This window comes from Ornithorhynchus anatinus, chromosome X1 (assembly GCF_004115215.2).
Source record: "Ornithorhynchus anatinus isolate Pmale09 chromosome X1, mOrnAna1.pri.v4, whole genome shotgun sequence".
Lineage (NCBI taxonomy): Eukaryota > Metazoa > Chordata > Mammalia > Monotremata > Ornithorhynchidae > Ornithorhynchus > Ornithorhynchus anatinus.
The window spans coordinates 25264635-25336723 of NC_041749.1; the positions used below are offsets into that span (position 1 = coordinate 25264635).

A 72089-nucleotide genomic window follows, 5' to 3' on the forward strand; every position below is an offset into this window, starting at 1 on the left:
GTTTCGGGGCCAGACTAGTGGTTCATCTTGCGCAATCAGTCGATGATATTTATTAAGCGCTCACCGTTTACCAGTATCTGTATTAGGTATTTGGGAAAGAATAGTACAGTAATAATATTTATCTTATACTTGTTCAGTGCTTATTATGTGCCAAATACTGTAAGTTCTGGGATAGATTCAAGGTAATCAGGTTGGACACATTCCCATATAGGTCTTACAGTTAAGTAGGAAGGAGTAGGATTTAATCTCCATTTTAAAGATGAGGAAACTGAAACACAAATAAGGGAAGTGACATGCCCTGCCCACTGTCTCCCTTTCCTCCCCCCCGCAAAAAAAATTACACAACAGATAAGTGGAGGGAGCAAGATTAGAACCCAAGCCCTCTGACTTCCAGGTCTGTGTTCTTTCCACCTAGTCACGCTACTTGGGAACAATCATCTTGCTTCTCTCTCACCCTGCTGCTATGGACAGGACAGGATAGAACCCAAAGTGAAAGGGGAATGGCACTGCGGTGTGGACTCTCAGCAGCGGCCTTCTGCTCTAATAGCGGAGAGCAGCCAATCCAACACATCCATTTTGTCCTCACCTAGAGAAAGCAGAGTTGGGTAGAATGATAATTGTTTCCATCATCAACAGTATTTACGGAGGGGCTCCATTATCTGCAGAGCACTGTTCTAAACTTTGGGGGAACATGGCCCTGATCTCAAGAAGCAACAGAGAACTCCCTAAAGAGTACCCAATAATTAGCAACTGGAAAGGCCTTCGCCTACAAAATCCCCATGATTAACAATTCTCCCTTATCCCAATTCCTAGAATATTTGGAAATAACTTCCAGTAAGGCTTACTTTATTCCCCTTCTAATAATGAGGAAGATACCACTTTAAGAATATAGATTTTTCTGGGCACAGGAGAAAAAAGAAAAATCATCTCTTATTCATTCATTCAATCATATTTATTGAGCGCTTACTGTGTGTACAGCACTGTACTAAGCGCTTTCACAAATGATTCACTTCTGTGACTCAAGGCCTCCAGCTTTTGAGAGGAGACTACTGCCTGAGGTCTATTCCTTGGCCTACATGCACTTAGGTTTTTAGAATCGGTTGAAACCTAGAATTCATTATAAAATGTTCCGGTGATTTACGATTTTCATCCTTCCAAACAGACCTGAATTAAATAGGAAAAAAACTAAAGAAATGGCATGAGTCAAGAAGTTCACAATGGCAGGATCTGTACAAAACAAGACTTAATTTGGGAAAATACTTCTTGGTTGACATTTTTCTTTTACCTGGGTCTGCACGGGACAAAACCTGTACAATGTTAACGTTATCCACGACTGGCCTGGTTATTGCCCGGATGTAATAATAAGAATAATAGTATGTTAAGTGCTTACTATGTGCCAGGCTCTATTCAAAGCTCTGGGGTGGATACAAGCAAATCAGGTTGGAACCAGTCCCTGGCCCACATGTGGCTCACAGTCTTAATCTCCTTTTTACAGATGAGCAAAGTGATTTGCTCACGGTCACATAGCAGACAAGGGGCAGAGCTAAGATTAGAACCCAGGTCCTTCTGACTCCCAGGCCCCTGCTCTACCCACTAGGTCACACTGTTTTTCTATCATGGTGTGCAGTCAGGACTGAGTTTTCCAGCACCATGTGCCATTAATTTTACTTCCCAGCCTGCTCCAAGAATCCTGGCATCAGGATCCAGTTGCCCGGCAGAGAGGATATTGAGTTTTCCTCAAGCCCAGGCTCTGTCCCCCAATCCTGAAATATGGCATTAAAACTCCTTAGCCCTGAAATAATAATAATAATGGCATTTGTTAAGCGCTTACTATGTGCAAGGCACTGTTCTAAGCGCTGGGGAGGATACAACGTGATCAGGTGGTCCCCCGCGGGGCTCACAGTCTTCAACCCCATTTTACAGATAGCGTAACTGAGGAACAGAGAATTTAAGTGGCTTGCCCAAAGTCACAGAGCTGACAAGTGGCGGAGCCAGGATTTGAACCCATGACCTCTGACTCCCACACCCGTGCTCTTTCCACTGAGCCACGCTGCTGAAAATATTAGTTGTACTTATCCAAGTGCTTAATACAGTATTAGGCAGACAGGAAGTGCTCAATAAATAACACTGATTGATGATTATTAAATCCCATTTGGTACAGGGCTTAGTGGAAAGGGCATACGTACATATGGACGTGGCTCATTTGGAAAGAGCACAGACTTGGGAGTCAGAGGTCATGGGCTCTGCCACTTGTCAGCTGTGTGACTTTGGGCAAGTCACTAACTTCTCTGTGCCTCAGTTACCTCATCTGGAAAATGGGGATTAAGACTGTGAGCCCCACCTGGGACAAACTAATAAACTTGTATCTCCCCCAGCACTTGAAACAGTGCTTGGCGCATAGTAAGTGCTTACCAAATACCATCATCATTATTATCATTACTATAGGGACTGGGTCCAACCTGATTAGCTTGTATGTACCCCTGAATTTAATAGTAATAATAATAATAATATTGTTGGTATTTGTTAAGCGCTTACTACGTGCAGATCACTGTTCTAAGCGCTGGGGTAGACAGATTTAGTACAGGGCTTGACATATAGTGCATGTTAACAAATACCACAGTCATTACTATAATTACATTAGAAATTTTTTGGTTAACAAGGGTATTTTCTCTCAAACACATTGGGCCTATAAATCAGGAATGCAGTGATATATTTCTCAAAACATCTCCTATGATTACCTGTCAACAGCTTAGTTATATTCAATATTAAAGGCACTACATTCCTGAAAAAGTTAAAAAGCAACTGATGTTCCATTTCTTTAGTCACAACTTAAATCATAATTTGAAAAAATCTTACTGGAAACATAAAGTCTAGCCATCTAACGAGTTTCGTTCCCAAAACTTCATTTCCCCAAACTCTCTGAATGATCCTGAATCGATAAACAGTAAATTAATAAATCTTTAAACTCCCATGAACTGGTTATAGAATGCTTCTAGAAGTTTCAGAGACCTTTTTTTTTTAATGTACTACTAAACAGAGTTTGTCACAGGGAGATTTTGGTCCATTCCATATTTACTCTGACCTAGGACACATAACACAAGGTTCTTGGAATGACCTGAAATGGTAGATTGGTTTATTTTTATGGAGTTACTCAAACTGCAAAGCACCTGGAGGCTAACGAATAAAACCCCTATAATCTGGATCTCTGGATTTCTCAGAGTCTTTTCTAAAAACTTCAGAACCTAAGAAGAGCTTGATCTTCACACAAAACCCGCTTCAGATTTTAATGAATCCTGTCAGGCGAGTTCATTTTATAAAAAAAAAAAACCACAGTGCCACCAAAATGCAGCAATTAGGCAATCCAGAAAGCTGACCCTGAGTGACTTTTTGACCAGATTGGAAACTCTGAGGTGAATTGCTGACGTTAGTGAAATGAAAGGGAAATAAAAGAGAAAAACACCTTTTTCTTTCCCTCCTTTCTTTCTCCTTGCAGCCAGCAATCACACAGACCGCTGAGACACAGATAAATTATCACACTGAAAAGAGTATTGGTGATTTTATTGATGAGCCTCTCAAATCATCACTAAAACAAAATAAGCTGTTCACTTCTCAGTTGGAGTCAAATGGACTGATGACTGTTGTCTCACCCTTCTCTAATGATAAACGAGGTGCCCCTCCCTTCTCGGCTCCTTGACCCACATTCACAGTTATTCCAGTGACCCAGCAAACCTTTGAAGAAAACAAACGCCTAATGAAGCTTGTCTCGAGAATCACTATTGTCGCTTGTCACTCTCTAACTATAATTGATTTGCGAAAGCGGATTTTTTTTTTAATAATCATCTTGGTGGCCAAACCTCCTAATGTAAATTAAATCTTTTCTTCTCCTTTCCTCTCACAATGTTTCTCTGAAATGTTCCTCTGCAGTTTTTGTGCAAACAAGACTCTGGTACGGCCCCTTTCATGGCCCTAGTTTAGTTTCTTTCATGAGCAAATCTCAAAGCTCCTGTCCAGCAGCAACTATTCTATCAAAAAATGATACATTTATAGAACAAGGAAGGCAAGGACATTATCTAGTCCATTCTTCTGTTAATAGGAAAGACTACACCGTACCTCTCCCAATCTGACACATGCATAATGTTTTGTATTTTTAAGTAGTAGCTGCATCTTGTCTTCACTCTGTGGACACACGAGGAAGAATGAATGAAAGCAAGGCACTCAAACAGCCACTATATGGTTTGTTGAAATGAGGAAATATAAATGGGGTAGACCAAAGAAACCCATTGAAAACATAAACATAATATCGTGGTATAGGCATAAGAAGTTCTGAGAAAACAACAGAAAATAGTAAATAGAAACTGGATGACACCAAGATCAGAATACGCTTTTTGTGTATTCATTCATTCATTTAATCATATTTATTGAGCGCTTACTGTGTGCAGAGCACTGTACTAAGCATTTGGAAAGTACAATTCATCAACAGATAGAGACAATCCCTACCCAACAACAAGCTCACAGTCTAGAAGGGGGAGACAGACAACAAAACAAAACAAGTAGATGCATCACTACCATCAAAATAAATAAAACCATAGATAAATGCACAGCATTAATAGAATAGAGCAATCAATATGTACACATATATACAAGTGCTGTGAGGACGAGAAGGGGATAGAACAGAGGGAAGGAGTAGGGGCAATGGGGAGGGGAGGAGGAGCAGAAGGAAAGGGAGGACTCAGTCTGGGAAGGCCTCCTGGAGGAGGTGAGCTCTCAGTAGGGAAGAGGGGAAGAGAGTTAGTTTGGCGGATGTGAGGAGGGAGGGCATTCCAGGCAAGAGGTAGGATGTGGACCAGGGGTCCACAGGCGAGAACGAGGCCCAGTGAGGAGGTGAGTGTCAGAGGAGCAGAGTGTACGGGGTGGACTGTAGAAGGAGAGAAGGGAGGTGAGGTAGGAGGGGGCAAGGTGATGGAGAGCTCTGGGTGTACATCTCTGCCTTCAGTAAAGAACATTGCCTGTTTTCACCAAACAGATTCATTGTTAGGACTAACCAAGGTAGTGTTTCTGGTTAGGTTATATAAAAGACCAATTAGAATATTCTTTTTCTACCAACATTCATTCGTTCATTCAACTGTATCTAATGTGTACTTACTGTGTGCAAAACACTCTACTAAGAGCTTGGGAGAATACAATATAATATCAGGCACATTCCCTGCCCACAATGAGCTCACAGTCTAGAGGGAGAGACAGATATTAATATGAATAAATAAATAAATTACAGATATATAAGATAAACAGATATGCTGTAGGAAAGGGAGGGAGGATGAATGAGGGAACAAATAAGAGTAGATCAGAAGGGAGTGGGAGATGAAGAGAGGAGGACTCAGTAATGGAAGGCTTCCTAGAGGAGATGTGCCTTCAATAAGGCTTTGAAGTGAACGAGAGCAATTATCTGTCAGATATGAGGGGGGAGGGCATTTCAGGCCAGAGGTTGGAGGTGGGCGAGAGGTCGGCAGCAAGATAGCCGAGATAGAGGTAGAATGAGAAGGTTAGCACCGGAGGAATGAAATGTGCAGGCTGATTTGTAGTAGGAGAGCTGTGAGGTGAGGTAGGAGGGTGCAAGGTGATTAAGTACTTGAAAGCCAATGGTGAGGAGTTTTTGCTTGATTCAGAGGTGGTTGGGCAACCCCTGGAGTTTCTTGAACAGTGGGGAAACATGGTTTGAGCGTTTCTGAAGGAAAATGATTTGGGCAGCAGAATAGAGTATGGACTGGAGTGGGGAGAGACAGGAGGCAGGGAGGTCATTCAGCAAAGAGGCTGATACAATAATCGGGGTGGAATAGGATAAGTGCTTACATTAAAGTAGTAGCAGTTTAGGTGGAGAGGAAGAGGCAGATTTTGGCGATATTAAGGTAGAACTGACAGGATTTAGTGATGGCTTGAATACGTGGGAGGAACGAGAGAGAGGTGTCAAGGATAATAATACCAAGGTTACGGGCTTCTGTGACAGGAAGGATGTGGTGCTGTCAACAGTGAAAGTGAGCAGGAGGGCAGGGTTTGAGTGGCAAGATAAGTTCAATTTTAACCATATTAAGTTTGACGTTACGGGAGGACATCCCAGTAGAGATGTCTTGAAGACAGGAGGAAAAGAGAGACTGCAGAGAGGGAGAGAGATCAGGGCTGGAGATGTAGATTTGGGGGTCATCAGCATAGAGGTGATAGTTGAAGCCGTGTTAGCGAATGCATTTTCCAATGGAGTGGGTGTAGATGGAGAAAGGAAGGGGACCCAGAACTGAACCCTGAGGGACACCCACGATTAGGGGATGGAAGGCAGAGGAGGAGCCCGCAAAAGAGGGTGAGAATGAGTCCTTATGTTATATTGTACTCTCCCAAGCACTTAGTACAAATAAATGTCATAAAGGCATTTTGGGTACTGAAGGGACATAGCTCAAGGCTCTGAGAACTCCGCCCTTACATATTTGGTGCTAAATATAAGCACCCATCTTCAGAATGTTCCTTGAGAAAAATCAATAGAAAAAAAGTGAATTTTCCCTTCCAATCAACTCAAAACAATGGTGTAGAAGTAATGCAGTGACCAGCTCTAGTGTTGTCATGAAAAAAAAAGCATCATATCAAGCAGCTGGCATGAATAGTCACTTCATATTTGTAGTCAATCTGGCTAGAAGTTTAAACTAATTCTGAAAATGGATTGGACATTTGCTCTACTGCGGGTTGGAGTGACTGAGATGAAGAAAAGGCACACTGGGAAAAAAATGCAACAATGAAGCTGGAATGGAGAGTCGTCACACACCCACACACAACCACGTGTGCATGGAAGGGTCTGTTGGTCATTCCCAGCCACACTTGCGTATATGATAAAAAACCTCACCTCCCATAGCATCATCTTAAACCCTAGGGAACGAACACCAACTGCGTATCTTCCCCTTACCTCTTTTTCTTTCCTCCTCTTCCTATCCCTTACTTTCTTCCTTTGTCCTCTATCCCGCTCACATCTCTACATAAATAATATACACTATCTATATTGGTATATAGATAAACATCTAGCGTAATAGATAGGGAGGCAGCTACATAACTTATCCAGGGTCCCTAGAGAAAAATCAATAGAAAGGGAAAGAGAGGCTAGAGCTCCTGGACTCTGAAACACTAACTAAATTCCCAAGGACATCCCAGGCACATCTACCTGTCTTACGGTAATTCTAATAACTACGTGGGTTTCTTTCTTAAGGTTTCCACTGGCACTAGCCCACAGTAACTAGAGACCAACTCTTCTACAGATTCACACCTCACTAGAGGTCACAGATTCCGAGGAGCTTTGGAGAAACCCAGACTGTAACCCCACCACTATAAAGAAGAAGCATTAGAACATGAAAGTAAAGGAGTCATCCCCTGCAGAGGAATGTTTCCTCTGCTCTTTTGTTCTTCAGAACCCTCTGGGTCTGCGGAGGTCCTCACGGTGGAACTCCGAACCCTCAAAGAAAAATGACAAAGAATCTTAGAGAAGCAAATCAAAAGAGCTCTCCCCGTTGTAAAGTTCCAGAGGTCTTTCTTTCTTTATCCCATGGCTTGAGCCAAAACAAGCTCACTGTGTCTGCTAGTTTCTAACAATGTCTGGGGCTGGAAAAGCCCTGACAGTCTCCTGGACTTTCACCCCTTTGTTTTCAGGCACTGAGTTTTCCTAAAGGGAAAGACCTGAAAATTCTTCAATGTAAACATAGCTGAATTATTCAGGAATGAAATGGCACAGAATGAAGACTTCCGCAGATTTTTCAGGTGGAACAAAAATAATGATAAATTTAATTTCTTTTTAGAACTTTTGCCACTTTCAGAATAGACTTTTTGATACATGCCACTAGGGCATTTTTGGTTGATTTTCTGATCCTTTTATTCTTTAAAAAGATGCAGCTTCAGTTTGCTGCTTCGGTTTCAAATTTTCAGTTACAGCGAACTACTCCAATCCCTTTCCCCATGATGCTTCTAAGAACAAGGACTTGGCATTACTTCTCAATGAGGAGAACACTTCGTAGAAGGCACTGCCTCTCATTTGTCCAATAAGAAAGATGTACCCTATAATTCCCCCTCAAGGTCGCACCTGGAGAGTTTCCAGTGTTCTTCCAGTCTCGACTATGGGAGGGAGAGTCAAGCAGAGACATACCTTTCCGTTTCTAGCTTGGGCAATGGCTAGCAAGTGGAAGACAATCTGCTATAAGTCAAAACTCATCTGTCCTGGGCAGCAGCAGCATGGGAGAAAATCAAGGGCGGAGACTCAAGTTTACTGTGTGGAAGTAGGCAGTGGTAAACTACTTCCATGTTTTTACCAAGAAAACTCTATGGATACACTACAGAAACGATTGCAGATGGAAGTGAGGGACTCTGGGAGAGAAAGCAGCATGGCTCAGTGGAAAGAGCCCGGGCTTGGAAGTCAGAGGTCATGGGTTCGAAACCCAGCTTTGCCACTGGTCAGCTGTGTGACTGTGAGCAAGTCAGTTCACTTCTCTGTGCCTCATTTCCCTCATCTGTAAAATGGGGATTAACTGTGAGCCTCACATGGGACAACCTGATTACCCTGTATCTACCTCAGCACTTAGAACAGTGCTCTGCACATAGTAAGCACTTAACAAATACCAACATTATTATTACTATGTGTCCATGGCATCGCTTTGGGTTGGAGATGACATCATAAGACAACAGACCCTGGAATTATCAACAAGCTGAGGTGAGTCAATACAATAGGGTTTTCTATTTTTAAAATTTAAATGACATAAATACTTTTATGTACATATTTTTTCTCTGGGTAAATCACCTAACTTCTCTTTGCTCCAGTTTTCTCAACTGTAAAATCAACTGCGTCCAACATGATAAACTTGTTTCTATCCCAGCACTTAGCACAGTTCTTGACATATAATTAGTGCTTGAAGGAAGTGGGAACACAGTTGTTGAATTGTATTTTAACAGATGAGAAAACTGAAGCACAAAAAAGTTAAGTGACTTTCCCAAGGTCAGACAGCAAGTAAGTGGCAGTGGCGAGATTAGAATTCCAGTCCTCGGACTCCCAGGCTTATGCTTTCTCACTAGGCCACACTGCTTGTCTCAAGAAACACTGTGGTCGCGTTATTTTATGCTGATTACTCATCCGCTGGGGTCAATGTCCTCCACCCAAACCAAAAAGAGGAGCGTAGAAGCTCAATTGGAGAAGCAGCGTGGCTCAGTGGAAAGAGCACGGGCTTTGGAGTCAGGGCTCATGAGTTCGAATCCCAGCTCTGCCACTTGTCGGCTGTGTGACTGTGGGCAAGTCACTTAACTTCTCTGTGCCTCAGTTCCCTCATCTGTAAAATGGGGATGAAGACTGTGAGCCCCACGTGGGACAACCTGATTCCCCTATGTCTACCCCAGCGCTTAGAACAGTGCTCGGCACATAGTAAGCGCTTAACAAATACCAACATTATTAACTCCTGAACACGTAATGGACAGAAGACAATCGTGCCAAGATTTCATTCCATAAAACTGAATTGGCAACATCTGCTCAATCTACTGTAGATAAACAGTGAACTATTTTCCATCTCATTAACTGAGAGGATGAGATATTAAATAAGTCCCAGGGGCCTCATGCTTTGTTATCACACTTAAGGCTTGGCCCAGACTTGTTTCTCTAGCTGATCTCTGCAATGGCAAGGCACAATCTAAAAACCTGCACATTGCTTCTATTTACCACACATCCATGCCTGCAAATTTCAATTCCCAAATGACTTAAAACCAAAAGTTTCTGCTTAATCTGACTGACTCTCTAATTACTAGTCACTTAGCTTAAATTATTAACCATGTTCTCGACTGTGATATATGATACCTATAGATCTCCAAACAGGATCCTAATAGAATTATCTAATTCTATTAAACCTCAAACAACCACTCATTAAATATTTATTAGTAAGCTTGCATTCATTTAAGATGGATTGGAGTGTCAGCAAACCACTGTGCTAACTTTACCTGTGTCTCAAGCTTGCCGAAGACAGATTCAAATCAGCTAATCAGAATTACACCTATTGATTAACCACCAATTACTTGTTTAATCAAAATCGATGGAAAGAAACAGAGTTTAGGAGAATTTACAAGGAATGCTATGGATTTTTTTTAGAGTACTCTGTTTAAATAAGCAGGATTGTTAAAATCTAGCTAACTTGATTATTTTATCATGGCTGAGAAAGATGTTAACTAATTAAGTTTGCTTTATAGGCCAATGAATTGTGTTTCTAATGACTGAAAAGAAAAGGATGCTAGCTTTAAACATATGAAATTCAGTTGTTATGATCTCAAGATAAGCATGTTTTACTTTCTTGAAGTCATATGAAGTCCAGCCAGGCACCTGAGTGATAGCAGTATTTCAGACTGTAAACATATGGGTAGTTATAGGCAATTAGATCACACAAATCAAACATATTCATTCACTAAAAACGCAAGGGTCATCTGTAATCTCCAAAAGGATAGAGAGTAGAGTAAGGGAAGTTGTCAGAGACACGCTTTAACATAAATCATTTAAAATGTAGGTTATAAATCAATGTTAAATGGTGAAAGTCCAAAATGAAAAATAAAAAGGGAGATAATTTCATTTGATTCCAGATCAACCAGCTCCTCAATACAAAGTGAGAACCGAGGAAAAGAATAACAGTGCAGGAATGAAAAATTAACGGTGACGCTACTTATTTTGTTTAAAAGCAGAAATCTCCAGAGTGACGCTTTCCACTTAGGGATGCAAATAGTTGTGGAAATCCTTAGGAACCAATTGTTAGAACCTTGTAGTCTCCCTGATATTCACAGCCCATAGAGAATAGCACAGGATTAACCATTTTGCAAATGCTTTTAAAAAATTATTTGAAAACAAAAAATTATACTTGGTATCTGTCTTGGCCCATCCAATTGTAAGCCCCTTGAGAATAAGGATCACGTCAACTACCTCTACTGTACTCTCCCAAGTTCTTAGTACAGTGCTCTGCACAGAGTAAGTGCTCAATCAATCAATGACACTCATTGATCGATTGAGTCCCTTGAAGGTAGTCTAAAAGAACTGCAGCCCTCTAACGCCCGCCACTCCTCAAGCGGATCTGATTAGGTGACTGATTGACAGATAGATCTAAATGTGAGCCTGCTACAGGACTCCATCTATCCCCTCGTTCCCTTAGGCACTTCCATCACCTACCTATCTCCTCTGCTCTAGATGGAGAGAACAGCATCATTTGCCAGAAACACACTCAAAGTTCCCTCCCAAATTCAGTTAGTCTGAAAACCAAACATCAGAAGAAACAGGAAAGAGACAGAGTTTTACATAGTGCCTTTTCAGCCCACTGCCTAATTTTCACTAAGATCGCTTTCTGATTTTTCCAGGACATGGACCCGTGAGTCAGTACTCATTTTCATAGCTCACTAAATTGTAATATAAATCAGCAATAATACAGGCATGATATTTTAAACTACTGACTCCCCCATTTCTCTCTAAGATCCTTGAAATCAGGGATTTCATCTTTTGGTTTTTTTTGTGTGTGTATTCCTCTAGCAATAAGTACCTTTCTCTGCTCACAGGAAACATCCAATAAATACTTTTACCAATTCCACTGACATCAATACTGATCAAGTCCCCATTTTAAATAATCTCCAATCTCTCTAGAACATACGGCTTCCCCAAATCTAGAAAACCTTTGGCATTTCACCTCTCACCAATTCAACAACATACCTATTATTTCTACCATCCCTGAAAAAAAAGTCTTCGTAGCCAATGTAAAACCATTTCTTAAAAGACAAATGCTACAAGGCTACAATATAACTATCATCTAAAATAGAGGAATGTTGTCTATTTTACTGTAAAATTCCATTTGGAGCAGATATCTAACTGAAAGTTAACATGGGAGAGATTCCTCTGTAACTGAGCATGAAAATGAAGACTACAAAGCTGGGAAAAGCTTGAAGGAATTGTGATGTTTCGCCTCAGAGTAAGAAGCTGTATCTATTGTACAGCCAAAAGTGAAATACAAAATAGAGCATAACTCCCAGATGAACAGGGAAAAAAAAATCTCCCAGGCTCCCCTAGGGGAACACTTAAAAGGGCAAAAGTGAGAATCAAGTATTTTTGTAGAAGGTGCATTTCAGGATCATATTGTCGGCTAACCTGTTAATAGGTTATTTTTCCCTAGCATTCAGCTAAAATAGAAATGTCTGGAGAATAAGCAGTGAACAGTCTACTTGCCATTGTCACCTCACAGAATTCTTAAACAAAAAAAGAAACTATTTTGTTGCTTTCCCATGACAGCACCAGAGCCTCCCCAGAGAAAGCCTCCTCATCATCAGAGAAAGTTATTTCTAAGTATCTTTCTTCGTTTTCATGGGCTCCCAGCTGTGGCTGTTCCTATAAAGCCAGTGACTGCGGCTTTCTTCCTTAAAAGGCTCCCACTGCATAGGCTGGTTTTAAACAGGACAGTCAGTCACACTGCTCCCTGACAGAGACAGCACTATCTCCCACTGGGGATGAAGGATAACAGAAAGTAAGATCGGAAAACCTGCTGAAATCCAAAGATCCCTAGGCCATATCAGCCTTGGCAATCAACTTTAGTTAATAACTGTGGCATTTGTTAAGTGCTTATTGTGGGTCAAGCACTTTAAGTGCTGAAGTACATACATGCTTACTGTGTTGGACACCGTCCCTGTCCCCCACAGGGCTCACAGTCAATCCCCATTTTACAGATGAGGTAACTGAGGCCCAGGGAAGTTTAATAACTTGCCCAAGGTCACACAGCAGACAAGTGACAGAGCTGGGATTAGAACCCAGGTCCTTCTGATTCCCAGGCCTTGGACTCTCTCCACTAGACTACGCTTTAGTTCTCAACCCCAAGACCTGGATGGCTTCAAAAGAAATCAGTTGATGGGTCCGATGAAAGCCAGACAGCTAGTCACAAGGAAGTGTCATGTACCTTCTGACTTTCCATTCTAGTCTCTTTAGGTGTGGCTTTCAATAGCACCTTAAACATAATACTATCTTAAAGGTTCACTGGACTCTTACCATGGAGAATGATGTTTGGGTTCTCTGAACCTAGTAAAATGGAGACTTCAAAGTAAGCATGCCTAGAAGGGCAAGAAGATGTGGGAAGTCGGGCATATTTTGCAAGCCAAATAGAATATGTCAAGTCCAACTCATTTTAAAATCTCTTTGCCAAAGTGCAGCCTACCTTCTCCCCTTGGAGAGCCTTTACTTATACAAGGCTCTTGCACAGGACTATTGAAGTCAGACATACAATACAGATGTCACTATAAGATCAGAACCTCAGAGGACGTGCAATATAAATGTCACTGTAAGATCGGTATCTCTGAATTTTATTTTTATGTCTGTCTGTAGAAAATAGTGTCCTCATGAAGTAAATGCTGGTCTTCATCTGCACATGGCATTGTTCTGTTTGAGCAGTTTTTGACTCCAGTAAATGAATCCATCAAAACATCCGCTGAGAACTTTCCCTTACCTAAATGTCCTTCTGGAATGCAAACAGTACAAAGCAGAAGTGATAGTATTCTCAGAGCTCAAATGGGGCTTCATTTTTTGCAACTCACAATCCCCTTTTACTTTTGAAGCTCTCCCACATAGGAATGAAAATCTTGTTCCAGTGTGGCTCGAGATCCTGGTTGGTGAGGGTAATGAGTGTATTTTGACTGCCCAAGGTCAGCTACTTAACAATATTCTGATTTTTAAATATTATACATTGAATGCTATTTTAGCTTCTCATCTGAAAGCTTCACAGCTGCTAATATTTACAGAAATAGAAAGCAATTACAGTTGCTGCCACAGGAGGAACTTAAATAATTTAAGATTTATAATGCCTCTGATTCTTTTCATGCCATCTTTTTCTACAGAAGCAGCTGCTTCTTGCTCTTGGACGAAAAGTCCTTTAAGTTCAGTATGCAGAGCTGGCTTCCCGATCTGTTCTGATTAAGCCTTATTTCCACCATTCCAGAAATGTGTGAAAGTCATTGCTTGGAAGGGGATTCATTTCTTGTTTTCCACCAAAGTCTTCAAAAATTCTAAGACTTATGACTGGACTATATCAGGTAGGAAGTAGCACAGATGCGGACACCATGTACTTCACTGTTGAAGCCATTTTACTTCAGTAATAACATGTAACAAAATTATATATTTAAATGGGGAACAAATGAAGCTTTGTACAAGGAGAGGATTTAAAATACTTCATATTTATTTTTTACCAGAGAATGAGATTGAGATGCTCTGATGGGCTGGATTTTTTTTTCCAATTTTTTGATCAGTGGTATTTGATTTATTTATAATAAAAAAAAATAGCATTTAGACATGATCCCTGCTTGGTAGGAGCTTACAAACTAGAGAACCATGCCTTGTGTCCAGATAACATGGTTCTTCTTGCTACACAACAAAGGGTCATGGAGTAATTCTCCTGCTGGGCAAAGCCTATGGATTATTATTGAGCCCTGTAGACCCACACAGACAGTATTTAAGCCAGAAAGGATCACTTTCTGCCCCATGCACAGGTGTAAAAGGCAATGCCATTTACAGAGTATACTCACACCTGCCCTCTGGTAGACTGAATCTCCATTTTAGCAGGAGGATTCAATCTTGGCCACCTCAGTGTATGGCTGCGTTGCATTGGCAGACTAATTCTGGCAACAGTTTTTGGAAAAAAACTGAAAAAAAGACTGGAAAAAGGTCATTTTAATAGGTTAGTGGAAGGCATTTCACTTGGAGCCCACAGCTGTTCTGCAGTGTCTCTTGGCTCTTCGCATCAAGCATTCCTATTAAAATATTCCATATTGATAAGATCATTTTTAACAAAGGATCATTTGTTCAAGTTTGTTCTCTACATCAGTTTACTTCAAAAAGTGGTATGCAGTTTCCTGGCCTTGCTGCTACAATACAATAGAGCTAGTAGATATGATCCTTGCCCTCAAGTAGCTTACAATTACCTAAAATAAATTACAGGAAGGGGAAAACAATTAAGTACGATCAATATCTTGTAACTTTGCCAGAAGACAACAACTGTGTTAAAATGTGAACACAGACTCATAAATAGTAATTGAGGAGTTTCCTGCTCTTATCCTGAGTCAGAAAATATACAGCCGCCCTCATTCTCTCTGTCTATTGCTATAACATATATAGTGCCATAAGAAACGTGAGTCACTTCATGCTGGGGCACATTAGGGGCACTGATCTTATTTTTGGCTTATTTTTGCTTCAAGAAATAATTGATAGATTTCTCAAAATGAACTTCTGTCAGGGAAGCATGTTAATAGCATTTCAACCTAATTTTTTCTTTGGGACCCTCCAGTGTGCTATCCCTGCCCAAAAGCCCTTTGAATTCAATACAGCTCAGTGGCTAGAATGAAATAAGAACTGACCAGTTGGGTACGATCAATATCTTGTAACTTTGCCAGAGGACATTAACTGTGTTCGAATGTGAACAGAATCATAAATAGTAATGCAGGAGTTTCCTGCTCTTATCCTGATTCAGAAAAAGCCCACCTGCCCTCATTGTCTCTTGTCTATTGCTATAACTCACAACACTAGTCATAGTTATTCAGGTTGATTTCTGATGGTTAAAAAATAAAGACCTGGGAGTCCATGATTGTGAGTCGTATTCCAGTTGATACTACTGGCAGAAAATCAATTGTTTTTTCATCTTAGGCATGGGAAAGCCACTTTATTTTCTCATGAGATTATTGAAAAAAAACCATCAGTAAGACCAGGGGAGAACCATTTTAATAAAGTATGGACACTACTTTGTGTAATTGCTTATAGTCAAGTAACAAAATAGAAGCCCTAGTAGTCTCCTGGGGGAATGCCTGTATTGTGACAAGTCGTGAATAATTATTTCTGGAGGAATGTCTGAGTATTAGAGTGTCTGAAAATCTCTACATAAATCTGTTTAGCAGCATGACCTAGTGAATAAGGAATAGACCTGAGAGTCAGAGGAGACGCGTTCTTATACTGGCTTCACAGTTGCTTGCTACGTGACCTTGGGCAAGTCACTTAACTTTTCTGTGCCCCAATTTCCTCCTCCGTAAAACAAGGATTAATAACTGGTCTCCCTCCAACATAGAACGTGTGCCCAATGTGGTACAGGGATTATGTCTGACCGATTTATATTGTATCTACCCCAGTGGACATACAGTGCATATCACATTAGTAAGCATTTAACAAATATCACAGTTAATATTAGGAATATAGTTTTCTGAGATCTTTTCAGAATCCAACAGATCTAACAATGGCAAAATTGATATCCCTCCAGTCATTAATTTCAGAATAATACTCTTCAATTTATTCTGTTCCAGCGTTTGACCTCATCGCACGTACACACTTTTTATGCCTCTGGTTTGCCTATGTGATCTGTATCTTTCTGTTTCTCCTTCCTTATATATTCCCCTCATTTTCCAAACTAATCCTCTATCACAAATTGGCATAACTGAATAAAACCAAGCCAAGCGGAGCAGGTTAAGCATAGCATGTCACCTTAGGCAAGTGAAAGGAAATCTAGAGTAAGTTTCTTTGCAAATAAAATATGCAGGCTGTCTCAGACAATGTATTTCCCTTCTAAAATGTATCCATGCATATTAATTGGAGAGTAAGGATAAAATTCAGCAGTAAAAAATTATACCAAAGTTTACCTCTCCAGAAATATTTGCTATATTACTTATAAATTTTCCAAAGCCAAACAACTTACCTAAATGGAACTCAAGTGAATTAAAATCTATAAAACTAACGAACTTTCATTTCATACTTTCAAGAAAATTCCAAAACATTAGCTGTACTTCAACTCGACTCCTCTGGCAGGGATTTTTCTTTTAATTCACCTTTCTTGTTATGTGCTGAAATCTTGCCCAGTTAAATTTCAACCTAGAGAAATTTGATCTTAAAAAAAAAAGTGAACTAAACTCCTCCGAGCTTACTTTTCCATTTCCTTTTATCACAAAGACTGTCTAAGCTAATGGTTGACTGGTAAATTCCGGTTCAGTTTATGCCTTCAATATTGACTAAGTTGCACTGTCAGTACAGTGGCTAGTAGCCGGGCTTGGATTCTGTTCCGGTCAATTATGAAAATTATGAAACCCAGCCACATGAGAGAGTATCACAGAACTTTCAGGGATTCATTTTGGAAAGGGGGTAGAAAGGAAGGGAATGAGAAGGGAAGAAGGAGGAAGGGAAAGTTTGTCCCATCTATATAAAATTATCACACACCCATAACCCATCTTCTCCCACCTTCAGGATGCTGAAATAATAGTAGTAATATTTATTGAACAGTCATTGGGTACAATGCCCTTGGGAAGTAATTAAAAAAAAGAGAACTGACATGTCCCCTGTCTACAAGATTATTCTCTTACAGGGAAAACAGAAATAAAATGTATTTACAGATTGAGTAATCAAAATAAGAAATTGAATGAACAGTTGAATAACTTTAATACACAAGTGATAAGAATGGGTATAAATAAGTACTGGAAGGCTCGTTGGAGAAGGTAGGATGTTAGGAGAGCTTTAAATGTGGGGAGAGCTGTGATCTATCTGTTTTAGGGAAGGAGTTCCAAAATAGGGGAAAAGCGTCAGTGATGACAAGGAGGCAGTAGGGGAAGGCTAACGGCATTTAGAAAGTTGGTTTGAGAGGAACAAAGGAAATAAATTGGGAGATCCACTAGATTAATCCCTCAGATCAAACTCTGAGCTCTGCTCACACAGGTTTCCAAAAATAAAAGCTACCTCAAAACTCATGTGGTTCATCCCAGTTCTGAGGAGCATGTGGAAAGTCTTAGGTGCAAGTTTCCATTAGGAATTGTTGCTAGAACACCAACTAACACAGCCACTTTGTGAATAAATTAATCCATCAGTGGTATTGCTCAATGCAGAGCCCTGTACTATGTGCTTGGGAAAGTACAATAAAATTACAAGACATGTTCCCTGGCCACAAGGAGCTTACAGTTTTGAGGGCGTATTCAATTGATCAATTAACAGTTGTGAGAGTATAGGAGAGTGAAAAAAACGAATTTTTCTACCAAATAGCTTACAAATTAGAAGGAGAGATGGAAATAAAATCAAAACAAGAATGGAAAGATGAACTTAAGGATGACTAAGTCTTTGAAAAGTAAAGTACATAAGTGGATATGAACAGACTGTGAGCCTGTTGTTGGGCAGGGATTGTCTCTGTTGCCGAATTGTACATTCCAAGCGCTTAGTACAGTGGTCTGCATTCAGTAAGTGCTCAATAAATATGACTGAATGAATGAAAAGTACTCTGATTGGTTTTATGTGTTCAAGTGTGGAAGTTGTGCAAAAGTGCTGAACTGTTATCTAGGAGAAAAAAATAATCAGGGAAGACCTCCTGGATGAGGCTGGATTTCAAAATGGCTTTGAAAAGGCTAGTCTGAAAGATTTAGAGCAGTGTAGCCTAGTAAAAAGAGCACGGGTTTGGTCAGAGGACTTGGCCGCCAATCCTGGCTCTGCCTTGTGCCTGCTGTATGACCTTGGATAAGTCACTTGACTTCTCTGTGCCTCAGTTATCTCGTCTGTAAGATGGGGGTTTAATACCTGTTCTCCATCCTACTTATATTGGGAGCCTTGTGGGGGACACAGACTGTGACCTGATTATCTTGTGTCTTCACGGCAGGGACTGTCTATCTGTTGCCGACTTGTTCATCCCAAGCGCTTAGTACAGTGCTCTGCACATAGTAAGCGCTCAATAAATACTATTGAATGAATGAATGAACAGTGCTTGACATATAGTAAGCACTTAACAAATATCACAGTGACTAGTTGTAGCAGGAGGGAGTTCTAGGCTGATACAAGGGCATGGCCAATGGTTTGGGGATGGAAGAGAGAAGAACAAGGCACAGTGGGTCGGTTACCTTAAGGAGAATGGAGAGTGCGAGCTGGGGTATAGTGGATATGAGAGAGTAGAGAAGGAAGAGATTTGATTTTGGATTAAAAAGTGTCTTAAAGCCAACGGTCAGGAGTTTCTGTTTGAAGTAGTGAGGAATAGGTAACCACTGAAGGTTTTTGAAGAATGGGATGTTTTGGAGAAAGTGATCCGAACTCTAGTGTAGTTTGAGTTGAGAAGGGAAGAGACTGGGGGTGGGGAGATAGAATATGCTAGTCAAGATATGATGATCCTCTGGACAGGGTGGTGGTCATTTACTCTTCTCAGCCAAAGAGACCAGAAGGAGTAACCAGAAAGGAAAAAGGAGAACCAGGAGAGAATCATGTTGGTAAAACAAGGTTAAATGGTGTTTCCAGGAAAAGGGAAATGCCATGTCCGTTAGATTTGTGAGAAAGAAGTCATTGTTATCTTGGAGAGAGCAGTCTCAATGGAGTGATGGAAATCAGATGGTAGAGGGTGAAGAAGGGAATTAGAAGGGAGGAGATGAGGAATCAGCTGTATACAAACCATTCAAGGACCTGAGGCAGGGAGATAGGATGATAACCGGAGAATGCCATGAGATCTAAGAAAAGGGAAGTGGGAGCATGTTTGAAGGCAAAAGGGAAGTTGTCATAAAACAGTGAACAGTTAAAGATGGAGGTTAGTGAAGGTCATAGAGTGGGCCCAAATCTTTTCGAAGAGAGGGGATGGAGTTAATCAATCGACCTTATTTGAGGGATTCCTGTGTGAAGAACACTCCGGTAAATGCTTAGTTAGAGGCACAGGTGGTGAAGGTAGATTTTTGAGGGTAGTGCTCTTTGTGGGCAGGGAATGTGACAGTTTATTGTTGTAAACTCTCCCAAGAACTTAGTTCAGTACTCTGCACACAGTAAGCACTCAATGAATACAATTGAATGAATGAATCTCTCCTTAAGAAACTAGAGAAAGAATGGAAGAGTTAGATATAGGGGTGAGTAGATCAATCAAACAGAACATTGACATTATTGTTTGTTTTAGAATACTTTTCGGGGATGGACTATGCAAACATCATTTTAGATACCATCTCCCTTTATACAGAGAAAGGCATCTGACCAAATGCAGTAGTCACACTGCTTTCATTTTCCAAGCAACAGAGGATCTCATAACACAATTCAGAGAAAATTTAGGCATATATTTCTGCATGTAGCTTTTTGATTCTTTAACAACTGAGGATAGTGGCAGAGATGAACAGATTATCAACGATAGATAAAATTGCCGTTTCAAATTTCAGCTGTTTGAACCCTATCTTCCTTTCCCAAGATGGAAAAAGGTACATTAGCATGGTGCGCCCTCCAGATAATTTACTAATTGTGACACTCATGGAACAAGCTCCGCTGAAAACAAACGCACCCGGACTCTGTTGTACAACGTGAGCAGATTCCCAGACACATCATCACACATCAGACCACATCAATTATATACACTCCCAACAAGTTCAGATAAAACAATAAAAAGGAAAAGGTCATCATATAACAGCAAAGCATGTCAAGAATGACAGCTGCAAGTGTCAGCCAGCACTTGATCCAATCTCAGCCTGAAAATATCAGGAGAGATAAAGATTGCTCTTGGCTTTAAATCTTAGTATGATGTGGTTCCTATTATAAGCTGCCAAAATAAACAAGTGCCACCTACCAAAAACAAGAATCAATCAGTATTTTTAGTTCAGGATTTCTAACTCAGGTTACCGCCTTCCGTTTGGAAAGACGGTGTGGTCCAGAGGAAGATTCAGTGCCAAGGAACCAAGTCCAGGATTCCTGATTTCCAGTCAATCAGTGTTATTTATTGAGCACTAACTATGTGCAGAGCACTGTACTAAGCATTTGGGAGAGTACAATGAATTAGCAGATATGTACCTTGCTCATAATAAACTTAGAGTCCAGACAGGGAGACAGACATTACTAGGAATAATACTATTCTTCGAATAATACTAATATTACTATACCATGAATAAGTATGAATACTTGGAATTCCGTGAATAAATATATCATTTAAAGATCATTTAAAGATATGTAATTAAGTGCTGGGGGGTTAGGGGTGGGGAGTATCTCGTGTCCAAAGGTCACAAATTGAGGTGCGGAGATGATGCAGAAGGGAGAGTGAACTGAGGAAAAGAGGGCTTAAAGGGAAAAGGGGTTGGGAGGTAGTAAGTAGGAGGCCGAGGCAGCCACTGGGTGGTCCAGTGTTCAACGAGTCTGTTCCCTCTCTAGCATCATGACAGGGAGAGGAGTCAGCTTATAGGTGTCTCCTGAGTCTCCTGGCTCCAGATAAATTGATTCTGCAGGTCTCCTTGCACGACACATGATGTCATCACTTCACTCTGCATAGGAAAACACGGGGCAGCGACAACATTGTGAGAGTGAGAAGAGACGAAGTGATAGCAACTTCCAGCATCGGACGGAGGGTGGGGAGGCATTCCTCAGCACTAAAGTCAGCCAGGATCCTTCGTGGCCCCCTCCGGTTCCCAGTCCAATGGCAGGGCTCCATGTTACTGATCCACCCGTGGGCGGGTGAGCCAGGCTAGTGAGCAGTTGCTAAGAGACCTTCGATTAGAGTAGGCCAGTCCGGGCGACCTCCCACTTGCTGACCCTGCAGTTTGGGGTGGAGAACTAACGACCTACTTCTTCGTTCATTTAAGATTCCGGCTCGGCTGGCTGGGTCATTAATTTGAAAATGTCCCCCAGTGGCCAGGGAAGCTGTATTGACACCATTTCACAACAGCCCCTGCAAGAGGCTACTTCCCCATCGTGATGGTGCTGTGGCCTGATCCCCCGGCACTTCTCCCACTATTCCCGCTTTTGTTCTAAAAGCTTCTTCCCGCCCTGCTACTGGTTGCACATGTGGGCAGGGAGATCTGCCCAGACAAACCTGGCAGAGCGCAGCAGGCAGACCCCGAGCTACGGTGTGAGTGCCCCAGTCCCCTGGTCCCTCAGGTCAGAAGGGAGCAGCTGAACTAGGGGCTCTGTTATCTCCGTCCCCAGACAGGCCCGTCCCTCTCATCACCCTCACTCATCTGCTCCCTGGGCCCAGACCTTCCACCCTCCCTGTCCCACGCCACCTCGATACCCTCCCATCCAAAAGGTGAGCTGCCCCTCCGCCGACCACACGTTGGGACAACCCAGCAACTGGCTCTACTAAGGGGAGGGGAATAATCTGTGGGGAGAGGCTCCCTAAGACTGCTCAAGAGAAAGTTGTGGGTTAGCTTAGAAAGGATGGCAGCTGGCGTGCCCAATGGCTGCACTGTGGGGGTGTTCTTGGGGTCCCTCTCCTGAACCCTAAGTCTGGGGCTTCAGCGATTAGAGCTTCTAGACTGTAAGCTCCCTGTGGGTAGGGAACATCTCTACCAACTCTGATAGATTCCCAAGTGCTTAGTACCGTGCTGTACACACAGTACGTACTCAATAAATACCATTGATTGATGATGGATAGGACCCCAGCATTAATCCCACCCTTGCTGTGCACTAGGTGTCCCGCACTGAGTGCTCCAGAGGTTTTTACTCAGCCATCCTGGGAAGCAAAATTGAATGTGGATCTGACAGTTCCCTCCTCAAGGGCAAATGGGCGATGGCTGGGGTGTTATCACTTTTACTTCAGAAGCAGGAGACTAGGAGGCTGTATAAGACAATTGAAGATGTCACTTGGGGAACCAGAAAACACATGTGCAAGAAGTGCTCTGACTAGAAAGGAAAACACCATTATTACTTAGAAGATAATAAATAGTCTTTATTATTACTGTTATTACGGAGCCGAATGACTGAGGGGTTGGCAATAGAGTGACTCCTTACTAAAACCCAGTTTCGATTGTCAGCCACTGACAGTTGCTCTATTTCCAAACTGTAATATAGCTCCATCCCATCCCACCACCCATGGAACAACAGCAGAACTTAGGTCTATTTCTTTCTCAAATAACTCCCAAGATTTGCCCAAATCCCCGACGAGCCAGGTGTACAGTAAATGTTCCTCACTGTTGGGTGGGCTGAGAAAATATCTGTGCCCAGATCCTTCCCATCATCCGGTCTTTAGTAAAAGTCAATCTCAGAATTTGAAGAGGGTGGAAGAGCTGAGAAAGGCCATTCTGGCTACAGCTTTTTAGCCCTTCAACCGGCCTTTTAGTCTTATCGGCTAAGAAGGCCTAACAATTAATTCAGCAAGTTGATTGAATCCTCCAGCTCCCTTGAAGACAAATTCCAACCCGTATTAGCTGGATGCAATGAAACTAAAGCAATTATCCAGTCATTTAGATATTTGCCAGGAAGGATTGCCCTGAGGGCTGTGATCTAGCTGCACAGTTGTTCACACTAACCAAGTTCATTCTGTTAACGTGAATGAGCTGGCTGAATAAGCAGGATTTGATATCAATCACCCCACACAAAACCAGTGCTAGTGAGCTACCTTGTGAAAGAGCCATCAATCCATTCGAGAATGCCAAGTTATCCCAAGTAACTGTCCATTCTGAATTTAATGAACAGGAGTTGGAAGGCCCAGACTCTTGTTTCATGAGCAAACACTCCTTACAGCTCTCTCACAGATTCCTCCAACCTCTCTGCCATAATGTCTCGTGCCTCGATGATCTAGGAAGAGACTGATAGGTATCAAGTAGACCTGGATTCTGAGCTTCCTCTCACACCTCTCCCAAGGTTTGGTTGGGACACTGAGGCAGGAAGAAACAACAAGGCATTCTCCAAAGAGTTCTATTATCCTGGGTTGCTGCAAGAGATATAATAATAATATTGTTGGTATTTGTTTAGAGCTTACTATGTGCAGAGCACTGTTCTAAGCGCTGGGGGAGATACAGGGTTATCAGGTTGTCCCACATGAGGCTCACAGTCTTAATCCCCATTTTACAGATGAGGCAACTGAGGCCCAGAGAAGTGAAGTGACTTGCCCACAGTCACACAGCTGACAAGTGGCAGAGCCGGCATTCAAACCTATGACCTCTGGCTCCCAAGCCCGTGCTCTTTCCACTGAGCCACACTGCTTCTCTATGTCCATTTGCCTCACTTTGTCTGCATGCTATCCTGTTAAAAATGGGAAGAATAAGGAAAAAAAAAGACTTAAATAATCCTTTTTCAGTTAGCCAACTAATCTAGAAGTCATAGTTAGGCTTGTAACAACATCTGGCTTATTTTCAAGCAAGTATACTTAGTTCCAGGACAAAGTAACCTCTAAGCAGCAGAAAGCCAAGCAGCATCTATTAGTGGTAAGAGCCAGGGCTTGGAAGTCAGAAGACCTGGGTTTTAATCCTGATTCTGCCACTTGTCTGCTGTGTGACCTTGGACAAGTCACTTAACCTCTCTGGGCCTCAGTTACATCATCTGTAAAATGGGGATTAAAAGTGTGAGCCCCACATTGGACCACCTGATTACCTGTAACTACCCCAGCGTTCAGAATGGTGCTTGAAACATAGTAAGCGATTCACAAACACCGTAATTATTTTCTGGGCTCAAATGAAGAACAGGAAATAAAAAAGTGAAAATGTATGCAGACAGATTCCACTGGAGAGGGCCGCAATATGGTTATTAAGACACGCTCATCTAAATAACACATAGCGTGGACTCAGGGAAACTAAACTTATTTCAAGTCTAAATTATGAGATCACAGGGCATTAACTCTCCAAACTGAAATCTAATCAGACCCCAAAAAGCAGTTGATTTGTCTTCGGGAGAAAAAAATAAAGTGTGTAATATCTTTAATGTATGGATGGCTGGGTAGAATAAATGACTGTCACACAGAAGGTTTATCTATAAACACTATAACAAGGCTTAGGGTTTTACCACTTAAATGGCTGGTTTCAATCAAACTCTACTAAAAGGAAAGCCATGGCCCATAGAAGCAATTACCAGTCTCTTGACTGAAACAAAGGGCAATTACAACAAGCTAAAGAAGTATGCTCACAACACTTGAAGACTTGATTATACAGTGCTAAAGCAATCAACAGCAAACACAATATCAGCTTTAAGCTCCAGTTACACATTTGAGTCTCCCTTTTCCCTTCCCTCTTGTCATCCCAAACTGCTACACTCAACACTGCAGACCACGATTGGAGTTGCATATTTTCTCCTTTCAGACATGGATGATGGATTCTTTTCTTTTTTAATTCCCTTAGAATTTGGTGAACTTTTCCAAAAACAATAGACACTGCCGTTTGCTTGGCAGAGTTAAAAAGACAGAAGCTTTAGGCAACTTCTTCACTGATTTTGCTCTTTCCTCTTCTGGGTGCCAAATGTGAAATTCCTGAAGAAACTTGGAAAGACGGGAACAAAGAAGAAGTCAGGAAGTGAACACCTTCCGTGCTAGTGGTCTGGGAGGAAATTTTCATTGGGCTCATTGGACTAATTTTAATGTCTAGAGCTGAAGAAGAGATTCGACTGTGAGCCCATCATTGGGCAGGGACTGTCTCTATCAGTTGCCCAATTGTACGTTCAAAGCGCTTAATACAGTGCTCTGCACATAGCAAGCACTCAATAAATACTATTGAATGAATGAATGAATAGTAAGCGCTCAATAAATACTATTGAATGAACGAAAGAATGAGAGAGACTCACAGAAAACTCTGTTAATAATAATAATAATGGTATTTGTTAAGCGCTTACTGTGTGCAGAGCACTGTTCTAAGTGCTGGGGTAGACACAAGGGAATCAGGTTGTCCCACGTGGGGCTCACAGTCTTAATCCCCATTTTACAGATGAGGTAACTGAGGCACAGAGAAGTTAAGTGACTTGCCCACAGTCACACAGCTGACAAGTGGCAGAGCTGGGATTCAAACTCATGACCTCTGACTCCAAAGCCCGTGCTCTTTCCACTGAGCCATGCTGCTTCTCTTCTGTTCTGGTGATAGTCCGAGGAAAGATCACTGAGAAATTTCACAGGGGAAAACCTTCAGTTTCACAAAGTTTTATAAGTGTAACATATTCTTCCTACCTTGGAAAACCAGGTAAGGGACACGGTCCTCTTCCTCCAACTCTTCTCGTTTCTCCCAAGGGTTATGAATCTTGCTCATCTTCCTCCATAAAAATCAGGTTCAACCCACTACTTAAGAAAGGCTACCAGGTGAGCTAACTGCCTAATCTTCTGGAGGAAAAATCAATTAGCAACTAGTGTACTTTGGAAGTTACTACATTTTTGGAAGCTATTATTGGTTTATTTGGGGAGTCAGTAAAGAATGAGCAAATAGATCATAGAACCAGGTACCTAAGCTCAAATGCAGGGCAGAGGAAGCTATAGTGGCAGATTCAGCAGAGATTTCATGGACTGAGAGTTTAAGGCAGAACAGGAAGTGACGGGGAATTTAACACCCCTGTATTCAGTACCCCAGGCAGACAGCAGCCTGTGTGGGATGGCAAAAGAGGTTTCCTAGCTGATGGGCAGAAGTTTTTGTCAGTGCTGCCTCTGGAAATCCCCACCTCCCTTTGGTGTGTTTTGTATTTCTGGATTTTGTTTTTATTTTGGGGTTTTATGGTATTTGTTAAGAACTTATTATGCACCAGCCACTTTACTAAGTGCTGGAGCACAAGGTGACGCAACAGAGAAAAGCAGCGTGGCTCAGTGGAAAAAGCCCGGGTTTGGGAGTCAGAGGTCATGTGTTCAAATCCCAGTTCAGCCACTTGTCAGCTGTGTGACTCTGGGCAAGTCATTTCACTTCTCTGTGCCTCAGTTACCTCATCTGTAAAATGGGGATTAAGACTGTGAGCCCCACAGGGGACAACTGATCACCTTGTATACGCCCCCACAGAACTTAGAATTTAGAACATAGTAAGTGCTTAACAAATGCCATCATTATTATTAACAGACAAGGGGTAGAGTCAGGATTAGAACCGGGTCCTTCTGACTTCCAGGCTCACGCTGTCATAATAATAATTTGATATTTGAGAAGTGTTATGTGCCAGGCCCAGTACTAAGCACTGGGGTAGATAAAAGATAATGAGGGTGGACACAATCCCTGTCCCACAGAGAGCTCATAATCTTAATCCTCATTTTACAGATGAGGAAACTGAGGCACAGAGAAGCTAAGTTACTTGCCCAAGGTCACACAGCAGACAAGAGGAAGAGTCAGGATTAGAACCCACGTCCTCTGGACCCAGGTCCGTGATCTTTCTGCTAGACCTCGGTGCTTCATTTCCTGTCAGTGTTCTGGCAGATGATGGCTGCCAGGGATGGGGCTGCCTCTGCAGCCCTGCTTCTTCCTCTGTAGAGAAACCGCCCTCTTCATCCATCGTGGAGAGACTGTTGACAGGGAAACCAGCAAGGGCAACGTTGAAGTAGTCCAGTTGAGAGCTGATAGCAGCTTGTATTTGGGTAGTAGCTGTGAGAGGACAGAGCAGATTTATGAAACACAACAGAGGAGAAATGGCAGATTTTTGTGCCATATTGGATGAGGAGGGTAGTGATAGAGAAAATATTCAAATTAACTATTGTGACCATTTGGAACGTGGAAGAGATTCTCTGGGAGTAACACACGATGCTTTTAAAAAGATCCTAGATGTTTTGCCTGAGTCCACTTTTTTTATTTTATTTTTCTGGTATGTCTGTAATATCAGTGAAAAACATTCAGTGGGGAAGACATTCATTTACCTCTACCACCCACTCCAGTTACTTGTCGCCGTCATCTACCGCCCTCCCGGTCCCACCTCCGACTTCTTCAACCACCTTGACCCCTTTCTCACCTTCCTTCTCTCCTTCTCTCTGCCCATTCTGATCCTTGGAGACTTCAACATCCATACGGATGTACCCGACGACTCCTCTGCCGCCCGCCTGCTATCCCTCCTCGACTCTGCCGACCTCCTCCTCCACCATACCGCGCCCACTCACCGACTCGGTCACACCCTCGATCTCGTCATCTCCTACCGCTGCACTATCTCCTCCCTCACCAACTCTGAAATCCCTCTCTCTGACCATAACCTTCTCACCTGCCTCATCTCTCACACTCCCTCCCCCTGCAAATCTTCGCTACTGCCCCACAGAGACCTCCGCTCTCTCGATCCCATCCGTCTTTCCAATAGCATCTCTCCTCACCTTGCCGCCCTGTCCTCTCTTCCCACTCTCGACGAGCGGGTCTCCGCTCTCAACTCCACCCTCTCTACTCATCTCGACTCTCTCGCCCCCCTTTCCCTCCGCCGCTCTCGCTCCACTAACCCACAGCCCTGGATCACCTCCTCCGTCCGCCTCCTACGCTCCTATGCTCGAGCTGCTGAGCGCTGCTGGCGAAAGTCCAAGCACCAAGCCGACCTCACACACTTCAAATTTATCCTTTCCTGCCTTAACTCTGCCCTCTCCTCCGCCAGGCAAAGCTTCTTCTCCTCCCTCATCGACACCCATGCCCGTCACCCCCGCCGATTGTTCCGGACCTTCAACTCTCTCCTTAGGCCCCCTGTTCCTCCCCTACCCCATCTCTCACCCCCAATGATCTGGCCACCTATTTCCTCACGAAAATCAGAACGATCAGGTCTGAGCTCCCCAAAGTCACCCCTCCGCCTCTCCCCTCCCCCCCAACGACCCCCTCCCCTACTTTCCCATCCTCAGAGGAGATCTCCTCCCTCCTCGCAAGTGCCACCCCCTCCACCTGCGCCTCGGACCCCATTCCCTCTCACCTTCTTAAAACCATCGCCCCTGCCCTCCTCCCTTCCTTAACTTCTATTTTTAACCACTCAATCTCCAAGGGCTCCTTCCCCTCTGCCTTCAAACATGCCCACGTCTCCCCCATCCTAAAAAAACCCACTCTTGACCCCACTTCCCCCTCCAGTTATCGTCCTATCTCCCTGCTACCCTTCCTTTCCAAAATCCTAGAACGAGTCGTCTACAATCGATGCCTAGAATTCCTTAACTCCCATTCTCTCCTAGACCCCCTCCAATCTGGCTTCCGTCCCCTCCACTCTACCGAGACTGCTCTCTCTAAGGTCACCCGTGACCTCCTTCTTGCCAAATCCAATGGCTCCTACTCCATTCTGATCCTCCTTGACCTCTCTGCTGCCTTTGACACTGTTGACCATCCCCTCCTCCTCCATACCTTATCTCACCTTGGCTTCACGGACTCTGTCCTCTCCTGGTTCTCCTCTTACCTCTCTGGCCGATCATTCTCGGTCTCCTACGCTGGAGCCTCCTCCCCCTCCCATCCTTTAACTGTTGGAGTTCCTCAAGGGTCAGTTCTTGGCCCTCTTCTGTTCTCCATTTACACTCACTCCCTCGGTGAACTCATCCGCTCTCACGGCTTTGACTACCATCTCTACACAGATGACACGCAGATCTACATCTCCGCCCCTGTCCTCTCCCCCTCCCTTCAGGCTCGCATCTCCTCCTGCCTCCGGGACGTCTCCACCTGGATGTCGGCCCGCCACCTAAAACTCAACATGAGCAAGACTGAGCTCCTCATCTTCCCTCCCAAACCCGGTCCGCTCCCAGACTTCTCCATCACCGTGGATGGCACGACCATCCTTCCCGTCCCGCAGGCCCGCAATCTCGGTGTCATCCTTGACTCGTCCCTCTCGTTCACCCCACACATCCTATCCGTTACCAAGACCTGCCGGTTTCACCTCTACAATATCGCCAAGATCCGCCCTTTCCTCTCCACCCAAACGGCTACCTTACTATTACGGGCTCTCGTTATATCCCGGCTAGACTACTGTGTCAGCCTTCTCTCTGACCTCCCTTCCTCCTCTCTCGCCCCGCTCCGGTCTATTCTTCACTCCGCTGCCCGGCTCATCTTCCTGCAGAAACGATGTGGGCATGTCACTCCCCTTCTTAAACAACTCCAGTGGTTGCCTATCGACCTCCGCTCCAAACAAAAACTCCTCACTCTAGGCTTCAAGGCTCTCCATCACCTTGCCCCTTCCTACCTCTCCTCCCTTCTCTCTTTCTACCGCCCACCCCGCACGCTCCGCTCCTCTGCCGCCCACCTCCTCACCGTCCCTCGGTCTCGCCTATCCCGCCGTCGACCCCTGGGTCACGTCCTCCCACGGTCCTGGAACGCCCTCCCTCCTCACCTCCGCCAAACTGATTCTCTTTCCCTCTTCAAAACCTTACTTAAAAATCACCTCCTCCAAGAGGCGTTCCCAGACTGAGCTCCTCTTCTCCCTCTACTCCCTCTGCCATCCCCCCTTTACCTCTCCGCAGCTAAAGCCTCATTTTCCCCTTTTCCCTCTGCTCCTCCACCTCTCCCTTCCCATCCCCACAGCACTGTACTCGTCCGCTCAACTGTATATATTTTCGTTACCCTATTTATTTTGTTAATGAATTGTACATCGCCTTGATTCTATTTAGTTGCCATCGGTTTTTACGAGATGTTCTTCCTCTTGATGCTGTTTAGTGCCATTGTTCTCGTCTGTCCGTCTCCCCCGATTAGACTGTAAGCCCGTCAAACGGCAGGGACTGTCTCTATCTGTTGCCGACTTGTTCATCCCAAGCACTTAGTACAGTGCTCTGCACATAGTAAGCGCTCAATAAATACTATTGAATGAATGAATGAATGAATTTATTCATTCATTCAATAGTATTTACTGAGCGCTTACTATGTGCAGAGCACTGTACTAAGCGCTTGGAATGGACAATTAGGCAACAGAGACCATCCCTGCCTCATTGACGAGTTTACAGTCTAATCATTTATTTAGTAGATAGGACCAGTACAGCTAGGGACAGTGAGACTTGGCTCAGGCTGGACTCCTTTCTCCCAGGTAGGATATTTCCCGTCGCTGGTCTGCCGGGAGAACCAGGTACAAAGGCTGATTTCAACCTGAAACTTTTCCAGAGATATTTGAAGAACAGAGTGTTACCTATCAGAGAAGTGAATTTCACTCCTATAGCATCCTCAGAAGGTATGTCCTCCATCGCTTTCTCACTGGGCTCCATTAAGGTAGGCCTCTGTGCCTAGCCCTGGCCCTACCCTTGCTCTTGGGGGCCCCCCTTTCCTCCGCACCCCCAAACTTATTCTGTCTTCTCATTCCCCAATGGCCTCCATGTATTCTAAATATACTGGTGTAATTTATATAAAGAACCTAACTTCTGCTGCTGCCATGGCCACCGCCTTGGTATTTTCTGTATCTCCCCACCTCCCACATCCACAAATGCCAAGAAGTAGGGTGGGGTGAAACAGGAAAAGAGAAAGTGTCAGTGACAGGGTGGGAGGGGGGTGGAAGAAGATGGGAGCTTCAGGGAGATCATCCAAGGTTCTCCCCTGCTCAACTTCCTGACTGTAGAATCATAGAAGCAGTCACCATGACAGCGGCAGGGAGGAGGAAGAGATGGAAGAAGAAGAATTAGTGCTAGGGGAGATTCAGACCTTTCCCCACGGGTCCTCCGTCTCCTTCTGCATCGCTCCACTCTGTGTTTCATGTCATCCCTTGCTCTTCTCTCTCCATAGCCTATCCCCAGACATTGACTTTGAGACCCAGTGATAAGGGAATATTGGAAGTGGAAGGGATAAGAAAAAGCTGCAAAAAAAAATTTAGACTAGAGGGAGATATGGACAATTAGGAAGTGGAGTTAGGTAAGCTTCTATTATGTAGAGGCAGATGAGGAAATAGATGAGACTAGGAATTACTCGCTAAGAAAAAGGACAGATTGGGGTTACATATCTAGCAAATTATCTAAAGTAGAGATTCAGACTTCAGTAACTCTGAAGACGGAGCTGGCAGGACCCAAAGGACTTTATTTCGTCCCAGGGATGGCCATCGTACTGGAACTGTAGATGAAAAAAAAATGAAAGTTACAAAATTAGATTTAGAATAGAAGAAGGCACGGGGGAGCAGAGGCAAATAGAGGTGAGTTTGGGCTGTGGGGAGGGATGACCAAAGAAATACTGTAATATGTGGAACCCCCAGAAATGGGGGGCTGAAGAGATAGGTGTGATGAATAGTGTTACATTTGAGGCTGGAAAGAAATCATGTATATAACTTCTGAGGGCCTTAGAAGAGTGAAATTTACTCCTCTGAAGGACACTGTCCTTATTTCACATCAGTCAGGTGGAAATCACTTCTCAGGAGTGAAATTCACTCTTCTAATGGGTAAGTGTCCTATTTACATCAAGAATTTTCTGTTTCCTTGGTTCTTTTCTCTTTCTGATGTTTCTGATTTTCTCTGTGCTTAGAGATTAGGTTTAAACACCCTACAAGCATTTTTGTAGTTATCATCTCACCCATTGCTAAACTTTTTTCCAGCTAGGTCTGTATCTTCGCATTCAAGTGTCCTTTCTCAGTTCCCATACAGCAGATATAATTGAAGTTCGTAAATTTCATTTGGGATTGATTCTTAATATGCTAACTGAGTGGATTTGGGGCTAATTTGGTCAGGGATACACTGCTTTTTACTTATTTCCAAAGGATAAGAGTGACCCTTTTAAAATAAACAATCACCAAATGGAATTCATCTTTTTTAAAAGATATAGTCTTCTGAAAGTGTTATCCAAGGTGATAGTAGTACTTAGATATTGAAATAGTAACCTGGCAGAGGCAGATAAAAATGCTCTGGTGACTTTTAAAAGGTCAAATACCTTAGATAATATTAGACATTCAGAAACTACAACAGTGAATCCAATTCTTTAGAGGCAAAGTATGCCAGTTTCCATTATGCGCCTTAACTCATCTACGCCTCCACAAGCTGAATGCTTTGTGCCACTCATTCACGACTGCCTTGCTTACCGAAAACATTCAAAACATTAATTAAAGCTAAGTATCAAGCTAAAAAGACAAGAATTTCTAGAAGAAAAAAGAAAAGAAGAATAGAAAATGGATCATTTCAGACCAAAAGCAATTATATTTTGAAGGTAGAAGTCGACAATTCCTGGCACAACTGTCAAGATGTTACAAAAAGATTAAAGGGTTTTTTTTTTTTGTCATTTAAAACCTTTTTCTGTTGCTTGAAAAAGATCCACTGCTCAGTTTGTGATTTTAATAAGATTTTTAGATAGACACACTCTCTGCCTAAAAGAAAAAAAAGGAGCAGAAATTGAAGGCAATGCAGCAGTAAAAACAGTCGCAACTTTGATCTTGTATCATTCATTTTCACCGTTCTAGTGGAATCAGACAGGGTTTTTGTGGCACATTGTGCCCCGTACGGTATCTTGTCAGGAAAATATACTTTGCACACACCATCTCGGTTGTAAACTACCACTGGGGTTAAAGTGTCTGAGGCAGATTAATTTTCATGAAAACTCTTAAGAAGTTTGACCAAGAAATAGAAAGATTTTTTTTTTTTTCAAAGCTAAAGATAAGAGAACCAAGCTCTGTAACTTCAAAGGCTTGATACTCTTTCCTCCTCTCTTTTTGGGCGATTTCAGCGTTGACATCCATCCACTAGCATGTATTTAGTTAACACCATCTCCATGTGAAAGATTTCCATCACCTCGCTGAACCCCGACGTCTTCCTATTCAGGTGATTTTCCTCCTAAGCAAGCCCTTCTACCTGAAGGTAGATAGATAAAGAGGAAAGAGTGGATATTTCAAGTCAGTTAATTGAACTAATGTGTTAGTTCTGGAGATAAAATATGAGGTTGGGGGACAGCCGAAAGGAAATGTCTTTTGTAAATTAAGCTGTTCATTTATTTATCTATGCCCTTCCTGTCTCCCCTGACCAAGAGTTAACTGATTTTATTGCTGTGTTACAGCTTGCCTATCACTCAATCAATGGTGTTTATTGAGTGTTCACTGTGTGCAGAGCACTGTATTAAAGCAATTGGGAGGGTATATACAACAGAATTGGTAGACATGCTCCCTGCCCACAATGAGTTTACAGTCTATACATGGATCAACTATGTGCGATACTACTGCTTTTGAGTTCCTATCCTTGCACACGAGTGTGGCTGAAAAGGCCACTGTGTCTTGGGTCGCTATTTACCCATGAAGGTCTTGTACCGTTGGCTTTATCCATACACGGGGTGTCTGTTTTTGAGCTCTCAGACAAAGGATCCTCTCAGGATCCTGATTTTAATGAATGCTTTGCTCCAGGAAAAGGGGCCTGGATGCTCACCAGAATAGTCTACCTTTTGCAATAACATCCCACTAGTCCATTGTTACGATGCATTGTTTGAGGTTGTGCTTTGCTCTGTCTTTAAATCCCAGCTTGGGTGTCAGTTTCATTCATTCAGTTGTATTGACTGAGTGTTTACTGTGGGCAGAGCTTGGGAGGGTACCTTATAACAATAAACGGAGGCATTCCCTACCCACAACGAGCTTAAAGCCATTCAGAAATTGTTTGGATATTCTGAGGTCATCCATTCTCCACCCAGTGAGCTGTTGCCGCACTCCCAGAAGCCTCTTTTGGAGCTTGACACCTTTGCACAGAATGCCACTTCTTCTCCTTTAGAATATATGCTTGTTGGGGACAGGGAATGTGCCTACCATCTCTGTCGTTTGTACTCTCCAAAATGCTTAGTATAGTGTGCCGCACATGGTAAGCGCTCAGTAAGTATGATGGATTGATTCGCCCCCACCCACTCACTTTGGCTGAGGTCCCCCTACAAAGAGCACTTGCCAAAATCCCATGAAGAGTGAAGTCCTAACCCACCGAGGCAGATGGTGTTCAAGAGGGAAAGCCAAGGGTAATAAATCAACTCTGGTTCACCATGAACCCACTTACGGCCCAGTGACTATCTGATAGAAAAAAATTTTCCCACCCCAGAGCAGTAAACTCAAAGGCATGACCTCAACAGTCAGATTGTCATAATTCCAAAGGGTGGAAATACCTACCCAATTAATCTAAATTGGAGGTAGAGATGATGAAGGTGTGCAGAAGAAAACAATAGATCCAGAGCTCTGACAGCGTGAATTTGGTTTGGGTCTTACAACCGTGAGACCTGAAAGGAAAATTCATTCAATCTCATCTATTGAGCGCTTACTGGATGCAGAGAACTGTACTAAGCGCTTATGGAACAGTGGGACCAAAGATGTGCTCTTGCTATTCTTCCTCTTCCGAGTCCAACCTATTTAACAGACAAAATAGCAAATGAAGCACTGAATATGCATGAGGCAATGAAGGTATTTGACGTTTTTCCGAGAGACAGCTCGTTGAACTGAATTGATAATTAAGTCTCACAGTGCTTTGTCCAATTGAGTTAGTATGATTACAGTTGAATCTATGACTCCTGTGTACTGGAGTTATCACAGTTGAAGCTCATTTTCATGTCCAAACCTGAATTCAGAGTTGTGTTCTTCCCTATGGGGAAATAAAAATACAAAACGGCAAAGGTTTCGATTCTAAGGTTTGTGGACTTCATGTTACCTAGAAGATAAAATTGTAAGCTGTGACGATTGCAAATTAAGATTCAACAACTAAGCAAATAAAAATGGGAAGGAGGAGAGCACAGAACAGCATATGGAGCATATCGCTGCTAGCACAGAAGGAGTTTCTCATCTGGGGAGCCAGTGTGGTAATATGTCCTAAGTGATTGCCTGAAGCTCTGAGTTCTAATCCTACATTTGCATTAGCTCCCTCTGTGATCTTGGAATCATCCCTTTCTATAAAATGGAAATAATGGTACCTAGAGCAGAGAGATAAAGAGATTTGATTAAAACTCCCACTGTTAGAGAACAGTAACAGCAGGACTAAAACAAGAAAATATGGTGACACTGAGTCTATCAAGTCTGCCAAGATTTGACAACCTCCCTAATTCCAAATAATAGAATTCTCCATAAATCCTTCACTCTTTTTTTTTGCGGGGGGAGGGGGGGTGGGGGCACCGAAGAAGAAAGAAGCAGATGTACACGAGCTTTGTTGCTTTCCCTTAAAATAAGTGGATAATAAACAGAGGGTTACGGGCAATCATTTTCATTCAATGACTCTGAGGTGTTGTTTTCCAAGATCAGAACATTATTAAGATGTGGTTAAAGATTCCTGTTCTACTTATTCCCTCTTCTCCTCCATCCTGCATTCAAGGATAGTCTTTGGGGTAGGATTGCTCTTGAAGAGTGTTTGCTCTCTGATTAAATCACCTTCCTTCTCACTCAGTGCCCACAATACCATTGACTCAGTACTTGATAAACCCACTGTGGACCCTGAGTTTTGAATCCCATAATCCCATCTGAACTTTCGGTGATCGTATAATTTTTTTAACCTTCAGCGATAGAAAATTGAGCTGTCATCCCAAGGTTGTAGAGACCGAAGAATTAAAACCCCATCGTGAAACGCAGAAACTATTTATTTGCTAGAACTATTTCCCGCAGAAGCTTCAAAGATGAGAACATCAAAGTGTTGTTGATAATTAAGGATAATTACCAAAAATCCTCATGTAAATGATTTGTTATATGCCACCAATATCTACCTTTAAGAAGAAAGTAACTGAGCTCCTTTAAAGAGATGATTCTTTCTGCTCTAATGATAGGAAGCTCACTGCAAATTCCTGATTTAAGAAATCCAGTTTGTGTTCCCTTTAATTCAAACCAGATTTCACACTTAATAATGATAATAATGTTGGTATTTGTTAAGCGCTTGCTACGTGCAGAGCACTGTTTTAAGCACTGGGGGAGATACAGGGTCATCAGATTCTCTCACATGAGGCTCACAGTCTTCATCCCCATTTTACAGATGAGGTAACTGAGGCACAGAGAAGTGAAGTGACTCGCCCACAGTCACACGGCTGACAAGTGGCAGAGTTGGGATTCGAACCCGTGACGTCCGACTCCCAAGCCCGGGCTCCTTCCATTGAGCCACACTGCTACTTCTAATCCTAGGATCAGACCTGTGATGGGGCCGCTTAAACCATAAATGGGCGTTGCAATTTGTATGCAGCTCACACCGTAAGCTCAGTGGAAAGAGCACAGGTTTGGGAGTCAGAAGTCATGGGTTCTAATCCCGACTCTGCGGCCTGTCAGCTGTGTGACCCTGGGCAAGTCACTTCACTTCTCTGGGCCTCAGTTACCTCATCTGTAAAATGGAGATGAAGACTGTGAGCCCCACGGGGGACAACCTGATTACCTTGCATCTACCCCAGCGCTTAGAATAGTGCTTGGCACATAGTAAACGCTTAACAAATACCAACATTAATATGTACTGATGTCTGACTACTTGTTTTGCTTTGTTTTGTTGTCTGTCTTCCCCGTTTAGACTTTGAGTCCGTTGTTGGGCAGGGAGTGTCTCTCTATCTGTTTCCGAATTGTACATTCCAAGTGTTTAGTACAGTGCTCTGCACACAGTAAGCTCTCAATAAATACGATTGAATGAATGAACGAACCTCACAGTGTGCTGAACCCCTGAGCTCCTACCCAGTTGATGCCCTCTGCACCAGACAGGACATGACTAGCAGCGAGCAGAGAGTGTAAGTGGTGCTGCACAGACTAATTAATTCCTATAATAAATCTCAATCCTGTAATCAATAGAACGGCCATCATCAAATTATTTTCCCAGGTTCTTCATCCTCCCGCGGATTGGACCAGGGCTCATTCATCGTTTATAGTAGGAGACTCCAGAGAGAGAAAATCCTAGCATAAAACCGCCTGGTACATTTTACCATTTCTTTTCCTATTTCCTTCTATTGAGTCCATTCATTTATTTCAACTCTATACTTAAAGGTCAGGACATAGGGGTAAAGCAAAAAAAAAAAAGGTGCAATCTGACTCTGAAGGGTAAAGGAAAAAACGGGGTTGATGAATGTTGAGGGGGAGGATGACGTTTAGGAGCCCCTGTGAAGAAAATCAGTAAAGTATGAAGTAAGTCCCTACTTATGTCAGCATTGACCAGCTCTGTCAGCTAGAAAATAAATATTGCTTGATCAGTCAATCAAGGGTATTTATTGAGGGCTTACTGCGTGCTTACCTTCTAGAGGTTGAGTGGCCCACAGAGTTCGTGGCATTATATTAGGCACATGAAGTATACATTTAAAACTAGATGTTTAAACTCTACAGTCTGCTTCAAAAAATATATCTTTAGCCACACTTGTTCTGGTCACTGGGCAGGACAGAACGTGGACCTGGGAGTCAGAAGGACTTGGCTCCTAATCTAGGCTCTGCCACTTGTCTGCTGTGTAAGCTTGGGCAAGTCACTGCGCTTTTTTGTGCCTCAGTTTCCTCATCTGTAACATGGGAATTAAGACTGGGAGCGCTTGTGGGAAATGGACTCTGTCCAATCTGAATAGCTCGTACTGACCCCAGTGCTTAGTACAGTGCCTGGCACTTAATAAGCACTAAGTACAAACACCATAAAAAAAGAACTCCTTCACCTGACCAGTCATACCCTCACAGTTTGAAAGCGCCTTCGGCGGAGAGGTGGAATGAAAGTCATATTTGCCCACCTCACACCAACCCACGCTACAGAAAATTACAGGGTTTGGGTTTTCTGTGTCAATCCCCAAAACAGCTGGTGCTCAGGCCATTTAAAACAAAAGGAAAGAGGAGTCAGAGACATGGAAAGGGGCAGATGCAGCACTAAGAAGCATTTTCCTACCACCACATCTTTAGTTACAAATGACTATTTACCTGTCAGCGAGGTTTAGAACACCCGTTAAGTTTCTTTGAAGTGAACCTCTTGGATTTAAAGAGATTTTTTAAAAGCTGTTGAAGAATTGCTTGATCTAAAGTCTCAGAGTCTTTTGAAGTTGTGCGTTAAAGGAAGTTTTTTTTATTCACAGTGATCAAGCAGTTAATGAGATAAAGTAGTGAGGAGACAGGCTTAATAGAATATGTGGTTGCATTGCATATTAATCCTTATAAAAGGCAGGATGAAAATAACAGGAAACTAGGAAGAAACTGTAACAGATGGGTGAAAGGCTCAAAGATGGAAAAATGACTCATTTCATAACACTTTTTTCATACTACCTAACTTCTCTCATGATGAACTTCATAAATGGAGAGATAACAAAGGAAAGGAAGATGGAGAGACAGAGGGAAAGAGGAATGAAAACAGAGAGAGAAGAAAGCGTACTGATGAGTGCAGTGAAAAAGACTGAGCTTTAAATACGGCTGCAGGAAAATAGCACCTCATATTAGAAAACACATATTCAAATGAATGCATCAGACTAGTCCTTGGGATCTTCCAAAGCAATCACATTCTTTCCCCTTCAGAAATCCGAAAGGCAGGTTGCTGGACAAAGACATTTGGAGCAAATGTAATTTTCAAATGTAAAGAAGTGCCTAATAAAAAGTAATTTACCATTTGCCTCATGAGTATCATACATTCCACTTTTACTCCCACCGTCACCATAAAATGAGAGGATTTGGGGCTGACATCTTACAGTAGATATACGTTAGCAATCATAATAGTATTTATTACGCACTTACTGTTTGCAAAGCACTGTACTAAGCGGTAGGAGAGAATACATGGGTAATAATTAGACGCAGTCTCTGTCCCTCAGGAAACTCATCATCTAAGAGTGTAAATGGGAAGAAGGGATTGAAGACAGACGCATAAGGAATGATGAAACATTAAAGCGCAATTCAAACAAATGCACCAAATCAGCTCAAAGTTCAGGATGCAGCCACCAACAACCACAACAACCTCCAGTCTTCCCAAGGTTTTGTAGCAACCTCCTCCTTTAGGTTCTGAAAAAGCAATTGGTAACTGATGGGGAGAATCCATCAATCAGTGGTATTTTTGGGGTGCTTACTATGAGATTATTATTATATAATATATATTTTATTATGCTATCTGTTAAGCCTTACTATGTGCAAAGCACTGTTCTAAACCCTGGGAGGTTACAAGGCGATCAGGTTGTCGCACATGGGGCTCACAGTCTTAATCCCCATTTTACAGATGAAGTAACTGAAGCACAGAGAAGTCAAGTGATTTTGTCCGAAGTCACCCAGCAGACGAGTGGAGGAGGCGGGATTAGAACCCATGCCCTCTGACTCCCAAGCCTCTGCTCTGTCCACTAGGTCACGTTACTTCTCAAAGCATCATCATCTTCACCAGTGGTCTTTATTGAGCGTTTACTATGCACTGTTCTGAGCCCTTGGGAGAGTATAATACAAACGAATCGGTAGATATGTTTCCTGCCCACAACTAGCAGTTCAGGGAAAGAAGAGAGCATCACTAACACTCTTCTGGGACAGGAATGCCAAGACCATTTCAGCATTAAATCAACTCTGAAGAACTAGATAAACTCCATATTGCCCCAGGGAGAGAAACATAAACCTATGCAACATAGGCCATAAATATTGCAGTGATAGAGGAGGTGGGAACAGAAAGCCAGAGAGGCCAAAGAGTGTGACTGCCCTTTTGCTATATTTCAAACGTTAACAAAGTGACTGCTCATTTTAGCAAGTAAATCAATCACACATGTATATCGGAGCTCTGCGAGGTCCCCATCAATTTAAGGCTTTGATCAAAGCTCCCGAACAATGCCCACCTCCATCACTATATACAGAACCAGCTTGTAGCAAATATACTAAGGGTTTACCCATATACAGACTCGCATGAAAGCCCTTCATAAAAACAGGAGAGGCCAAGTTCTTTTAACTCCAGCCTTATGCCTTTGACTCCTAGGCTAATTCCTTTTAAGCTCTGGATATGTGCTGCTAAGAATTCCTCGCTTATTTTTGAAAAAAGAATGCAATAGAATTCATCCAGCTTATTTCCTGGTTTCCAAGCTGGTTCCTTCAACCTCCCCAAGAAGATCTACTACCCAATTTTAAAAATCTCCCGAGAATGAAATCCCACAGGCTTCTCTTTGTACTCGGAAACTCCGGTAGATTTTTCTTTTCGTTGCTAAGGTGAAGAATGAGTTTTACAGCACATCAATTGACTTCTCCCGTCAATGGCGGCCGTATATGTTTTCCCACAAAATAAATTAATCACTATATTCACCTAAACAAAATTCGATACTCCTGTATTATTTAGCACTACAAATGAATTATTTAGAAGTACTTTAAAATACCTGTCAGATCTTCCATGCAAGAATATTTGTATTAATAATTTAGCTAATATTTTATTAAAATATCAAGAGTAAATAGTGTTTATCTCTCAGTATCCTTTTCACTCAGTTCATTTTTTTTTTGCGTGTGAGGCAATTTTCAATATAAAAGTTAAAAAAGCTGTTTCTTGTGTTCCTACATCTTAGCAACACAATGTTAGAAAAGGAAATTCACCCCCTGTAGCTTTACTAAACGGGCAGTAGCCTGCAGTTTGAATAAAAAATCAATCATCTTTGTCTTATATACAATATGGTTCTCATAGAACCAATATAGTTTTCATTTATATTTTACTCCCAACCTTTTACTCACTCTATCCGGTCTAAGTGCCTCCTCGATGTTTTTAGAAGGTAAATCTTGCCAGGATGCAACTAGAGAGGCGTTGAAAAACCTGCTGATTTAGAAAGCCAACAAAATGAAGTTATTGGCTGCTTTACGAATACAGATCGGCAACTTATCCTGCCCAATGTAGCCCATAAGCAAAAGACCAGCACCACCGAATGAAACTGTAATTCAAGCAGTCCCTTTGCATTTTAAACCTCTCATTCAAAAATACCACAGTTGCTTCAAGAGAGACATAAATTCCATTCCCAGCTCCACTACCATTAAAGTCTGTGGTCAACCGTGTTAAGTAAAGAAACCCCACTGGAGCCAGGAAATCAATCCATTAATATCAACAACGCGAAGCGGCGTGGCTCAGTGGAAAGAGCTCGAGCTTGGGAGTCTGAGGTCATGGGTTCAAATCCAGGCTCTGCCACTCATCAGCTGTGTGACTGTGGGCAAGTCACTTCACTTCTCTGGGCCTCAGTTCCCTCATCTGTAAAAGGGGGATTAAGACTGTGAGCCTCACATGGGACAACCCGATGATCCTGTATCTACCCCAGTGCTTAGAACAGTGCTCTGCACATAGTAAGCGCTTAACAAATACCATCATTATTATTAGAGAAGCAGCGTGGCTCAGTGGAAAGAGCCCGGGCTTGGGAGTCAGAGGTCATGGGTTCGAATTCCGGCTCTGCAACTTGTCAGCTGGGTGACTGTGGGCGTCACTTCACTTCTCTGAGACTCAGTTACCTCATTTGTCAAATGGGGATTAAATGTGAGCCTCATGTGGGACAACCCGATTACCCTGTAGCTCCCCCAGCACTTAGAACAGTGCTCTGCACATAGTAAGCGCTTAACAAATACCAACATTATTATTATTATTATTACTAAAGTAAGGCAATCCAGAGACCTTGAAAGAATCCTCAGGCAAATAAGGGACCCCCAAAATATCCACCAGTGTCGCTCCTCCCTCCAAGCAGCCCTCTAGCAGAGATTTAACCAGGTGGGGGTTTTCCAGATGTGTTTCACCCGCTTCCAATCTTCAACAACCAGGCCTGCACTGAATTTTAGAAGGGAGTACATATAATAATGATAACGAGGCTAATAATGATAATGATAATGGTATTTGTTAAGCACTTACTTTGTGTCAGGCACTGTATTAGGGTAGAGAAAAGCAAATTAGGTTGGACACGGTCCCTGTCCCACCTGTGGGCTCACAGTCTTCATCCCCATGTCACAGATGAGGTCACTGAGGCAAAGAAAATGATTTGCCCAAGCTCATCCAGCAGACAAGTGGCAGAGGCAAAATTAGAACCCAGGTCCTTCTGACTCCCATGCCCAGGGTCCATCCGCCAGGCCATGCTGCTTCACATTCAACCAATCAATTAATCAATTGTATTTACTGAGCACTTACTTTATGCAAATCACTGTACTAAACATTTGGGAGAGTACAATAAAAAAATAGACACATTCCCTGCTCACAGTGACCTTACAGTCTATGGGGGGATAGATATTAATATAAATAAATAAATTTTGGTTAAGGACATAAAACTCAAGTAATCATATTTTGAATGGTATTTGTTAAGAGCTTACTATACGTCAAACACTGTTCTAAGCACTGGAATAATATGAGTCAGTCAGGTTGGACACAGTCCCTGATTCCCTTTCCACATGGGGCTCACACTCGAAGTAGGGCTAGGGTTTATTCAGTATTTTCTGGGGGTAGAGCATTGTACTAAGCACTTGGGAGAGGACAACATAACACTAAGCAGAGACTTTCCCTGCCTGCAATGAGCTTACAGGCTAGAGGGAAATCAGTCGATCAATCAATAATATTTATTGGGTGCTTTCTGTTTGCGGAGCACTGTCCTAAGTGCTTGGGAGAGTCCAATGCCACAGACTTGGTAGACACATTCCCTGCCCACAGGGACCTTCCGGTCTAGAGGGGACGGGAGGGGACACATTGAGAGGGGCTTAGCATCATCCCACCGAGGGGGGCAGCCAGGGCTAAGGTGATAAAAGATGTGTAGAGTGTCTTGATTCTCGGGATCCAACACAAACGTAGGAAATCTTGGTCATTTCATTAGAAAATGCTAATTAAGGATTTTAATAGAGAAGTTTTAATTCAGGAAGCTGAGGTGAGATGGCAGAGAAAGACCTTTCTTACCATTTCTCTAAGAAAGTAGAGAGACTGCTCCGGAAATCAGTTCAACAGAACATTTTTGTTATTTTGGGGGGATCTGCTAACCAAATAGGTTGGCATCTACATATCTGTTCTGAAGGAAATGAAAGTTACACCGCTTGGTTTCTAAGTTGGGCTTATCATTGACCAGTTGATGATATGAAATATATTACTGGCATGGATAGAGACACCTCATCTATGAAAAATGCATTTTTTTCAGGTTATTTTTAAGGTATAGGAACATAGGGATTTCTACTGGTTTCAGTCCTCCCTGACAGCCGTAGCATGAATGGCAAGGTTATCGTTAGCCTTTTGACTCTATGAAAATGTTCCTACGTTACTCAGTGCGAGAGTAACATTCCATTAAAAACCACCATGATGAAAGCCACCCCAATTGCAAATATCTATATTCAATCGATCGATCAATCAATGGCATGAATTGAGTGCCTACTGGGTGCAGAGCACTGTGCTAAGGGCTTGGGAGAGTACAATAGTGTTTAGAAGACATGATCCCTAGAGCCCTTCATTGGGCAGGGATTATCTCTAACTGTTGCCAAATTGTACATTCCAAGCGCTTAGTACAGTTCTCTGCACATAGTAAGTGCTCAATAAATCCCCTCAGCACTGTGTTCATTTGGACACAGCCCCTTGATTCTATTTATCGTGATTAAGTTGTCTTGGTTTTGTCTGTCTCCCCCGATTAGACTGTTAGCCCGTCAATGGGCAGGGATGGTCTCTATCTGTTACCGAATTGTACATTCCAAGTGCTTAGTACAGTGCTCTGCACATAGTAAGCGCTCAATAATACTATTGAATGAATCCCTGCCCTCGAGGAGCTTACAGTCTAGTGGGACAGGCAGGCACAAAACAATTTCCAAATAGAAGAACAGAGAAATAAAAATATATATGTAGATGAGTAAGCACTTAAATAGGAGGGCTTGTAAGATATGCGTAGACGTGCTATGGGTGAGTATGCGTGCATAAGTGGGCAGGAGATAAAAAGCGTTTAAGTGGTATTGGGCCAAAATTACATGTTCAAGTGTCTTCTTATGAAAAAATGTTGCTCCTCATTGTTGACTGCTGGGTCACGGTTTGTCTTTGAGTAAGAGTTGCATGATTTCAAACCTTTTAGAGAGGCAAAACCCTACTAAAATCATATCTCCTCCCTATTTCCTCATCTCCCCACCATGCTCTCTCTTCCTTCTGATTCTTACGTACTGAAGTCTGTATCCTCTAAGAATTTTGCTACTCAGCCCATCCCACAGTCATAACACTTCTATACATGCCCCTATACTCTGTTGCTTCCCTTCCTGTGATTTATTGGCACGTCTGTCTTCCTCATTGGAGTCTCAGCTTCTCAAGAGTGAGGATCATGTTTTCCCAACTCTACTGTACTCTACCAAGCAGCGTGGCTCAGTGGAAAGAGCCCAGACTTGGGAATCAGAGGTCATGGGTTCGAGTCCTGGCCCTGCCGCTTGTCAGCTGTGTGACTGTAGGCAAGTCACTTAACTTCTCTGTGCCTCAGTTACCTCATCTGGTAAATGGGAATTAACTGTGAGCCTCATGTGGGACAACATGATTACCCTGTATCTACCCCAGCGCTCAGAACAGTGCTCTGCACATAGTAAGTGCTTAACAAATACCAACATTATTATTATTATTTATTACCAAACACCTACTACAAGTACTCTGCACAGAGTGAGCACTCAGTAAATGCTAATCATCGATTGATTGAGAATTCTGGTTGAAAGCTGTCAGTGGGAAAGAAGAAAACTCACGTCACATTCCTCTCCACCTAAACAGCTAACATTTTGTTACGACCTGTGGTAATATCTCAACTAACCTGTATGAACCTCCTCAGTGGTGTCCCTGCCTCTAACCTCTTCCCTTTTCAATCTATCAGGATGCTGCAAGTGTCTATTTGCCAAAGTATCATTCAGTATATGTCTTTAAACCCCCATTATAATCTTCTACTGGCTCCCTACGTTCTTCTACTTCAGACAGTAGTTACTCACATTTGGCTTCCAAGGTCTCCATTTATTCACTTCACTTGGATATCTGCTCACTTCACCTGCCAGCCCCCAACCAGCCCTCTTATTTTCTCCCAATTTAACCTTCTTTCTGAAATTTCTCTCCACTCTTTCAATCCCCATTCTATACCCTCACTATTCCCCCAACTTGGAACTCTCTTTCCATCCAAATTAGACAGATCACCACTTATTTCAAAGTCCTCCTTCAGGCCACCTCCTCCTACATGTCTTCTCTGACTGATTCCCAGGATAACAGAGTTATATAAACCAATCAACCATCTCTAGCACTTACGTCAAGATATTAATTCAACTGTTAATTCAATTAATCATTCCATCAATCACTGGTATGAATTGAGTGCTCACTGTGTGCAGAGCACTGTCAATTCTAAGTGTTTGGGAAATAGAGTGCAATTATTTTGATTAGTTTCTTTGTAAAGATGTCTATGTCTTCCTCATCAGAGAGTCAGGATCTTCTGGGAAGGAAATGAGTCACAGGATATTTTGTATTTCCCAAGCACTTAGGACATCCTGGAGGTACTCAATAAATACTCCTACTATTATGTCTTTTCCTTCAGTTCCCAGTACCTATTGAGGTTTCCTGGGAGGAGTTTGATTTCCCTGCCAAGAGATGGGGGACACTCACCTCTGGAGGGGACAAAGCCGGTGTTGAAAGTGAAAAGAAGTTTAACTGGGATCAATCAGTCGATGAATGTATTTATTGAGCTCTTACCGTGTGCAGGCACTGCATTAAGCACTTGGGAGAGTACAATATAGCCGAGTTGGTAGTCTCATTCCCTGCCCACAGGAAGTTTATAGTCTAGAAGAGAAGCTTACAGAAGCTGCTCCGTGTGGCCATCACCCCTGGAGAATGGCCTTTCACGGGGAATAGAGATTATTTTAGTGATGACTGTAATGGCCGAGTGAGGAGGCTTGAGTAGCCACCTAGCCACATAGCCTCCTAGCCATTGAAAGAAGAAAGCGCTGGGTGTACAGGGTGGTGTAAAATGAGAGAGGTGGGGCTGCAGTTACCAGCAACCAAAGAAAAGACAGCAAGGATGCTAATCTCCACCATGGCCAATTTATTCTTCTTCCCCAAAGCCAATCCTCCTGCCTCAACCTTCATCCCCTTCTGCCCCCACTGCCCTAGAACACCCATTATGGGATTTTTTCTTATTTTGGAGCTGAGTTGCAGCAGGTTCCGGTTAACTTTGAGCACTGAGTGGGGCTCGGCCTTTTAAATGAATTGCTCAAGGTTAAGAGAGCTCCATTCTTACCTGCTTTGGCATCTCTGATTCCGCTGGGAGTAGGTCTGCCTGTGATTTGCTCCCAATCTGACCCAAAGACATCTGGTGGGTTTTTCTCTCTTTGTCTAAAATGATCAGTGGTGAAGTAGGCCAGGGACATAAAGGATTTCTGATTTCATCCTTTTCCCAAGCAAACACTTCGAGTAAAGTGGCCGTGTGCTCTGAGGATCTGGTCCCCGGCACATGATAAGGAGTCGCTCTATCTCGTAATCAATCCTGGTGAAGTACCGTTTAAATCTCAGGCTGTGTGTAACTTCAATTTGAATCTTCTCTTGCATTCTTTTTACACTGTAGCTGTGATTAAAATATTATTGGTTAGCAAACATCAGAAACTCACAGCTCTTCAGAAGATTTACACAGAGTTTTCTTCTGGGCCTTGGGCAAATCCTCTTTCTCCCTCATTCCTCTCGATCGCCCTGTGTTTTGCATCGACGTTTATGCTAATCGAGGGAAAAATGTCAAGCTCTTCCCCTGGATCTCCTAATAGTCAGCCTGGTAGAGATCAATTCCTCTCGAAGCATTTTCCACACATGTTTCTGCTTTTACAAATTTGTATCCCATAGTCCCTCTCTGGTCCCACTCCCTAGCCCAGACTCTGAATTTCCCACCTTCCCTCTCTTCATGGCCAGATTTGGACCTCAGTTCCCTACAACTCCTCCACACTCCATTCTCTAGTCTGTCACTCTTCTTTAACTGACAAATTTGTTTTAACAGCTCCAATAATTCTGGGTACCGAAGTGGGGGTGTCAGCGGGGCCTCATTACTCCTATCCACTGCCTCTTCCATTCCAGAAGCTTCCATGGCTAATGACCCCTGTCTTCGGGTGTTGGCAAAGCCAGAAGACCTGAGGTCAGGGTGGCGTCGGGGAGGGAAGGCAAGGGAATAGGAGGGAGAGGAAGAGGGAGAAGAAAAGAAAAGAGGATTCTGGGGAGAGCCTCAGGATGATTCCATGACAGACAGTTGAAATCATTTCCTTTCTAAGGGGCTGCTTTTGGGTTTCAACTCTGCCAAGAGTTTGGCAAAGTACCACTATGTTGGGATCCCCGTCTGGAGTGTTGCCAGGACTATGGCATTGGACGTTGAGTGAAATCCATACGAAATGAGCTATTTTGCCAAGTTTGACCTTGAGGTTTCTGATTTATTTGATGTGGAATTCAGGACTGGAGAAGAGATAGAACTGAAAGAGGATCAAAAGAGCTCACACAAAACCCCAGGGAACAAAACAGTGGGGCTGGCCAGCTCACTTCTCAACTCACCCGTAGTACGGTTATACTACAGTTGGCTGGGGAAGGAAAGAGAAGGATCGAACGTGTGCAATTTCCAGATTTTACAAAAATAAATGCCTCCTGATTTCAGAGGGGGAAAAGTCTGGATTGATTTTACAGGCTTTCCTCTAAACAGCAATTTACATGCTGAAACCATAAACCTGAGAGTAAAATGCCCCTTCCTAGGGATTTGAAATCAGTAGATTAATTTCAAGTTGATGACCTTGCTCTTTCACTACAATAGAAGTTTAATTCATCTCACTAAAGCTGCCACTAACTAGTTTTACAGAGTCACTAAATGACCGGCGAGTAGTGGCCATTTTGTAGATTCAGTCCCTATTAATGAATACAGATTAAATAAAGTGTGTCCAGGAAGCCCATTCCTGATTCCAGACAAAAGAGGTACTATCTCTGAGGCCTGAAAAAGTGGAATATGCTCCTATTAGAAGGACCACAGACCTTAGGTGACAGCAACTAGGTTTAATATGCTAAATCATTTTCGCTCTCAATGATCAAGTCTCGGTGATAGCCTCGTCTCAAATTCATAGATCCACCTAAATCAAATCATGGGAGCTGAAAGATAGAGCCACTTAAATATCATATGATACTTAGGAATGAGGGGAACCCGCCCTTAAGAATAGATGATAACATTCCTGAACAGAGAATCATCCCCAAATTGTAATTTTTCCTAGATGCATTAAAGCCAAAGCAATATCTGCCTCAGTTAAATTCACATTCACATGGACTATTCTTCTCTGCAGAGAGTGTGATGCTCTTGTCCGCAACCTATTGCTTGCATCTTATCCTCGGCCTAGAACGCCCTTCCCCCACCCATCTCCTCCTTGCCCCTCCCAACGTTGACTTCTCCAACTGCAGTCCTGCTCTTCATCAAAGCCCTTCTAAGGGTTAAGCACCCTCCTCCTTCAGTAGGCATTCCAATTATCCCTCCTATCTTTCCAGTGATATAATGGATTTATCCGTTTACTTATTGTTATTGATTTAATCTTCCACTTGTGCATATTATTTTCAGCTGCTCTCATTATTCATCAATGTGGGCTTGTATTCACCACTGGATTGGAAGTGTCTCATGGGCAGAGATCAGTCAACCAATCAATGGTATTCAGTGAGTGCTTACTGTGTGTAGAGCACTGTACTAAGTGCTCCGCACAGTACAACAGAGTTGATAGACAAGTCCCCAGCCCACAGCGAGCTTAGATTCTAGAGTCGGGGGCGGACATTAATATGAATGAAAGGTTTGCAGATATATACGTAAATGCTTTGTGGCTGAGGGTGGGCTGAATACCAAATTCCCAAAGTGTACAGAACCCAAATTATGGCAGCGCAGGAGGAACAAGGAGTCGAAGAAAAGGGGACTTAATTGGGGGAAGCCTCATGGAAGAGAGGTGACCTTAATAAGGCTTTGAAGGTGGGGAGAGGGTTGGTCTGGTGCATCTGGAGGGGAAGAGAGTTCCAGACCAGAGGGAGGAAGTGAGAAAAAGGGATCAGGAGGAAGACAGATGAGATTGGGGCACAATGAGCAAGCTGGTGTTAGAGGGATGAAGAGGGATTAGTCTGGGGTGTAGTAGGAAATCAGTGAGATAAGGCAGGGGGGTGGGGGACGGTGAGCTGATTGAGTGTGCTTTAAAGCCTATGGTAAGAAGTATCTGTTTGATGTGGAGGTGGATGGGTGACCACTGGAGGTTCTTGAGGAGTGGGGAAAAGTGGATGGAACCTTTTTGTTTTAAGAAAAATGATCTGGAAAGCAGAGTGAATTATGGACTGGAGTGGGGAGAGACAGGAGGCTGCAGTAGTCAAGGCGGGCTAGGATAAGTGCTTGGACCAGCATAGTAGCAGTTTGGATGCAGAGGAATGGGCAGATTTTAGTGATACGGTGAAGGTTCCATTACCCATTTCTTCTGTACAAGCACCTAGTGTCAGTGCCCTGCCCCTGTATAGAGAGATAGTGATGAGGATGATGATGAAAGGGAATAGGGAGCATCCTTGGACTAAAGCGAGGATTCTCACTCACCACAATTTTTCCAAAAGTACATTACTTAGAGTTTTAGAGCCTAAAGGGGAAAAGGTGAAAAGAGAAAAGTGAAACAAGGGAGACGAGAGAGACAGACATTCTAATTAGGGAGAAAAACTCAAAGTATTAAAACAGTTTTCTGGTAAACACAATGATCATGTATTCAAGTAAAATCCATCAGAAAATAACTTAAAAAGTGTGTCCATTTGCAGAACTATCTCATCTGCCGAAGATGGAAGACTGGAATGCAGCTGTGAGATCACACAGTCCAGCTTTAGACAGGGTAGATATTTTCTGTTTGTGCAACGAAATACCAGTCAACTCTCAATTGTCTAGGGGGGTGATGGTGGTGACTAGATTATCCAAGTACCCACTCACCCACCAGCACCTGGCATTTTTTCTATTTTATTGATTGTTAGGGCTTCCATTACAGTGCAAGAGAAATAAATGAAGCTGAAATTCAAACCAACACATTCTTTTCTCTTAAGCAGTTTCCCTGAAAGATTTCCTACTGTGATGCTTAAACTTCTAGCTAAAATGAGGCGCTTGGATTATCAGGATAGAGATAACGAAGAGTCGGCTGTCTTCTATTGGTTAAAAAAGAAATTTATCTCCTTCTTCCTTTAGAAAGCCCAGGTTTCCAAAGAGGCAGGTTGAAGGAGAGAGGACAAAGGAGGAGAACAATCGTGTGAGTAGAACGTATTAGAGATGCCACAGTTTCCTTCAGGTTTCGCAAACATCCAAGACATCCACTACCCTAGATGTACATCAGAGCCACCAGACAGAGCCCAAACAGAGGACTTCTCTGGCTCTCTCACATCTCGGACTTTCAAATTCTTAAATTTGCCCTTTACTTAAAAAAGTCAATGATTTCACCAAGAAAGTTTGATTAGTTTCTTTTACTTTCTGTAATGAAGTGCCATCCTTTTTACACTTGAAAGGATCTTTGTAATAATGCAACATTGATCTTTTGAATACAGATGAGCTAACCTAGATAATAGGATTTGGTCTCCGAAAGATGGAACTGAGAAGATATCTAAGGCTCCACTGCCATCAAGAGGATTTCCAAGGCAAAACAACTGCTTCCAGAACAGCGCTGCAATTTAAATTACATCCAGGTCACCAATATTTTGTGTCCTCTGTCACATTGTTTTAGCTTCTTCAACTTACGAAGCACTGCACCATTGAAATGGAATGATGGACAAAGAAAGCCTCCCACCAAAATGTCCCCGAAGAGCTGCGGGAGGAAGGATCCAATCAGCTTGTCACATCAAAACTAAGTTCAATAGATCATCTCCATTGTTCTGAGGTTTGAATGCTCAGAGCTACAGAGGAACAATGGGACATATATGTCCTGGGGCTGCTTAGCCCTCAGAATCTGAGGGACAAAATATAGGCCTCCTCTGATTTCCCAAGCAAATTTTAATAACTAGCAAGGATCTTTCGTAAATTAATCTTCTAAGGAGAACCTATTTCGGAAAGCCACATGGTTTCATTTCCGCCTTTCTTCATCAAGATCATCTGCCTAGGGTACGTACTAAGAGATATCATTCCATCTAAAGGTGGAGAGTGAGACTTTATCCATGGATTCGGTTTGTTTCTTTTATGGTATTTGTTAAGAGCTTGCAGTTTTAAGTGCTGGGGTAGCTACAAGCAAATCGAGTTGGACACAGTCCCTGGAGCTCACAGCCTTAATTTCCATTTTACAAATGAGGTAACTGAGGCACAGAGAAGTTAAGTGACTTGCCCAAGGTCACATAGCAGACTAGTGGCAGAGCAGAGATTTGAATCCGGGTCCTTCAGTACTCTATCCTTGGCCACGCTGTCTGACAGTGCACATGTAATGGTCTTCCAATTGCTGCACTTTTCACGTTTGTCCCACAGTGTTTTCAATTCTACCGCTTGCTAGCATGGTGTTGCCATTTCTGAGAGTGATCCACCGGACTGGTTCATTTGCCGGCACTCACCCCGCAATCTGTGAGTTGTGGCACTGTTTGAAAATGAGACTGCTGTTGTATCCACGTGTGAAAGAGTCAGGGAGAGAGAATCTCAGGTTCCGTGACCATGAAATGCAGTAATACACTTTTACTGCCCCATAGCAGTCATGGAGAAGCCTGTCAAGAAGAGGTGAAGATATGTAATACGGGAAAATCTTTGTCCTATTATCAGTGGAGCACATACCCGAGTTGTTTCTGCAAGATTGGAGATGGCAGTGAACAGTGCTCTGCACATAGTAAGCGCTTAACAAATACCAACATTATTATTATTATCAAAGTGCTTAAGAGGTACACTGCCAAGGTGATTCATTCATTCATTCAACAGTATTTATTGAGCGCTTACTATGTGCAGAGCACTGTACTAATCGCTTGGAATGGGCAATTCGGCAACAGATAGAGACGATCCCTGCCCAATGACGGACTCGCAGTCTAAACGGGGGGCTCACATGCGGAGGAATAGGTGGGTAGGGGAAATGAGGGGTTAGTCAGGGAAGATATCTTGGAGGAAATGTGATTCGAGAGGGTTTTGAAGGTGGGGAGAGTGGTGATCTGGCAGATATGAAGGGGGAGGGCGTTCTGGGCTTGAGGGAGGACTAGGGGTAAGGGATCAGAGGCAGGATAGATGAAATGGAGGTACAAAGAATAGGTCGGCATTAAAAGAGGTAAGCGTGTGGGCTGGGTTGTCATAGGAGATCAGCAAAATTAGGTAAGAGAGGACCGAGTGTCTTAAAGCTGATGGTAAGAACTTTCTCTTTGATGTAGAGGTGGACGGGTGGCCACCGGAAGTTTTGAGGAGTGGAAAAATATGAATTAAATGGTCTGTCAGAAAAAGCGTCTGAACCTCAAGTGAAATATGGGCAGGAGAGGGGAGAGATGGGAGGTCAGTGAAGAGGTTGATGCAGTAGTCAAGGTGGGGTATGATAAGTACGTGGATCCCCCTGAGAGCAGTTTGGATGGAGGGCAAGGGGCAGATTTTAGAGACGATGTGACAGTAGTTGGCTAACATTAGGGCAAAGACAAAGGCAACCTTCTGCTGGATTAGGGTTCAGTGGGACCGTGTTGCCACTAGGCTGAGGTTTCTTGAGCCTTAAGTGGTTCCAGCAGATAACGTCGGCCAACACTTCATAATATGCTTCTCCCTTACCCGCCTCCTCACTGGCTAGGTTCTAGGCACCAGCAGGGACACAACTGGCAGATGGTAGAAAATGTGAGTCGAACTGTGCAAACCACTAAGTATAACCAATTTTCTGGGGCAGGTTCTAGGTCCTGAGATCTGAAGACTGAGCTCATCTATCGCGCTCAGTAGACAACCCCAAACCTAAAGACTGAGGCTCATCCATCATTCGCAGTGGGCAACCCCATCCATCATCATCATCATCATCATCATCATTCCAAACAAGAGAGAAAGGCATAGAAGCCCCTGCTACAAGTAGACCGCCAGACTTAGCTACTGTCAGATGTAGCTTTGGTGATTAGGAAGAATTTCAATAAAAAAATTCTTTATTCAGGACATCGGTTGCTCCCGTCAAGATACCATCAAGAGATCTCCTGAATTTTTTAACGCAGTGGCCTAAAGGCAGCCCCTATAGGTTGGTCTTTGGAAAAGAAAGCCAGTCTGAGCCTAGGCTTCAACTTGTAAACAGGGGCTTTGAAAGAGCAAAGTTGTGAGTTTGTCAGCTCTAAAGCAAACTTACCTTGCTGTTTGCTTTAGGCATCTGGTGATGTATCCGCAGAGCAGACATGGATTTCCCGTCGGTTTCCTCTAACTGCACAGAGCAGAGTCGCCGGGAGTCACGGGGAAACGCACGGGGGTGGGTTACGGCCAGAGCCACTGGATCAAAAGTGCATTTCTCTTTCCCCTCTAATGGAGCATCAAGTGAAATCTCGGCACCGGACCTCCATCTTTATGCAGACAAGGAGATCCGTCAGAGTACCGGCCTGGAGTCGACTATCCAGTCCTGTGTATTAGTGTCTTAAAAGGGCTTCCCGAGGGTCCTGAAACAAAGCATTTATTTTTGCTGTCGTTTACCTACCTGTGAAACGGGTAGTTCTAAATTTAATTAATATTATTGAGGGCCTCGTTCTACTTAAAAGAAGCTTGCCGTAAAGAACAAAAAACCTAATTATGGGGAAAAAAACCTTCCTTTTTCCCTGCTTTCCTCAATTTAATAAAGTGGAAAGATCTCAAGGTACAGATAACCGGTATCTAAATGGCACCTATAATGGGTGGGTTTTGTGGGTGGTTTTTTTTTCGAATCATCTTGGTGACATTTCCAATTAAATGTAAAAATCAACGAAACGTATTCGCCCTGTGTCGGCACGGTAATGAACGCTCACCTCAGCTTGATAGAGTACGTGACCCTCAAAATGGCAAATGGAGGCAAATCAGCTGTTTTTGCTATCTCTACCTTCATAAACAAAGAAATAAAATACGATATCAATTTTAACTCTTTTCCCAGGTCTACCTGCAAATGTGAAATTCCCTTGTGCTTCAGTAAAGGAAGAATATATCCAGCGAAGTCTAATAAACGTGCCATCTGCTCAGAGAATCCCAGAAAAGGTGACGGTCTTTTCAAAAGACCAACAGTGGCCCCTTGTGGGAAATCTCAAGAATTCCTTGAAGGAGCCGAAAAAGCTTAAGAGCTGAAAAAGACATCTCTAAAATAGAGATTTGGGGTAAATTAATAATCACCAGAAACATACATATGCAGAAATTTTTGCCTAAAGAAAGAGGTTGAATACCCCCAAATTGAAGGATATTCTTAGGTCTGATTGAATGGCTTTTATCTGATGCTGCTGTATTCTCCCAAGTGCTTAGCACAGTGCTCTACGAACAGTAAGTGCTCAATAAATAGCACTGATAATGATAATGATGATGCTGAGTGGAAATAAAGAGAAAGTTTTCATTAGGAAACAGATGGGTCACAATTTTAAAACTCACCTCCTCCAAGAGGCCTTCCCAGACTGAGCTTCCCCTTTTCCCTCCGTTCCCCCTTCACCTTCCCTCAGCTAAGCCCCCTTTCCCCCCTTTCCCTCTGCTCCTCCCCCTCTCCCTTCCCTCCCTTCAGCACAGTGTTCATTTGGATATATTTTTATTACCCTATTTATTTTGTTAATGAGGTGTACAGCCCCTCGATTCTATTTATCATGATTAAGTTGTCTTGTTTTTGTCCATCTGTCTCCCCCGATTAGACCGTAAGCCCGTCATTGGGCAGGGGCTGTCTCTATCTGTTGCCGAATTGTCCAACCCAAGCGCTTAGTCCAGTGCTCTGCACCTAGTAAGCACTCAATAAATACTATTGAATGAATGAATGAATAAAAAGCATAGCCTAATGGATAAAGCCTGAGTCTGGGAGTCGAAAGAACCTGGGTTCTTATCTCCACTCTGCCACTTGTCTCCTGTGTGTCTTTGGGCAAGACGCTTAACTTCTCTGTGCCTCAGTTACCTCGGCAGAATGGGGATGAAAGTTGTGAATCCCAGGTGGGACAGGGACTGTCTCCAACCTGAAGCTGGTATCTACCCCAGCGCCTGGCATAAAGTAACTGTGAAGCAAAAACCATATTAAAAAATAAAACTAATCAGTAGTATTATTGAGCGTTTACTGCACTAAGCTCTTGGGAGCGTACAATAGAGTTCTCAAATACAATCCCTAGATTCAAGGGCCTTATAATCTAGAGGAGATGTGACTTATAGTCCTAATTTGCCCCTCAAGAAACAGGTTCATGTATAAATCCCACCTGTGTCCTCTTTCCCAGTGCTCAATACAGTGGTCTGCACAGAGTATTTAATAAACACTATATACTACTAATGATTCTGTTAGTCACCGCCTACCATGCTGTGACTCCTACGTCCATGTCTCTGCGGAGGGAATAATAATGATGATATCTGTTAAGCGCTATGTGCCAAGCACTGTTCTAAGCGCTGGGGTAGATACAAGGTCATCAGGTTGTCCCACCTGGGGCTCACAGTCTTCATCCCCATTTAACAGATGAGGTAACTGAGGTACAGAGAAGTGAAGCAACTTCATCATCCCAGCTGATAGGCGGCGGAGCTGGGATCCAAACCCACCACCTCCGACTCCCAAGCCCGTGCTCTTGCCAAAAGCAGCGTGGCTCAGTGGAAAGAGCCCGGGCTTGGGAGTCAGAGGTCATGGGTTCGGATCCCAGCTCCGCCACTTGGCAGCTGTGTGAGTGTGGGCAAGTCACTTCACTTCTCTGTGCCTCAGTTCCCTCATCTGTAAAATGGGGATGAAGACTGTGAGCCTCAAGTGGGACAACCTGATGACCCTGTATCTCCCCCAGCGCTTAGAACGGTGCTCTGCACGTAGTAAGTGCTTAACAAATGCCAACTAAGCTATGCTGCTTCTCTACGTAATGCAAAATGACCTTAGGCTTTGGGATATATTTAACCGACCGACATCCCTTTATTCTACAGTCACCTTTTGTTGATCACACTGAGTAAATAATAATAATTCTGGTTTTTGGTCAGTACTTACCATGTGCCAAGCACTCTATTACATACTGGGATAGATATGAAATAATCAGGTTAGATACAGTTCCTGTTCCTCGTGGGGCTGACAGTTTAAGAGAGGGTGAACAGCTATTGGAGTCTCATTTTACACACGAGGAATTTGAAGCATAGAGAAGGTAAGTGGTCCAGTGGGCATTAAGAACCCCAAGTCCTCTGACTCCCAGGCCCTTGCTCTTTCCAATAGCCCTTCCTGCTTCTCGCTTTTAAACACTATATGGCCAAGCCTCCGACACTTACCTGGTGAGAACTACGTACCGGAAAAAAAATGTCAGGGAAGTCACCTTTCCCTCTTGTCAAAAAAAATGAACCCATTTTTAAAAAGTCTCCCAGAGGGCCCGATTTTTCCCATTTGTCCCCTTCCATCTGGGTTCGAAAATCCCTCAACATCTGGCAGTTCAACTGGTTTGATCTGCAGTCAGGTCAACCTTCCCCTTCACCATGAATGAGCCTGTTGGTAACCGACCTATTGTTCAGATGGAATTCCTCGTTCATCACCCAGGATCTCCAGAGCGCTGCAATCAATTCCCTCCCCTCTGTGCTGGAGCAGTGCTTCATCTGAAGAGGGTGAAAGGAGCCATGATTACTGCTAACTGAAAGGTTCCCTCTGCTATATTTTTCCACTCTCCATCATATTCTTTTCACACCGGGGTGACAAGATCCGCACATAGTACTCTAAATGTGATCTCACTTGGGCTGTTGAAAACGTGCCCCATGCCCTTCTCCGCTTTGGTGCTGTCAAGTCCCGGGCAGTTGGTTTGAGCTTTTAATCCCCGGTCTCCCTCCGGTCTCCTTCCTACTGTATGTTTTGTATTCTTAGTCCCTTTTCGGATTCTGCTTCAGGAAAACGTCTTGGCCCTCCGCTCCTCCTTCCTTCTCTGAATACTTCTTTAGATAATAATAATGCTGGCATTTGTTAAGCGTTTACTATGTGCCGAGCACTGTTCTAAGCGCTGGGATAGATACAGGGTCATCAGGTCGTCCCACGTGAGGCTCACAGTTAATCCCCATTTTACAGATGAGGTCACTGAGGCACAGAGAAGTGAAGTGACTTGCCCACAGTCACACAGCTGCCAAGTGGCAGAGCCGGAATTGGAACCCATGACCTCTGACTCCCAAACCCACTGAGCCATGCTGCAGGAACACATTAGATACCTAAGGCCTCCATTACTGATTGCTCGGCATTTGTCCACAACCTTTTCTGTAACCTCTCTGCAGAGCGGAAGCCTCATCTTTTTTGACGGCTCTTCCTCCAGGAAGGTTTGTGAAAGGAAAACAAAAATTTAGCCAGGTAGGCTGACTGCCATAGTCTCAATTCCATCTTCACAGCCAACACTTATAATCGTTAATCGTCAACTGAGCAAAATCTCAGGTTCCTGGAAACGCATCTCCATATTTAAAGAGGGGAGACATTGTCATCCCTCTGTAGGAGCTTCTGAGATGTTATCTTCTCTCTCATTTCTCAGATTATATCTGGCTTTGCAACAGAGCATTTTGGTAATGCAGAATGGCAAAGAAACAATCGTCTCGCTTCTGGTTATACCAGCAAAATACTGAAGGAAAAGAAACGGCATGGCAAATCTTAAATATGCTACTAGGGTACTATCTTCTTTACTGATTCAGAATTGAAACTTTTTAAGAAACTGCCCATTTTCCAGGGTGGTGGGTGCCAGTTGTGACGCCTTCCTGATACGAAGACAGATTCTTTAAATCAACTACACTTCCTCTCTTCAATTCCTTGCCTGATGCTCTTCTGGCTAACTCTGCCGAGGCAGTTACAACCATCTGCACTGCTTCAGTGCCATTGATTGAGTGATTGATCCTCAGCTTCGTTCAGAGTTGACACGGCCTTATTTCACTCACCCTTCCCCCCTAGTATAGACAAGTCCATCATGCATCATCCTTTCCAACTAAAAGAAGTGGTATGAACTCCACAATCGCCTAATGATTAGACTGATTTTGATTTGCACTCAGCTTTGTAGGCATTGTGCCTGGTAGAGGTCCCACAGAGGCCATGAAAGTGTTTGCTTGAACTGTTCTAATCAGGTTATTTTTCTTTGTGCACATCATGCCACAGGGCAAAATATCCAATCCCACATTTCAATTTGCAACTCCGATGGAGTCCTGATGTGCCGATTACTTGCTAATGACTTTATTTCTTTATCAGATCTCCATCTGGAGGTGAACTGAAAGATTTCTAACCGGTCCTGACGAGTTCATGGCCTGCATTATTTCTAAACCTCGACAATCTGGCTAACTTTGTAAGAACTCCTCTATTGTTTCAGGTCTTTGCAATGAGGTCCTAGCGATGTGATTAACTGTGGTCGTGAAATAAAAATTCAAAACTCAAGTGTTGATCGATAAATGGCCATTTTCCCGTCTTCTAGAATCTCCCCTCTATTGAATTCAGAAGAGTCAACCCAGTGGGAGAATTGAAGATTCACAATGGGAAGAGTGGTCCTTGCTAGAGCATGCTCAGAATTTCTCAAATGCTTCCAGAAGGGTTGTAAGAAAAAGGAATTTAGACGACTTCAAATAGAGGGAGGAGGAAGAGGACAGCTATGAGAAAGGAAAATGACGCACCACCATTTGATCATCTCGCTGCTCTCCAACACCATCTTCACCACATTCCTGATGCCCAGCCTCACCTTCACCCTTCTCCTGCTCCATTTCCATCTCTCTCCTTTTTCCCTCTCCTCTCCCACGGCTCATCCTCTCCCCGGATACTTTGCAGCCAAGCCGAACTCTCAGTCAAGAGACGATGCAGGCTGAGCTCTATCTTGTGGTAAACAGCTGCGACTGCAGTGGGCAGTTAAACTAAAGCCAACTAAGGCCATCTCACGGGAAGCGACGCGGCAGTGATCCTCTTCTCAAGACCCTTCCCCTCCACATGAAAAAGAAACGCCTCCCATCAGCTTTAGAGCACTCAGTCACCTTGTCCACTCCTATCTTACCTTGCTGCTCTCCTACTACTACTAGTATTAATCAAATATTTTTTTAAGTGTTTGCTATGTTCCAGGCACTGTACTAAGTGCTGAGAAACAAATCAGGTTGGACACAGCCCAACCCCACTCGGGCTGACAGTCTCAACCCTCATTTTACAGAGGAGGGAACTGAGGCACTGAGAAGCGAAGTCAAAGCGAAGAGAAGGGGAGCAAGGTCAAACAGCAGACACGTGGCGGAGCCGGGATTAGAACCCACGACCTTCCGACTACCGGGCCCACGCTCTATCCGATCCATCATGCTACTACAGCCCAACCGGCGCGGATTGCTCTTCTAATGGCCGTCCCGAGCTCGTCTATCTCACCACCGACCTCTCGCCCACGAGCTGCTTCTGGCCCGAATGTCCTCTCTCTTCATATCTGACACACGATGACTCTCCCATCCTTCAAAGCTTTACTGAAGACACACCTTCTCCACGAGGTCTCTCCTCAGCCCTCCTTTCCTCTTCTCCCTCTCCTTTCTGCATCACCCGTTCACACGTCCTCGTAACCTTTATTCACTCCGCCCTCAGACTCACAGCGCTTAAATACGTATCTGTAATTTATTCATATCAACGTCTGTCTCCCTCTCCAGCCTGAAAGCTCATTGTGGGCAGGAAACGGGCCCATTAACTCTGTTATATTCTACTCTCCAAAGCTCTGCATACAGTAAGGGTTCAATAAATATGCTTGACTGACTGACTGATTTGCAGGGGAGCAGCAGAGATGGAAGTCACCGTGACCTTCTGGAAATCTTCCGGTAGTTAGATCACTGCAATTTTGTGCCCCTGAACTCCCTGGAAAGTAGCAGTCATTTTCTGATTTCTGTTGGCACTGCCTTTTCCGGACGTCACAGTTATGCATTTATGGAGGCAAAGTCCTTCTTTCTAAAGTTAATTCCAGTCTATTGACTTATGCCCAAGCTATGAGAAGAAAGTTCTGATTTTCTAGATTTAGCAGTTTAATAGGAAGTAAAATACCACGATATCCAATTCTCCCGTTCTTGGGCAGGTAAATTTTCCCATCAATCTCATCAGGATCAAATTCCCCTTTACTGTAATTGAGGGTTTCATTCAATGGGAATCTGAGAATAATACCAACCATTTGCAATCTAAGATTGTTTTTTTAAATTGCAACTGAGATGTTCTGAACTCTTCTTGCCCTTCAGCTACTCTTTATTAGTCTTTGTATGTCAACAAGTAGGAAGTTCATGAATACCAATAAAGGAGAGAATTCTAATTTCTGGTGACTGGAAAGTTTTTTTGAATAGTAGAAAACACATTTTGTCTTAAACTGATCACAATAACATTTTATAGTGATAAAAGTATAATTAATTCAAATCGGGAGCAGGATGGCCTAACGTAAGCAGCGCAGGTCTGGGAGAGGACCTAGGTCCTAATCCCGGCTCTGCCACTTGTCTGCTGTGTGACCTTGGGCGAGTCGCTTAAATTCTCTGTGCCTCAGTTACCTCATCTGTAAAATGGGGATTAAGACGGTGAGGCCCATGTGGGACAGGGAAAGAGCACGGACCCTGGAATCAGGACTCATGAGTTCGAATCCCAGCTCTGCCACTTGTCGGCTGTGTGACTGTGGGCAAGTCACTTAACTTCTCTGTGCCTCAGTTCCCTCATCTGTAAAAAGGGGATTAAGACTGTGAGCCCCACGTGGGACAACCTGATTCCCCTATGTCTACCCCAGCGCTTAGAACAGTGCTCGGCACATAGTAAGCGCTTAACAAATACCAACATTATTATTATTATTTTTTATCTACCTCAACACTTAGTGCGGTGCCTGGCACATAGTGAGCGCTGAACAAATACCTTAAAAAAATTAATTCCTTTATCGATTAGGAAAAAGATGCTTTGATTTTGGATCAATTGAAGCCTCTTGCCATTACTATGGAGATTTCAGGGTATTTGGGAACCTCTCTGGGGTTCGAAGTTCCAAGGGAATACCTGGAGGGTTGCCTAATGGAAAGAGCACAGGACTGGCTGGCAGAAGACTTGGGTTCAAATCCCAGCTCCACTACTTGCCTGCTCTGTGACCTTGGGTAAGTCACTTAACTTCTCTCTAAAGTAGAATTAGCTAACTTTCTCTCTTCCTTATACTGCAAGCCCCAAGTAGCTTGCCATATGGCCGGTAACAAATAATGCAATTGCTTTTATTATTACTCCTCCTAAGAGAGGGACGGACCCTTTACGTTTAGTCTAACCTAGACTGAAAAGTGGAAACAAACTTGTCAGACCCGGCCCATCTGCAGTTGGATAACACAGGTATTCAGTCAGGCATGAAGCCCTGGTGAGCACCCTTAGCAATTTTATTTCAGTTTGTCATTTTCTTGAGTACACTTGGCAAGAGCAGGCTCCGAAAGAGTTGTGAACCTAGGAATACACATTTCCCAGGGATTACAAATAAATCTCCTAATACATTCCCAATAAAGAGATCACCTAAATTTGAATATGAGGATAATAATCTAATAACCCACAAATCCTATGAGATACTAGAGTGAGATAGACTTCGCCAAGGTTAAAACCATCAATTTAAACTTGTGTTTTCACGCTTCATCCCCTTCCTCCCAAGCCAAAAAAGAAAAAAGATGGAATAATTGCTTCTGAATATTTATGCTAAAGTCAAGCCCGCGATAAGCTGAACGCTTTACTAGAAACCAGTGTCTCCAAAAAGGAGCTTGTCCTACTAACATTATAGCATATTAACTCCACTGCTAGATGATGATAGGCCAGTTGCAGAGTGTGTGCACTTGGTTGGGGAGACTACACACGTCGAAGACGGCCCAGGTAGTAGAAGTTATCACATTTCTTAAGGGCTTATTTTGAGCAGAACGCAATACTAAGTTCTGGGAGAAATACAAGAAGCAGCGTGGCCTCGTGGATACAGCATGGGCCCGGGAATCAGGAGGATGTGGGTTCTAATCCCAGTTCCACCACTTTTCCTTTGTGTGGCCTTGGACAAGTCACTTCACTTCTCTAGGCCTCAGTTACCTCATCTATAAAATGGGGATTAAGACCATGAGCCCCATGTGGGACCTGATTAGCTCGTATCTACCCAACACTTAGTACAGTGCCTGGCATATGATGAGCACTTAACAAATACCATTAAAAAATATGCAGGTGGGAATTAGATGCGGTCTTATCCTAGTAATGCTATTTATTAAACACCAACTGAGTGCAGAACACTGTGCTAAACACTGGGAGGTAATGCACAGGTGGTAATTTTAAATGGTCCCGGTCCCTCAGTCCAAGAGTTTAAGTGAGGAGAAGGGATTGGAGACGGACTCATCCTGGGTTCTAATCCCGGCTCCGCCGCTTGCCAGCTAGGTGACTTTGGGCACGTCACTTAACTTCTCTGTGCCTCAGTTACCTCATCTGTAAAATGGGAATTAAAACCGTGAGCCCCACGTGGGACAACCTGATCACTTTGTATCCCCCAGCGCTTAGAACAGTGCTTCACATATAGTAAGTGTTTAACAGATACCGTTTTCGATTAGACTGGGAGCCCGTCAAAGGGCAGGGATTGTCTCTATCTGTTGCCGACTTGTCCATTCCAAGCGTTTAGTACGGTGCTCTGCACATAGTAAGCGCTCAATAAATACGATTGAATGAATGAATTAAAACACAATAAAACAAACAGACCAAATTGCCTCAGAGTCTCAGGGGGTGATGCAGAAATCCTAGAGCAGCGGGAGCAGAGAACTACGGCGGCCGGAGGAGAGGTGGTTGTGCTTTTCTGGATGGCGATGGAGAGGTCCCGGAGCAAGCGCGCAGGAACAAGCTTTAATCTCCAGCCTGGAGGAGGGGGAGCCTCGGCGGTGAGCGGGAAGGCAGAGTCATCACATCTACCCAAGCTGAGTTACAGATCACTGTGAGGCTCTATAAACTTTCGCGGGTTTGAACGGAAAAACCGACGAGAGCCTCCTACCCTCCTTAGAGACCTGATCGCCGTGGAGCCCAGCACGGCCCAAAGGACCATAAAAATTATATCGTTGGCACAGAACAGAATAGAACTTCTATTGGAAAGCAAAATGCTTTTATGCTTCAGTGCTTTTTCAAATTGCCCAGAAATTCCCTCCAAATGACTCGCTTCTAAAGAATGTCAGATTTTTATTGAACTCAAAGGAGCCCAGCTTGGGTAATGGGAGGTAGCTATTACCCCAAACTTTGAGAGTCTGTACGGCCAATGAGAAACTTGGAAAAAACTTTCATCTCATCAGCAGTCAGAAGTGAGGTCTGACATTATTGCGACCTATTGCTGTTTCTTGAAATACTTAGGACCCACTTTCTGTGCAAAGTGTATTCAACAGGAGAGATTGCCATTCTCTGAAGACTAGGTTTGGTTGGCCGCCTTGAGTTTTTTGTCTGACCCCATCAGTGAACCAGAAAAAACACTCCACGGGGATGGAAAGGCCAAACCACCACTCCAACAGACCGAACTCCTTCAGCATTCAGACCCTTTACTGGCATGAAAAAATGGAAAAGAGGCCTGCTGTGAAGCACGCTGTTTAAAACAAATCTTGGGAAGTTGGAATGGCTATTGCAGCCTAAAGGTAGAAACTTTTTTTCCCTTTCAAAGCTCTTTAGGTGACTCGACAACGTTATGCCAAAGGCAGAAAATCTGGATGCATTTTCCGACTGAGTTTTAAGATGACGAACGACACGATTCCGTAGCAAGTTTATCAAATGGAAGAGGCCACGATATTTCTGCACTGTGCATATATGCAAGTGCTCTTATGCCGTCATATCTCCTCTGAGCAGGCCGAGCAAATTTTTCTGAACAGTTTGGTGGCTGGGCCTTCAAGAGGGCAGAGAGATACAGAATCTCATTTACTGAGCACTTAATAATAATAATAATAATGGCATTTGTTAAGCTCTTACTATGTGCCAAGCACTGTTCTAAGTGCTGGGATAGAAACGAGTTTATCAGGTCGTCCCAATTGGGGCTCACAGTCTTGATCCCCATTTTACAGATGAGGTCACTGAGGCACAGAGAAGTTAAGTGACTTGCCCAAAGTCGCACAGCTGACAGGTGGGGGAGTCGGAATTAGAACCCACGACTTCTGACTCCCAAGCCCGGGCTCTTTCCGCTAAGCCACGCTGCTTCCTTACGTGTGCAGAGCGACAAAGCTTCTAAATGACCTATGCTGCCCTACATAAAATCGGGAGCACGGTAACCATCTGGACCCCCACTCACTTAATCAGGTGTAAGAGGAATGGCTGTCTCCTGTGGACATTCAGCAAATGTCCATTACCACCTACTTACACCCAAAAGATCCAGGAGAATAATAATAATAATAATGTTGGTATTTGTTAAGCGCTTACTATGTGCAGAGCACTGTCCTAAGCTCTGGGGCAGGTACAGGGTCATCAGGTTGTCCCACGTGAGGCTCACAGTCTTCATCCCCATTTTACAGATGAGGGAACTGAGGCACAGAAAAGCGAAGTGACTTGCTCACACTCACACAAAATGGCAGAGCAGGGATTCGAACCCATGACTTCTGCCTCCCAAGCCCGGGCTCTTTCCCCTGAGCCACGCTGTTAACGGCAGCCGCACTCCGTTCAAGAAAGTGGAATATCTTGGACAATAAAACAACAAACCTGTACCAGCTGTGAGCTCACTGTGGGAAGGGAGTGTGTCCGTTTATTGTTTTATTGGTATATTGTCCTCTCCCAAGCACTCAGTACAGTGTTCCGCACACAGTCGATGCTCAAGAAATGTGACTGACTAGCTGCCGCCTGCTTTTTAAGATCAACTCTAACAAAGCCAAGTCTTTCTTGAAAGAACCTTCCATAGTCTTCACTCCATTATTCAAATCAAAGGGACTTACTGAGCACTTACAACAGAGTCGGTAAAGACATTCCCTACACACTTGGAGTTTACAGTCTAGGGGGGAGACAGACAATAGTATTAATAGTACTATTAATACTAAATGATTCATTATAATATATAATAATAGTAAATAATTTATGGCTATGTAGAAGTGTTGTGAGGGTGAATATGAGGTGTCCATCCCCTTGATTCTATTTATCGTGATTATGTTGCTTTGTTTTTGTCCGTCCGTCTCCCCCGTTTAGACTGGGAGCCCGTCACTGGGCAGGGATGGTCTCCATCTGCTGCCCAATTGTCCATTCCCAGCGCTCAGTCCAGTGCTCTGCACATAGTAAGCGCTCAATAAATACTACTGAATGAACGAATGAGGTTGGATACAGCCTAATTTGACCTCACTACTGATGTTGCATGCAGATTTCCCGGATTTTTTTCACTTCACTCCCAAGTCTTGAGTTCCAGGCTTCTTACTGTTTCTCCCCAAGTCCCTGAGGACATCACACATTAGGAGTGGAAAATGCCCGTTTCACAGCTTAGCACCCACTTCAAACCCTACAGTTTGGAGCTGAACTCTTAGCAGCTGCCAACTAATTAACACCTCAAACTACCAGAGCTGCCTCACTGAGGTGCTAATTGAATGGCAGATGCCCATGAACAAGGGAGTGCAGAGCACAGTCCTCTGTCTTCCCTAATAAAGGAAAGCAGAGACCAAGGGAAACCGTTAACACCGCCCACGTCAAGCACACAAGTCAGAGGAGTTGTCTACTATACCAAGTGCCCCAGGATAACAGGCTCCATTTAGGCCTTTCTAATTAAAACTTCTAAAATTTCTGCAACTCCCTATCAAGGCCGGGTTGGATTAACCCGATTTCTGGAGTTTCTGCTCTTCAGCTCATTTGAGCTGATAACTTCCCACCAGGCCAGGAAAAAAGTGTTCGGGAATGTGATTTCTGAAGCAGCGTGGCTCAGGGGAAAGAGTCCGGGCTTGAGAGTTAGAGGTCATGGGTTCGAATCCCCACTCTGCCTCTTGCCAGCTGTGTGACTGTGGGCGAGTCACTTAGCTCCTCTGTGCTTCAGTTACCTCATCTGTAAAATGGGGATGAAGACTGGGCGCCTCACGTGGGGCAACCTGATGACCCTGTAATTACCCCAGCGCTTAGAACAGTGCTCTGCACATAGTAAGCGCTTCACAAATACCAACATTATTATTATCATTATTCTCTGTGCCTCAGTGACCTCATCTGTAAAATGGGGATGAAGACTGGGAGCCTCACGTCAGGCAACCCCAGTGCTTAGAACAGTACTCTGCACATCGTAAGCGCTTAACAAATACCAACATAATTATTATTATTATTATTATTTAGATCTAAGGAAATTACTTAGCTTGAAAATAGAGCAGGGGAATAAAATTTCAAGGCACCGAGCAAATTCCGGTTATGAACTTTTCCTTTACAAATAGATTTTTTTTTTTAAATCATAATCTTGAACCTGAGTTATCATTGCTTTTTTAGGTACACAATCAAAGATTGCCTAAGCCTGTAGCACAGAAGTCAACAGCCATTTTGTGGGGAAGAGCCAAATTGGGACCCCTTTGATGTAGCTCATTTCATTGCATTTTCAAATGCCTCATCATCCCTCATCCGTATTCATTGCCCTTTGCTGGGCTGAAATAGGGACCGCCACCCCAACGCAGGGGAAGGAGGCGCTAGGAGAATTTAGGAAAAGGGCGGAGTGGAGAATATATGAGAGGGGGAGGATTGAAGGGGAGGGAGGGGCTGAAAAGTGAAGGTGTAGAAGATGCGAAGAGTCAGCGCCACTAGAGCTTAGTCTCTTCCCCTACCTTTCCATTCTCCCATTAAGGCATTGGCGGCGGCAGCAGAAATTCTGTGTATTTCTCTGTGTTGTGATAGTAATAATAATGTTGGTATTTGTTAAGCGCTATGTGCAGAGCACTATTCTAAGGCTGGGGTAGATACAGGGTCATCAGGTTGTCCCACATGAGGCTCACAGTCTTAATCCCCATTTTATAGATGAGGTAATTGAGGCACAGAGAAGTGAAGTGACTCGCCCACAGTCACACAGCTGACAAGTGGCAGAGCTGGGATTCAAACCCATGACCTCTGACTCCCAAGCCCGGGCTCTTTCCACTGAGCCATACTGCTCATCCCTGATGTGCCTCCCCTCCCTCCCTCTGCTCTTTCCCCCTCCCTTCAACACTGTGCTCATTTGTATATATTATTTATTACCCTATTTATTTTGTTAATGAGGTGTATATCTCCTTGATTCTATTTAGCTTGATGATGTTGTTTTGTTTTGTTCTGTTTTGCTTTGCTGTCTGTCTCCCCCATTTAGACTGTGAGCCCGTCATTGGGCAGGGAAAAATCTGTTGCCGAATTGTACATCCCAAGCGCTTAATAATAATAATGGTATTTGTTAAGCACTTACTCTGTGCAGAGCACTGTTCCAAGCACCGGGGGAGATACAGGGTCATCAGATTGTCCCACGTAGGGCTCACATTTTTCAATCCCCATTTTTCCAGCTGAGGTAACTGAGGCCCAGAGAAGTTAAGTGAGTTGCCCAAGGTCACCCAGCAGACAAGCGGCGGAGCCGGGATGAGAACCCACGACCTCCGACTCCCGAGCCCGTGCTCTTTCCACCAAGCCATGCTGCTTAGTACGGCGCTCTGCACATAGTAAGCGCTCACTAAATACTATTGAATGAATGAATGTGTCTGTCTCTAGTCTCTTCTCTGTCCCGACACCCTTTAGATTTCAAGTACCCTGAAAGATGGGAACCGTGTCTAATTTCCACCTTTGTATTCTCTCTCCTGGTGCTCAAAGTACTCACCGTAGAGTAAGTGCTTAATAAATAGCTGCTGCTATTACTAATATTACCAACATGAGGGCTCCTCCCTCGCTGTCTGAACCCACCGGTGGAGAGTGGCGACTCTTCCCCTTCCTCCATGGAGGCCGTAACGAGAGGTCTGGGCCGATGAAGCCTCCTCTCCCCAGCTCAGAGCGGGAAGCCCGTTACTCCCTGTGGTCAGGGACAGGTTTGGGCTGGGTGGTAAGTGGGGTGGGCTTCTTCAAATTCCCTTCAATTTCAAATTGAAATTTCTGCACGTAGAGACTCGAGCATAGTTCACATTTATTCAATCAACAGTATTTATTGAGCACCTACTGAGTGCAGAGCACCTGTTAGATGTTTGGGAGATTTCAACAAGACAGGAGGAATTTGCCATCTGTGATGAGCAGGGTATGGTCGGACTCCATGGCAAATATTTGGGCTAGCGCAGTCAAGGCCGATCCCCCGCTCCATCCTGCCTCGTTAACTGCACGGCACCGGCCTAGCGCCAACCCCGGGTGACGGGCCTGCCGGAGGAAGGAGGCCCCATGGCAGCAGCAAGACGGTACGATGAACGACAGCCAAGGACGTACCGCCTCGCGGATCTTGGGGAGGGAGCATGGAGCCAGGTGGCCGATGCCTCCCCCTGCCCCATACTGGGCCCCCTTTGTTCTTGGCTCACCAGAGGGGATATACGGCAGTGCACGCGGGGGGGAGGGTGCGGTGTGATCTCTCTAAGTCCGCTGGCCGCCCCCCGCGTTCCACTCTAAATAAACTATCAACCTGGACTTCTCCCCCTCTTTCTTCGGTATTTCGTCACTATCGATATACGGGAGACGGGCAGTCTACGCAGGCTCCCGCCCATCCCGGTACAAGCAGATGTAATTTTTTGTGGTATTTCTTAAGCACTTACGACACGCCAGGTACCATACTGAGTGTTGGGGTAGAATCAGGGCAGTCAGGTTGGATGTAGTCCGTGCCCCACTAGGACTCACAGTCTAAATCCCCGTTCTACAGATGAGGTACAAAGAATTAAAGTGATTCGCCCAAGACCACACAGCAGAGCAGTGACGGAGCCAGGATTAGAACCCAGGTCTGACTGACTCCCGGGCCTGGGATTTATGCACTAGGCCATGCTGCTCCTCAAATTGCGTATCTACAAGGGGAGCAGGAATATAGACACAATCAGTAGGAGCAAGGTTATGACAAAGAACAAATTAATGGAGTACTTTCTCGATATCGACATGATGACCTGATCGGGTGGTAATGATAATAATATTGTTGGTATTTGTTAAGCACTTTACTATGTGCAGACCACTGTTCTAAGTGCTGGAGAAGATACAGGGTCATCAGGTTGTCCCACGTGAGGCTCACAGTCTTCATCCCCATTTTACAGATGAGGTAAATGAGGCGCGGAGAAGTGAAATGACTCGTCCACAGTCACCCACCTGACAGGTGGCAGAGGAGGGATTCGAACCCATGACCTCTGACTCCCAAGCCCAGGCTTTTTCCCCTGAGCCAAGCTGCTTCTCATATAAATTAAATGGGAAACACCCACAAGGCAAAGGCCCTAATTGGAAAGGTCAACAGATGGGAAGAAATCTAGTAGGGTGAAACAGGTGTTCCACCAGCTCAAGTTTCAGATATTTCCTGAGTCCCAGTGTTTTGTTTTTTAAAAAAAACCCAAGACTATAAGCTCCCTGATGGCAGGGATTGCGTTACCCAGTTCTGTTGAATTGTACTCTCCCAAGTGTTTAGGACAGTGCTTTGCATGTAGTAAGTTTTTAATGAATGCTATGCCTCAGTGGATGGGGCTTGAGCGGCCAGAGTAGGGAGTTGGGGAAGTTGGGGAGGGCCGGACGCTGCTCGGGACCACGTGGGGTGAGCAAGGTGACCAGATCTGAGAAGCAGCATGGCTCAGTGGAGCGAGCACGGGCTTGCGAGTGTGCGGTCGTGGGTTCTAATCTCCGCTCTGCCGCTTGTCAGCTCTGTGACCTTGGACGAGTCACTTAACTTCTCTGTGCCTCAGTTACCTCATCTGCAAAATGGGATTAAGGCTGTGAGCCCCATGTGGGGGAATCTGATTACTTTGTATCTATCCCACCACCTAGGAAAGTGCTTGGCACATAGTAAGAGCTTAAAAAATACTATTTTCTTTGTTAGATCCCTCCCACTGAGTGGCCAGGGCTCTGACATTTTGGAACCACTTCAATTGCCAGATTATGAGAAGAGCTTTGGGATCTAGTGGGAAACAGACCAAGGGTTTAGCCGTGGAGTGGAGCATTTCTGCTATTGCCCCGCAGTATTCATTTGTCTAATTCACTCATTTCCAAAAGGGAGTTGGAATGACAGTGAGGTTGCTCCAGAAATGCTGCGGCAGGGCCCTGGAGGACATTAGCAAGTGAACACAATTAAAATTGATTAGGGAAGAGTCTTCTTTTGAATGATATGACAACCACCTCCTTTCATCAAAATCTGTCTGATCTTCCGGGATAAATTACTTTAGCAGGTCTGTATGGCCTTTTCCCCCTTAATCAGCTGCCAAGAATCCCCTTAACTGGGAGCCACTGTCATTTTTTAGTTCTTTTTAAACCGATACACTAAAGCAACCCCTGCCTTTCATCCTAGGAAGGAGAAAACGTCAGGCGGTTGACAAAGAAATGTGAACGTATTTGATGAAAAGACATCTATCAATTTCCATCCTATGGGTTTCTTTAAAACACATCTTAAAAGATGGGGCACTGTCTATCGATGTCTGTGTATCGGTTTTCTTCTTGTATCCGTGATTTTACATTGGCTTTTGACACAGTTATTTACTGTAAAATTTGTATTTGGAATGAATGGGCAGAAATTAAAAATCGCTATGTCATGCTCCCGTGTTTAAAATAAATCTGCATCTGGATCACGTATTCAAAATCTGTCCCATTGAAACAATGTTTGGTTTAATAAAATGGCCCAACTTTATTAAGGAGGTAGGTGTCTAAAACGAAGAAATGGTGCAAAGTGCCTTCAGTCAAAAGAATTTGAGGACCGTGACTGTCGCCGGTATCCCGGTATAAATGAAATCGTTAGAAACACCATAAGCGAGCAAATGGAGGTCACTGACTTACAGCGTGCTCATTCGAAGGCTATTTTTCCGGTTTCATTCCGACCTTAACGGTTAGCATATTCAGGCTTCAAGGAAACTAATGTCATTGAATTCATTCATTGAATTTAATAGTATTTATTGAGCGCTTACTATGTGCAGAGCACTGGACTCAGCACTTGGAATGTACAATTCGGCAACAGATAAGAGACAATCCCCGCCCAACGACGGGCTCACGGTCTAATCATTGAATAGTAGGGGGAAATTATCCAGGGCTGGAACCTACGTCTCATTCACACACAGGATAAAAACGGCCAGTAGCTTCATGCTAAAGAAATCCTGATCGGCCTTCCGGTCGAAGCCATGACAATATATGCAAAAATTGGGAGGTTACACCTGACCTTTGGACTTTTTTCATCACCGTTCTAAATTATTCCTCCTTTTTTAAATTTTTCACTGAAATTGCTCATTTGGAATGAAGTCACATAGAGGATTAGTTTGACTAGCTGTCAAGGGTTTACTAAGCAGACTCTGCTGAGATGAGGCAAGTATAAATTAGACTGGGGAGACTTTGTTTGCAGTGAGAACCTACCAGAACAACGAGTGCAATAAAGACCTTGAGTAGCTAGTTGGTTTGTAGTATATCTCTGGTGTAATTAGAAAAGGGACTATGGTATAATGAAGAAAATTAATTAGACCTAAATGTTTAGGGAGTCTGGCTACTTAACTTTAAAGTCATATTAGCAACATCATTGTTCTTGCCAATGTTTGAAGATGTTTGGTTAGCTCTCTTCTTTCTAGGGGCCTCAATCTTTCCTGTACATTCATTCAATAGTATTTATTGAGCGCTTACTATGTGCAGAGCCCTGTACTAAGCACTTAGAACGGACAGTTCGGCAACAGACAGAGACCATCCCTGC

At 43.6% G+C, this 72089-nt stretch overlaps 1 non-coding gene across 1 annotated transcript; it reads left to right on the forward strand.

Moving 5' to 3' along the window:
• The first annotated feature begins 8083 nt into the window (after positions 1–8083).
• LOC114807230 lies at positions 8084–8220 on the forward strand. The gene has a single exon (XR_003755282.1). It is a non-coding gene; the product is annotated as a small nucleolar RNA SNORA7 (small nucleolar RNA).
• Positions 8221–72089: the final 63869 nt, after the last annotated feature.